Source organism: Sus scrofa, chromosome 7 (genome assembly GCF_054392235.1).
Source record: "Sus scrofa isolate SSC_HxYL_T2T_F1_AM1 chromosome 7, Sscrofa_HxYL_maternal_Yorkshire_Landrace_v2.0, whole genome shotgun sequence".
In the NCBI taxonomy this organism is placed as follows: domain Eukaryota; kingdom Metazoa; phylum Chordata; class Mammalia; order Artiodactyla; family Suidae; genus Sus; species Sus scrofa.
In genome coordinates this window covers 10,132,608-10,204,545 of record NC_139389.1, presented here as the reverse complement: position 1 = coordinate 10,204,545, position 71,938 = coordinate 10,132,608, and the positions used below count along the sequence as shown (strand labels likewise).

General features: G+C 43.4%; 1 protein-coding gene across 3 annotated transcripts; it reads left to right on the top strand.

The window, feature by feature from the left end:
- The first annotated feature begins 35,452 nt into the window (after positions 1–35,452).
- MCUR1 (mitochondrial calcium uniporter regulator 1) lies at positions 35,453–62,431 on the top strand. 3 transcript variants are annotated; one of them, XM_003128183.5, is made up of 9 exons: positions 35,453–36,013; positions 41,768–41,887; positions 45,833–45,936; positions 46,907–47,008; positions 47,485–47,526; positions 48,588–48,659; positions 55,689–55,742; positions 57,578–57,692; positions 58,808–62,431. In XM_003128183.5, the coding sequence occupies exons 1-9, from the start codon at positions 35,584–35,586 to the stop codon at positions 58,861–58,863; spliced, it is 1,095 nt and encodes a 364-aa protein (XP_003128231.1). In that variant the 5' UTR covers positions 35,453–35,583; the 3' UTR covers positions 58,864–62,431. The 3 variants fall into 3 exon arrangements, with proteins under 3 accessions (XP_003128231.1, XP_005665634.1, XP_084823508.1); XM_084967382.1 differs by having other exon boundaries at positions 35,984–36,232; XM_005665577.4 differs by lacking the exon at positions 55,689–55,742.
- The last annotated feature ends 9,507 nt before the right edge of the window (positions 62,432–71,938 follow it).

Here is a 71,938-nt window from a genome sequence, read left to right as displayed (position 1 = left end):
GAGATGTCTGCAAGCTCATTTTCCCCTGAGACCTCATTGTCCCCCACCCATGTTGGCTGAAAATGTGTATCTGGGGGAAGGGCCAAGGTCCAAGTCCTTGGAAGTGTCATTCTTGTTAGATTTAAGGCAGGAAAATATGCAGCCCAAGACATAGAAGAAAATCACCCGTTATAACTTAAGGTTGACCACATGTTTCCGCCCTGTGGTAAGCTTTTAAGTCTCTGTCCCAGGCGTTGCTCTTCAAGATGAATTTTCCCCAATGTAATCATCTACTGCTCAGGGAGAGAAGGGGAGGGAAGAGGAGAAGGAATGCTTCATAGTGACCCAGTCAGCTGGCTCCTGCCTCCCTGATATCCCACTGAGCCATAATGGGAACTCCCACTATATATATTTTGTTTGTTTGTTTGTTTTGTCTTTTTAGGGCCACACCCATGGCGTACGGAGGTCCCCAGGCTAGGGGTTGAATCAGAGCTGTAGCTGCCGGCCTACACCACAGCCATGGCAACTCGGGATCCTCAACCCACTGAGTGAGGCCAGGGATTGAACCCCGAGTCCTCATGGATGTTAGTCGGGTTCTTTAACCGCTGAGCCACGATGGGAACTCCATCCCCCCATATATTTTAATAGCTCCTCTAGTAAAACATGTGAAAAGAGAATAACCAGGAGTCCGTGTAGGGCAGTAACTGAGAGGTAGCAGGATACTGAGGTCTTTTCCTGTTGACTCTACACTGATGATCAAGACCCAAAAGTGGGACACGGAGGTGCTAAGAAGTCCACTTTCTAAAGAGAGCTGCCAATAGCTGGGATGTCTCTAGTCTCTAACAAATGAAGAGCTACCCCTGCTACTGTCTGCAGCCCCCAGTCTCTCCCAAGAGGACAGGAGAGAGGCTGTTGGGAATAGTGGGGAAAGGAGATCCATGGGGTGGAAACGTCCCTCTCCACCATCCCCCTAAAGCGGAGTGAGAGGATCCCCAATAAAACCACTAAGATGGCAGCTGTCTACAAGAAAGGGCATCAAAGAGCACCTCATTTCTGGGTCTAACACCTGCTTGGGGGAATTTGTCAACAACGACGGAAAGAACTTAAGATGATGGTTAGCTGTTTAATGTTCAATCCAAGCATAACTGCTGAAAACAAATGGTTTTTTAAAAATGAAATGAAGATAAAAGTGTATACGGACTTTCAATAATGGATTGCATTGATGTGTCTGAATCACTTCCAACTAAAATAAAGATTAAATGGTAAACATAAAAAACATAATTAGACTCCATTGTGACAGCAGAAAGTAGTTTTTTCATATCAAACCTTTTCAGAGAGCACAAAACATCCTATGAGAATATCTGGAACCCCTCTGTGGAATGAGAACTGCATTCCCTTGACTAGGCAGTTATTTTAAGCGTGATCATAATACTGCAATTACACATAACAGAACAGCATCTGATCTTTTTTTCTTTTTTAAATTATAATTGATTTACAATGTTTTGTCAATTTCTTGGGTAAAGCAAAGTGTCCTGGTCATACACACATACAAACATGTATATACATATTTGTGTGTATATATGTGTATATGTATATATATGTACATTCTTTTTCTCACATTATCCTCCACTATGTTCCATCAAGAACAGCATCTGGAGTTCCCGTCGTGGCTCAGTGGTTAATGAATCCGAGTAGGAACCATGAGGTCGTGTCTTGGATTCCTGGCCTTGCTCAGTGGTTTAAGGATCTGGCATTGCCATGAGCTGTGCTGTAGATCGAAGACGCGGCTCGGATCCCACGATCCCACGTTGCATTGCTGTGGCTCTTGTGTAGGACAGCGGTTACAGCTCTGATTGGACCCCTAGCCTGGGAACCTCCATATGCCGCAGGTGTGGCCCTGAGAAGACAAAAGACAAAAAAAAAAAGAGCAGCATCTGATCTTAACTATACACCCCTCCCTTTAGCAACTGGTGAAATGTGTAGCTGGGCACTTCTTTGCTTATCCTCCTTTTGTTATTTTCACAGTGGTCCTTACACTATCTCCAGCAGAAAAGCCTTTTAGATCATGGACCTTACTACAAGTGGCAGGAAATGATCAGACTCACGATAAAATTACTGACAATTCCAACAGAATTCAGAATTCAAATCAATTCTCCCTTGCTTATAAAAGCAGTCTATATTGATTACAGAAAACTGAAGGAGAGGAAAAAAACTACAATAAAGAATATTAAGCATGTTCCAAATTGCTTTATGTATAACCACTAAATACTATCCAGCTACAGGATGGATAAATGGTATTATATTCAAATAATGGAATACCACCCAGAAATTAAAAAAAAAAAAAAGCAAAGCAGTCCTGCTGCAGGCAATGACATGAAAAAATCCCAAAGCAAAAGGCTAAGTGAAAGAAGCCACAGACAAAATAGTACATATTTTATTATTCCATTTATGCAGTGTCAAAAACAAGCCAAATTAAGGTACAGTGCTGGAAGTAGGCATAGTGGTTTGCCTCTGGGCAGGTGAGTGAAAGGGGAGAGAGGCACTGTTGGAAAAGGGACACTAGGGAGCCTCCTTGGGTAGAGAAAATGCTTTGCATCTTGATCTGGACAATGTTTACACAACTGTATTTATACATAAAAATTCATCTAGCTACATACTTAAGATTTGTGTAGTTAACTGTATGTTATACCTCCATAAAAATGTGTTTAAAAGATTAAAAAATGAATATTAAAGAAACCTATTATCCTGCCACCCAGATGAGACATTACTAACATTGTCTTGTGTTTTCTCTGGGATTTTCATGTGTGTGTGTGTGTGTGTGTGTGTGTGCGCGCGTGAATATGCATGTGTGTGGATTAAGTGAAATTGGGATTTACTGTAAACTGTTAACCATTTTTGCCTGTTACTGTTACACTGTGAACATTTTTCCATGCGATTAACTCTTCCTTAAAAGACATGAGTTTTTAATGACTGCAAAGCTTTTCACTGTAAAATTGAATCACGTTCCATTTAACTTTCCCCCAGTCATTGAGAGTTGATTCATTTCCAGTTCTTGGCTATTCTAAATAAAGCTCCAATTGACTATCCTTAAATTAAAATAATTACAATAATGACTAGAGTGAGAAGGCAAAGCAGAGAGGGCAGCAGTGGGCCAGGCTGCCTTCCATCGTTTGGCACAGCAAGGAGGCAGGAGTGCCCTTCCCTGGAAGGGAGTCAGCCCTGAGCCATTTTCTGTTTGTTTTTTTTCGCCACACCCAAAGCATGGGGAAATTCCCTGGCCAGGGATCAAACCCAGCCACTGCAGCAACAATGCCAAATCCTTAACCCTCTGTGCCACAAGGGAATGCCTGTGAGCCATTTTCTTATTGTGATCCACGAGGCCAAGGAACACCAACAGCAAGAAGCTTGGGTGTGCAGGTGGTGGCAGGAGCTATGGAGGGGTGCAAATCATCAAACTGGGGCCCACGCTCCAATATCTGAGAATCATTCAATAGAGAAGCAAGCCCTCAGCTCTCAAGAACAAACAGAACAAAACAAAAAAAGCCATGCAGGCAGCCCAAGAAAGCCAACCTCAAAAGCCAGTCCATGGGAACCAGAAAAGCAGAAACATGTAACAAAGAGGGAACTGCACCCATGAGTCATTGAATAAGAGTTGAGTGTCCTATTCCCTCTCTCTCCTTCCCATCCCCTAAAAACACTAGGACCCAAGAGAGAGGGAGAGAAGCTAATCCAAAGGAAGCCTATGCCCTTCAGCGCCATGGGAAGAGAGAATTCGTAGAGCAGCCAGTTCCTGCTCCAGATCACCTGTGAGATAACGAAGCTCTACTGCATAAGTAACTCTTAACAGTCTATTAATTGCATCCAACATTCTTCCCCCCTCCACCTTTAGTGAGCTATAAAGGGAGAACAGTACCTCCTTACTGCTTCATACATGTTACTAGAGGCAACAGACTCTAAAGTCAAGTCAACTTTGTTCAAATTCCGAAGTCACAAACCAATACCTATGTGAACTTCTTGGGGTTTTTTTTGTTTTTGTTTTGTTTTGTTTTGTTTGACTGTGCCCATGGTATGCGCAAGTTCCCAGGCCAGGGATTGAACTTGCACCGTGTCAACAACCCGAACCATAGCAGTGACAACACCAGATCCTTAACCTGCTGAGCTACCAAGGAAATCCCTACTACATGAGTTTAGAGCAAGTGGTTTTATTTCTCTAAGCCTCGGTTTCCTCATCTGTGAAATGGGGAGACTAACACCTACCTTCTTGAGTGCCATGGGGACTATCGAGAGCATGTATATCATAAACCTAGCGTATGGGTTCATTCATTCACTCAACTTTTAAGCACCTCTTGTGTACTGGGTACTGTTCTAGGCTGGAGGACTCAGGAGGTGCTTCCAGGAAGGGGAGCTAGACAATAAACAGTAAACCTATGAACAAGATCCTTTCAGACAGTGTTTGATACTATGAACAGAGCAAAACAGGGGGAGATAGTAGAAAGCCTGAGTCAGGAGAGGGAATGCTTCTTTAGATACATACACCATGGAAGCTTCTCTGACATAGTCACAGTGCACTTCAGCTGACACCAAAAGAGGAGCAGGAGAGAGCATTTCAGATAATGGAGACAGCAAGTGCAAAGGCCCTGAGCTTGGCATGCACTAGTCATTTGTCCCCTTCTTACTTTTCTTTTCCTTATTGAAATGAAAATAATTCAGTTTGCTACAAATTCCATTTCAAGATTTCCACTCCATCGCCATAGGCCCTTTGTCTTCAGCTATGTACATTTTCTTTGTCTTTTTTTTTTTTTTTTTTTTTAAGGGCCTTAGCCATGGCACATGGAGGGTCCCAGGCTAGGGGTCCACTCAGAGCTGTAAACACCGTCCTACGCCACAGCCTCGGCAACAGCAAAGTGCGATCCAAGCCACGTCTGTGACCTACACCACAGCTCATGGCAATGCTGGATCCTTAAACCCCTGAGCGAGGCCAGGGATGGAAACCAAGACCTCATGGATGCTAGTCAGTTTCATTAACCACTGAGCCACGATGGGAACTCCTGTTTTCAACTATGTACATTTTGTGACAGTAGTTCTCAGACTTACTTGAACCCTGTTCTCTGAAGATTCTAATTTAGCACGAGATGAACCTAGACTTGTACCTTGTAAAGCAGCTCTCCATCTGATTCCAAAGTTTGAGATGCACCGCGTTACAGATTGGGCTGTATGCCTCACATTTAAAATGCACTGTATGCCTGATGAGATGTCCTTTTCGGAATCTGAAATTTGATTCTTTATCTCCTTCATAGTTCAATCAGCCAAATTCAGAGTTAGATGAGGACTCGCTCGATTACAAAGTGAGTTAGCTTAGCTCCAAGCTAGGGGAAGAAATGGGGCCATGTTTTTGGCACCTTTTAATTGGAGATAAAAGTTAACATTTTGGAGACAATCCAGAGAGCAATTAAGAAGAGAAAAAAACTAGCAAAATTATAAAACTATTACGTATTGTTACCAAGAGCTGAACAGCCTCTGTTCCATAATGAGAGGGAGAAAAGTGGAGGGTTCAAGGGGGGTTTAAAAATGCCCAAAACAGAGTTCCCCGTCATGGTGCAGTGGAAACGAATCCGACTAGGAACCATGAGGTTGCGGGTTTGATCCCTGGCCTCTCTCAGTGGGTTGGGGATCAGGTGTTGCTGTGAGCTGTGGTGTAGGTCACAGACTCAGCTTGAATGTGGCGTTGCTGAGGCTGTGGTGTAGGCTGGCGGCTAAAGCTCCGATTCGACCCCTAGCCTGGGAACCTCCACATGCTTCGGGTGTGGCCCTAAAAAGACAAAAAAAAAAAAAAGGAAGAAAGAAAGAAATGCCAGAAGAATGCTCTGGAGGAGAAATGTGTTTCTTTTACTGAGTCTAAGCTTCTTGTTTTAAGCAGCTAAAATGTGAAATTACAAATGAGAGAAATATTTATATCAGAGTTGAAAATGTAACTTATCAAATAGAAACATAACTATTGTGTTAAGGAGACTACTTGTACATTGTTTTGTGGAATAGACATGTTTTTTAAAAGATATTCTATTAAACTCCAAAACAGAGACTGGTGGTGAGGAATTGGAGCAACTCTTCAAAGAGGCCAAAACAGAGGGAAGGAGAGAGGGAGGAGGAGGAGGAAGAGGCAGCCCTAAATTAGGGAAATGCAACACCACCTTGGGGTGGATTAGCAGGCAAGCAGCTAGGTTGGACTAGTGGGACTATTACTTGCAGGTCCCTGAAAAATGAGGTCAATGGCAGCAGAGAGAGTGGTAATGTTAAAAGGAAGGGGCAGCGGTGGCAGCGGCAGCACAGGGTACTGAGAGATGAAGAGACAGTTTCCATGGTGACCTGAGCATCAGGGGCAGGTGATACCTGGAAGGAGAGGCAGTCAGGAGGCATCCGAAAGATTAATGCAACACGCACCACACACACACACACACACACACACACACACACACACACTCACATACACACTTAGCTAGGAGGAATTTCAAGGAGTCGCTAGCTGGAAGATGTAGCTAGACTTCTCAGAGGCTCGAAAATCACTGTTTGTCACTGTTTTCTGTAACTACTCTGAATATTCAAGTGAGAAGCCAAGGAAACACCTGCTACTGTGTTAACTACACTTCGAGGGGAAAAAAATGAGTGACCCAATCAGGACATCATATCAATTTTAATTAATCTCCAACTAGCAAGGATCCTGAACCCCTGTCTTTAAAAGTCACTTCCAGGAGTTCCCACTGTGGTGCACTGAGCTAAGGATCCGACTGCAGACGGTGGGGGTGCAGGTTTGATCCCCTGCCCAGTGCAGTGGGTTAAAGGATCTGGAGTTGCTGCAGCTGTGGTGTAGGTTGCAGCTGTGGCTTGAATTCCATCCCTGGTTGGGGGACTTCCATATGCTTTGAGTAAAGCCAAAAAAATAAATAAATAAAAATAAAAGTCTCTCCCACAACAAGCCAAACCACAACCTCTCCCTAGCAGGGACTAAATTGTATTGCTATTTGTGGGTAGGTGGCCAGGGGACTCTTCTGGCTGTGATTGAAAGAGCAGTGTAGCCAGAACTGGAATTGCCCTGTGAATCAGACACTGTCTGCTGGTTAAGGAGCTAATCCTGTAATAACTTTGGGTAATGGGAACATATTTTTAATTTTATCACTGTATATCTTTCTGCAACATAAAGATCCTTTTATTTTTTTTAATTTTTTTTTCTTTGTCTTTTTGTTGTTGTTGTTGTTGCTATTTCTTGGGCCGCTCCCGCGGCATATGGAGGTTCCCAGGCTAGGGGTCTCATCAGAGCTGTAGCCACCGGCCTACGCCAGAGCCACAGCAACGCGGGATCCGAGCCGCGTCTGCAACCTACACCACAGCTCACGGCAACGCCGGATCGTTAACCCACTGGCAAGGGCAGGGACCGAACCCGCAACCTCATGGTTCCTAGTCGGATTCGTTAACCACTGCGCCACGACGGGAACTCCCCATAAAGATCCTTTTAATGATGTAAATAGTACTGTCACTCCCAGAAATATTTACTGAGAAACTCTATGTATTATTCCCTGGGAATCTCTGCTTCTGGGGCTTATATTCTACTGGAGGAGGGGAGAGAAGGGAGACAAAAATCAAATTGAGAAGAAGACATACAATATTTCAGAAGGTGGTAAGTTCTATGATAAAACATAGGTTAGAAGAAAGGATTCAGATAAGCACTGGGGCCCTTCTGTCTGAGGCGGTCTTCCATCTGCTTGAGGTGGAGCTTTTAGGAATTCCTTTAGTCAGGGGATGTTGTGATAAACTCTCTGTATACTTCTTGAAATTGTCTATCAGTTTTGTTATTGAAGAACAGTTTTGCTGAGTATATATTTTCCCTTTTTTTTTTTTTGTCTTTTTAGGGCCACACTCTCGGCATATGGGGGTTCCAGGCCGGGGGTTGAATTGGAGCTATGGCTGCCGACCTACGCCAAAGCCACAGCACCACCAGATCTGAGCTGCGTCTGTGACCTATACCACAGCGCAAGGCCAGATCTTTAACCCACTGAGTGAGGCCAGGGAGAGAACCTACAACCTCATGGTTCCTAGTCGGATTCATTTCCACTTTGCCACGTCGGAACTCTTCCTTCAGCACTTTAGATATATTGCTGCCTTCTCCTCTGACTTCTGTTTTGAACTTGGTACCTCTATCACCAGTCTAGTTCTGTGAAATTTGTTGCCTCATCAGCGTTTCCTCTCTAGCTACTTTAAGAATTTTGCATTGTCTTTGATGTTTTGCAGTTTTATTACCATGTGTCTGATATCAGTTTTCCTTATCGTTATCATCCCCAGAAATTTGCCTTTTCCATAAACCAGTTGTTAACTTTGTTAATATTCTTTATTATTTCTTTATTTCTTGTTGTAACCTTTTCCTCTCTTGAATTTTTTCTTCCTAAATTTTCAGCTTAAAAAAAAAATTGGGGGAATTACCTTCATGGTGTAGCGGAAACAAATCCGACTAGGAACCATGAGGTTGCTGGTTCGATCCCTGCCCTCGCTCAGTGGGTTAAGGATCTGGCATTGCCGTGAGCTGTGGTGTAGGTCCCAGATGCGTCTCGGATCTGGTGTTGCTGTGGCTCTGGTGTAGGCCAGCAGCAACAGCTCTGATTGGACCCCTAGCCTAGGAACCTCCACGTGCCTCGGGTGCTGCCCTAAAAAGACAAAAATAAAATAAATTTTAAAAAATTCTCATAAGCTACCTCTTTAGCGTTCTCTTATACTTTTTAATATGTTGTATTCTTATTATTCCATTTTTAACAGTTTAAATTTCCATTATGCTTTTGTTGAGATGGAAGAACATATATGGGTCACTTTGCTGTACAACAGAAATTCATAGAACATTGTAAATCAACTGTAGTTTTAAAAAATTTTTAAAAGAAATTTGTCGAGATGGGCTTTATTGCCCATTCCTGGTCAATTTTTCTATATGTTCCACATGTTCTTGTAAAAAATATATATTCTCCAATTTTTAGATGCAGGAGTTCATAATATGTCATGGGATAACACTGTTAGTAGTTTTGAAATCTTCTATGCCCTTATTAATTTACTCTTTTGATCTTTCTCTGATCTTAAGTAATTGAAAAGAGTGGTGTTGACATATCTCAGCATAAGAATGGATTTGTCTATTTCTCCTAAAGGTTTTTTTCCTTTGTGTATTAAAGGCTCTGTTATTACATACACACCAGTACTGTTTTTTATTTCTGGTGAATTTAATGTTTTATCATGATGAAGAAACCCTCTTTTTGCCTTGTAATACTTTCTGCCCTAAGCTCTAGTTTTTCTGATATTAATGTAGTTACAGTAGCTCTCCTCGCTCTCACCTTGGATAACCTCGTCACGTTGGATTTTTTTTTTTTTTCTTTCTCTGTCTTAAGGCTTCCAGGTAAGTACTAATATGAGTGAGAGCTGGGTTTGTTCCAGGAAGCATTTCACCAAAGTAAAACTCAAAGCAACTTTAACTGGTTGCACAGCCTTTCCTTCTGAGTGGCTCTTCATGACTTTTCCTTCTTGCTGAACATCTGGAGCAAAACCAACGTGCGAGCTTCTCTTCACACCAATCACAGCTTCGAAACTGAATAGGGCTTGACTTCCTTTATCCTGACTGACTCTATTAAAGCACAATAAATGGCTGTAGCGAGCCCGTTTTCTGTGAACCCAATTAACTTCTGCATGGTGATGCATTTTCTAGCTCGATATATCTTGTGCTCTGTTCCTTTAACCACTGCCAAGAGCTACTGGCTTTCTTTCCCCAGAAGCTCTCCTAGGCAACGGATCCTAAGTAATTGGAATCCTTACATTCTTTTACCAATTGTAAGGGAAGGACTGTCTCACATCCATTAAGATGGCTATTATCAAAAACACAGAACATAAGTGTTGGCGAGGATATGGAGAAATGGGAACCCTTTTACATTGTTGGTGGAAATGCAAAATGCTGCAGCCACTGTAGAAAACAATATGACTGTTCCTCAAAAAATTAAAACTAGCATTACCATATATATATATACAAAATAATGGAAATATATCCAATATATCCATGGATATATACCCAAAAGAATTGAAATCAGAATCTCAAAGAGACACTTGTACACCCATATGTCCAGAGTAGCATTATTCACAATAGCCTAAAGGTGAAAGCAACCCAAGGGCTCAACAAAGATGAATTTGATAAGCAAAATGATATATATATATATACACACACACACACATATATACGTTGAATGCTATGTATTTATATATATATATAATGAAATATTATCCACCTCCAAAATGGAAGGAGATTCTGACACATGCCTCTATACAGATGAACCTTGCAGGTGTTATGCTGAGTGAAGTAAGCCAGTCACAAAAGGACGAGTACTGTGATTCCACTTGCATGAGGCACCTAGAGTTGTCAAGTGCACAGAGACAAAGTAGCGTGGGGGTTGCCAAGGGCTGGAGGGAGGGAAGAATGAAGAGTTAGTATTTCAGTTTTGCAAGATGGAGAAGAGGTCTGGAGATGGATGGTGGCGATGGTTGCACAGCAATGTGAATGTACATAATGGTGCCAAATCATACTTAAAAATGGTTAAGATGGTGCATTCTATGCCCTGGGTATTGCCATCAGAATTTTTTACATTAGGAAAATTCCATAAATGAAGATATATGGTTTTTTTTTTGCTATTTCTTTGGGCCGCTTCCGCGGCATATGGAGATTCCCACGATGGGAACTCCTGAAGATATATGTTTTTAAAAGGATTATTTTTTTTAAAAGAGAAGCCATGAAGGAGTTCCTGTTGTGCCTCAGTGGTTAACGAATCCGACTGGGAACCATGAGGTTGCGGGTTTGACCCCTGGCCTTGCCAGTGGGTTAAGGATCCGGCGTTGCCGTGAGCTGTGGTGTAGGCCGCAGATGCAACTCGATCCCTCGTTGCTGTGTCTCTGGCGTAGGCCGGTGGCTACAGCTCCGATTGGACCCCTAGCCTGGGAACCTCCATATGCCGCAGGAGAGGCCCAAGAAATGGCAAAAAGACAAAAAAAAAAAGAGAGAGAGAGAGAGAGAGAAGCCATGAAGAATGAGTCAAGGATGCGTTGGGGGCCAGGAGAGGTATTGGGACCTGCTAAGCATGTTATTTGGTCATTTTTAAAAGTTGAAAATGGAATGACTTTTTAAGTATGTCAAAATGGTTATGTCAAAATATTGGTCACCCCTTTCATAGTTACAAGGCAAGAGATCACCCAAATATCCCTTTTCTAGTAGTATCTTTGTCTTTTTAGTACCGATATTGGCATAAACATAACATCCAAAACCCACTTACATTTCAAATACTTTACATCCATCTACGTGGGCTATGCTTATACTGCTGGTCAGAACAAGCCATTTTAAACATGGAAGGTGAGGGAAAGGCATTTTAACCCACTTTCCAATTGCATCAAAACATTGCATCAAAATAAACACTATTCTTTTTTTCTCTCTTTTCATGGCTGCATGCAGACATATGGAAGTTCCCAGGCTAGGGCTGTAGCTGGGGGCGAACACTATGTCGGGTTCTTAACCAGCTGAGCCACAGCGGGAACTCCATAAACACTATTTTTAAATTTTTAAATTTTATTTATTTACTGCTTTTCAGGGCTGCACTTTCAGCACACGGAAGTTCCCAGGCCAGGGGTCAAATCCACACCATAGCTCACAGCAATACTAGATCCTTAACCCACAGAGCAAGGCCAGGGATTGAACCCACATCCTCAGGGATACTAGTCAGGTTCATGACCTGCCAAGCCCCAGTGGGAACTCCATAAACACTGTTCTTTTGGCTTAGCAGTCCGTCAAACGAGCATCCCTGACATTTACACACACCCCACCCTAAGCCCCACCCCGTTTTGTAGCCTTTGCTATTCTCTTACCCCCTCATCAAAATAACTGCACCCAAATGGTAAAAACTGTTTCCATTTCATTATCAGTTTTCCCCGCAGACATGCAAAGATCCCTGACCTTCACCCAGTGCCCATCCTGTCCCATTCCTTGTACTCACTTTCCCGGACAAACTCGAGGAAGAGTGTGTGTCCAGACAGGGTGAGACATTAGATGCTCAGATGAACAGGAACGTGCAGGACCTCTTTCGGTGCGCTGTGTTCCATCCCCTCGATGCAGCTCTGATTTTGATCACACCTGGAGGTTTAGACCCACACCCATGGAGCCCACTCCAAGCCTTCACCTCCTGTCTCCATGACCTGCCTCAAAGCCTTCTCTAAACTCGAAGGAGTCCACTTGGACTTCATGAAAACACAGCCTGGACACACAGGGCAATGACCACACCCAGGGTGACCCCCAGCCAAGGGAAGATGACAGAACCAGTGTGGGTGGTGCCACTGTCTTATTCTGCAGAGAGAAAATTCCGGGAGGCTGCCTGTACCCTGCTCAGGTCCAAGTGAAACTTAACCCCATCACCTGGATCAGTCACCTGTCTCTCAGCTTTTACTCTTGCCTGGTCTGCCTCGCTCCGCTTCTTCTTTTCTGTTCCCTTGGAATCACCCTTCCTTCAAATCTTTGATTCCAGCTCAACCTGCAGAAGAACCCTAACAAGGACTGTGATTTGTTTTCAAAACCTGGATGTTTCGTCTTAAATTTTTCTTCTCCTCCTCCCCTCCCCCTCTCCCTTCCCCCTGCCTTCCTCCTCCTCCTCCTTCTTCCTAATGGTGTTCGCTTTGAAGTCTGTGTCCAAAATGATTCTATATCAACATGGCCAGGCTGGGTAACTTGTCAAAATATTCTGGACTCATATTGAAAAGTCTCATTTGGGGAGTTCCCATTGTGGCTCAGCGGTTAACAAACCCAACTAGTATCCATGACGACGCGGATTCAATTCCTGGCCTCGCTCAGTGGGTTAAGGATCTGGCGTTGCACAGACGGGGCTCAGATCCAGTGTTGCTGTGGCCGTGGTGCAGGCCAGTAGCTACAGCTCTGATTGGACCCCTAGCCAGGGAACCTCCACATGCTGTGGCTGCAGCCCCAAAAAGACAAATATAAAAAAAAGTCTCATTTGTAAATATTGCGTTTGTTTGGTTGTACCTATGTGTGTTTTCAGCCAAACAACTCTGGTTATTTTCTACAGTGTGCAATTACTGTGACTTTTTTTCTTTTGCTCAACGGTTCCTCATCAGCCTAGGAGTGTGCAAAATAAATCCCACAACAAGGTGTGTGAGTGCATGTGTAAATACTACCACTAGGTTCACTACTACGACAAGCTTTTTTAGGGTAGCTCTAAGTTTTAGCAGAAGTCGCAAAAAGGGGGATATAATATTTGCATTGAAAGAGTGCTTACATATCATCTTATCCCATTTTATCAGTGAGAAATCTCAGGCCTGAGAGGTTAGGCAACATGCCCAAAGCGTGTTATGGGAATAATGGAAAACTGGGATCAAAATCCATCGATTATGAATCCAGGTCCAAGGACCCTTCATTTATATCCCATAATAAAATGTCAAACATAATAAAGGAGCCCACTGTTTAAATGACAGTGATACTAACAGTATTTATTGGATGCTTACTGTGTGCTTTATTTATTTATTTATTGTCTTTTTTGCCATTTCTTGGGCCGCTCCTGCAGCATCTGGAGGTTCCCAGGCTAGGGGTCCAATCGGAGCCATAGCCGTCGGTCTACACCACAGCTCACGGCAACGCCGGATCCTTAACCCACTGAGCAAGGCCAGGGATCGAACCCGCAACCTCATGGTTCCTAGTCGGATTCGTTAACCACTGAGCCACAACGGGAACTCCATGGATGCTTTAAATGCTTTGCCTACATAATTCACTTTGTCTGCACAGCCTTGAGATAAACACTGTTATCATCCCCACTTTGTAGATGGGGAAATGGAGGCATAGAAGGATAACGTAAGCTACCCAGAGTCACAAGATTAGGAAGTGATAGAATCGGGCCTCAAACCCAGGGTGTTTGCCTTACAATTTAGCGTTTTAACCCATAGGCGCAAGTGAAAATCCATCACATAATACCTCAATTTTATAAATGTGTATCTTGGAGTTCCTGTTGTGGCTGAGCAGGTTAAAAACCCAACTAGTATTCATGAGGATGAGAGTTTGATCCCTGGCCTCGCTCAGTGAGTTAAGGATCCAGCCACAGCATAGGTCACAGACCCTCAGCTTGGATCCTGCATTGCTGTGACTGTGGTGTAGGCCAGCAGCTGCAGCTCTGATTTGACACCTAGCCTGGGAATCTTCATATGCCACAGGTGTAGCCCTAAAAAGGAAAAAAACAACAACAAAAAAAACCAAACCCACCAACTCAACACAATGTCTGTCTGTCTTTTCATATACATTTCATTTGGGAGAACAAGAAAAAGTTTTAAAGTATAATTGTCTTCTCTAGTTTCACAGGGAGCTGTGGCACTGCTGCGCCTTTCTTGGGAAATGGCCAGAGTTGAACTGCCATCACAGATGGCACTTCCTCCTACCACCAGTGCAGTGACAGCAATTCTGGCCACAGTCAAATCTCCCATCTGGAAAAAGGGCTGGTGCCCTTTCTTCCTTCTTCTTCCCACAGACTCCACAATTCCGGAAGTTCATTAGGAGAGAGGACTCATTTAATACAGACTCAATGCCAGATGCCCACAGTGGCTATTTCACAGAGATCTCCTGTGATGGGCATCTGCCAAAAATGGTATTTTGTCAGGACAAAACATAGTCAAATTTGAAAGAAAATGTGTTTTGCAGGTTCACCAGCATCAATAATTATAATTATGTGACTACTTAATGTCCACGTGGATTGTATCCTCAAAGCACCAGCATTATTTTGGGTTCCATACAGTTCTTTATACATCTGAAATAGGAAGGATGCCGCTACCTCTTGAGTCTATTAAAAATAGATGTAGATTAAGGAAAGAAAGGCACAAGCAAAGTATAATCTATTCTTTTTCTAACCACATTTCAATCCATTAAAAGAAATCATTTATGGGAGTTCCTACTGTGGCTCAGCTGTAACAAACCTGACTAGTATCCATGAGGACATGGATTCAATTCCTGGCCTCGCTCAGGGGGTTAAGGATCTGGAGTTGCCCTGAGCTCTGGTGTAGGTTGCAGACGTGGCCTGGATCCCATGTTACTGTTGCTGTGGCTGTGGTGTAGGTCAGCAGCTACAGCTCTGATTGGACCCCTAGCCTGAGAACTTCCATATGCTGCAGGTGGGGCCCTAAAAAATAAAAACAAAAAAGCAAAAAATAAAAGAACACATTGATGCTACTGATAATAGAAATGGTAATAATAATCATAAAAAACAAATTTTGAATATATATAAAAGGAAAAGTTTATATTCAAATGAATATTTCCCAACTGAATACAGAAAAAAAAAACCATAAATTATTCAAAGAGGATTCCTTAGTTTGAGAAGCATAGTGCTATAGCTGTTAAGAGCACAAAATGGCAAGTCAGGATTCATGATAATTTTTTTTTAATTAAAAATTTTTTTTTCTTTTTAGGGCCACACCTGCAGGATATGGAAGTTCCTGGGCTAGGAGTCAAATCAGTGTTGCAGTTGCCAGCCTATGCCACAGCCACAGCAATGCTAGATCTGAGCAGCATCTGCAACCTTTGCTGCAGCTCACAGCCACACCAGATCCTCAACTCACTAACTCATGGATATTAGGTTCTTAACCTGCTGAGCCACAATGGGAACTCCCATTATAGTCTTATTATTATTATTATTATTATTATTATTATCATTATTATTTTGTCTTTTTGCCTTTTCTAGGGCCGCTCCCTCAGCATATGGAGATTTCCAGGCCATGGGTCAAATCGGAGCTGTAGCCACCAGCCTACACCAGAGCCACAGCAATGCGGGATCCCAGCCACGTCTGCAACCTACACCACAGCTCATGGCAATGCCAGATCCTTAACCCACTGGCAAGGCCAGGGATCGAACCTGCAACCTCATGGTTCCTAGTGGGATTCATTTCTGCTGCACCATGAGAGGAACTCCCCATTATAGTTTTAAATGAGACTTTCTTGGTGAGTAAAATTTCTCACCTCCTCATACAATAAAAACAAAGAATGAACAACTTTGCTTAAAAAAAAACCTGTTGGGCGGACAATGCAGTTACTTTACTTAAAAGTATTTGTGTCTTATTTATCATAACGTTCAGTGATAAATGTGAAAAAAAAGTTGTCACTTTTGGGTTATAATACAACCAGTTCTTTCAGAAATACAATTATCGGAGTTCCCGTCGTGGCGCAGTGGTTAACGAATCCGACTAGGAACCATGAGGTTGCGGGTTCGGTCCCTGGCCTTGCTCAGTGGGTTAAGGATCCGGCGTTGCCGTGAGCTGTGGTGTAGGTTGCAGACACGGCTCGGATCCTGCGTTGCTGTGGCTCTGGCGTAGGCCGGTGGCTGCAGCTCCGATTCGACCCCTAGCCTGGGAACCTCCATATGCCGCGGGAGCGACCCAAGAAATAGCAACAACAACAACAAAAAAAAAAAGACAAAAAGACAAAAGACGAAAAAAAAAAAAAAAAAGAAATACAATTATCCGTAATCATACCACTGTTGATGACAACCGCAACCCTTTTATATCCTGGAAACCCACATAGTCCAGTTTCAGAAGAGTTACACATTCAAAGGAAAAACTCCAACAAATAAAAGTCATTCAAAATAATCCCAGGTGTTATGTGTATAGTTCCAAGAACAATAAAGAGGTTCCATTTTCTCTTCTTCCTAATCCTTTCAAAGCATACGTGTCTCCGTGCCTCTTGCCTTCCCATGCTCAATTCTCCCATGAAACTCTGCCAAACACCTTTCCTGTCAAGGTATTTCTCTTTTCTCCTTCTCCCCTTGCCTAGAAGCTCCTCCCTCTCCTCACCTAGTTCCCTGGTAAATAATATTCTTCTTTCATGAGAATTTTCTGTCATAATAAAATTCTTTGCCTTCTTATACAACATAGTAATAAAGAATTAGCAATTTCAGTTTTTTAAAAAATTATTGAATGAGCAGTACAATTATTTTAATTGAATGTATTTGTTTTCCTTATTTTTTTTCCTTATGGCTGCACCCATGGCGTATGGAATTTGGCTGATCTAAGACAGAACTGGTTAAGGAGGAGTCAGGTCACTATCTCTAATAACAGCCCAGGAAGCCAAACAATAACCTCTTTAACTATTGGCCCCCAAATGTCCATGACTTGATTAAAATCTGACAGCTTCCCTTATTTTTGCCTCAGCTCTCAGGTCAGGGCCAAGAGGAGAAAGGCAAATATGCACCTCTCACCAATGACATAGGATGCCCCACTTCTGAGGAGCCCACCTGCAGCTTCCCCAGGCCAACAGCCTCCATTCAGGGCGCACCTGATACCCTCCTTCTTTCCATTGTCAACCTCTGCCTGCCTTGGAGTCTCTGCCAAGACCCAAGTCATGGTGGCCAAACCCCTTGACAGAGCAAGCTCTACAGATTCTGCTTTTCCCATTTGGCTGGTCTTTATTTATTTGCACACCTCTGATCCCTAGGCATATTTAGGAATTCTATTTCCACACACTCTCCACTGACAGGCATGGCTGCAAGGACCAGGAGCCGACTGGAAGCCTGCTCAAAGATAGTTCATTTCCCTCCTGCACTGTTGGTGAGAATGTAAGCTGGTACAGCCACTATGGAGAACAGTATGGAGGTACCTTAGAAATCTACACGTAGAACTACCATATGACCCAGCAAACCCACTAGGGCATATATCCAGACAAAACTTTCCTTAAAAAAGACACATGCACCCACATGTTCATTGAGGCTCTGTTCACAATAGCCAAGAGCTGGAAACAACCCAAATGTCTATCGACAGATGATTGGATTAGGAAGATGTGGTATATATACACAACGGAATACTACTCAGCCATAAAAAAGAACAAAATAATGCCATTTGCAGCAACATGGATGGAATTAGAGGTTCTCATACTGAGTGAAATAAGTCAGAAAGACAAATACCATATGATATCACTTATAACTGGAATCTAATATCCAGCACAAATGAACATCTCCACAGAAAAGAAAATCACAGACTTGGAGAATAGACTTATGGCTGCCTGGGGTGGTGGGGGGGGGAGTGGGAGGGATCGGGAACTTGGGATTAATGGATGCAAACTATTGTTCTTGGAATGGATATACAATGAGATCCTGTTGTGTAGCATTGAGAACTATGTCTAGATACTTACATCGCAACACAACGGGAGGAAAAATCATGTATACATGTATGTCTAACTGGGTCCTCATGCTGTACAGCGGAAAAAAAATAAATTAAAAAAAAAGATAGTTCGTTGCCTTCCCATCCAACTTTGACCCTCCTCATCAGCTCCCAGATATTTTCAGTTCCTTCGAGGATGGAAAAAAAAATACTTCATTCATTCATGAGGCAGGAAGGAATACTTCAGCAAGTATTTTTCTGCATCTGCTGTTTATAGTGTAAATACTATACTCTGAATTAAAAGGCAGGAGCTTAAGACTCAAAAGATTCCAAAGCTAAAAAGAAAAGAAAAGAAAAGAAAAGATACCAAAGCTTAAGATGAAAAAACACTTTCAACTACTATCTCTGCTGTGATATGTAAAAGTTTATTGTCGGGAGTTCCCATCATGCCACAGCGGAAATGAATCCGACGAGGAACCTTGAAGTTGCAGGTTCGATCCCTGGTCTTTCCCAGTGGGTTAAGGATCTGGCATTGCTGTGGCTGTGGTGTAGGCCAGCAGCTGTAGCTCCGATTCAACCCCTAGCCTGGGAACCTTCATATGCTTCCGGTGCGGCCCTAAGAAAAAATAATAACAATAAAAAATGTGTTTGTAAAATGAATAAATAAGTTTCTTGTGAGACTCATGAGCTGAACCTTGACATTTCATCTTCTGCAACACGCCTTAAAGACGAAAATTTAGAATTGACAGGGACTCAAAGCGATATATCGATCAAATACAATGTATTGACCTTAATTGTATCCTAAATTGAAGCCAACACTCTTTAAAAAATATTGGAGTTCCTGACATGGCTCAGTTCCCAGGCTAGGGGTCGAATCAGAGCTGCAGCTGCCAGCCTACACTGCAGCCACAATAACACCAGATCTAAGCTGCAGCTGCGACCTACACCATAGCTCACAGCGGATGCAGATCCTTGACCCACTAAGCAAGGCCAAGGATCAAACCCATGTCTTCATCATCACTGATCGGGTTCCTTACTGCTGAGCCACGATGGAAACTCCAATAAAAATCTTCATTTTATTCTATTTATTTTTTGCTTTTTAGGGCCACACCCATGGCATATGGAAATTCCCAGGCTAGGGGTGTAATCGGAGCTGCAGCTGCTGGCCTATGCCACAGCCACAGCAATGCCAGCAACAGCAACACCAGATCCTTAACCCACTGAGCGAGGCCAGGGATCAAACATGCAACTTCATGGATACTAGTCGGATTTGTTTCTGCTGCGCCACAAAGGAAACTCCAAAACTTTCATTTTTAAAACAGAAGTCTATTTCAAAACTCGAAAGCTAAGACTGACTCTTATTTTTGCATCACTATTGTAACAACTCTTTCCTAAGGGGCTGAATTTGTAAGACCCTTTAGCCTGAGTTGGGTGAAGGGAGCTCAACTGAAAAACAGAAAACAAAAAACAAACCCCATATCAGCAGTTATCTTATGGTAATAATTATGATGATAATTATCTTGTCCTAAGCAGGGAGTAAGTACTCTATAAAGAGTGTGGATTAACCAATTTTGTTGATTAACCTAGTAGCTTGAGTAAAATTTTCTTATTAATGGTAAAAGTAAATAGACTTTTATTTCCCTTTGTACCCCCCACCAGTGATCAGGTGCTCCTAAGATTTTTAACAGGTTGAAATCTATTTTGATCTACTAGTGCTTTGGGATTTGTGTAATTCTCCTAGCCTCTATAAATGGCCTCACTGATTTCTCAGAAGAGAAAATATTTATACAGTACTTCAGTGAAGATGTGCTTTTTGGATTTGTATCATGATTTCTTCCAAAGGAAAAATTCAAACAAGGAATATCTAAGTTCAAAATATATGTATAGATATATTTATACAAGATTATTGGTTTTGGCACAGTAATTTTTTCTCAACTCCCAAGCTGGCTGAAGGAAACCACCTAGACGTGTTCATTGAGAGGTAAGAACTTATACGCAAGAATAAAGGCCTATGTTTACTGATGTAAAAATTATGTAAATTTATGCAGGCAAAATGTAAAAGTTGCACCACTCTAATTTAGAGATCTTGCCTGTTTCCTAGAAGTGAAAAAGAAAAAATTTAAATATCTTCTTTGGGAGTTCCCTCGTGGCTCATGGGGTTAAGGATCCAGCATTGTCACTGCTGTGGCTCTGGTTTCTGCTGTGGTGTGGGTCCAAGTTCTGGCCCAGGAATTTCTGCATGCTGTCAGTGTGGCCAAAATACATACATATCTATCTATCTATCTATCTATCTATCTATCTATCTATCTATCTATCTATCAATCTTCCTTACATATAGGTCACAGAATTTAAGGAGTGTGTTAGTTTTCTAAGGCTGTTGTAACAAATACCATAATCTGGATGGCTTAAAGCCATTGAAATCAATTATCTCCCACTTCTGGAAGGTCGAAGTTCAAAATCAAGGGGTCCACTGGATTGGCTCCTTCTGGAAGCTTGAGAAAGTATCTGTTGCATGCCTCTTTCCCAGCTTCTGGTGGTTGCCAGCAATCCTCAGTTTTCCTTGGCTTAGAGATGGGTCATTGCCATGTCTGACTTTGTATTTGCATGGCCCCCGACCCTGGCCGTGTGTCCTCACATTGTCTTCTCCTCTCTGTGTCTGTGTCCCTTGCAAAGACACCAGTCATTGGATTAGGGCTCATCCTAATCCAGTAAGATCTCAATTTAATTTCATCAGCAATGACCCTATTTCCAAACAAGTCACACTCTGAGACTCTGGGAGAGTATGAATTTAAGGGAGACACTATTCAATCCAGTGCCAGGAGGAAATATAGATGAATGAAAATACCTGGAATGACATTTCATGGCACATGCATAAGGGCTAGGTCTATGCCTAGGGTAGCTCCACAATGTATGACTGTATGATGCAGGATTTAGCTTAAAATATGTTTCAGAAATCTGTGTGGCTTATCTACATGGTCTAAAATGAAATCAGGAATTCCCACTGTGGCACAGTGGTTTAAGGATCCGGTGTTGCTGCAGCTGTAGTGTGGGTCACAGCTGTGGCATGAATTCGATCCCTGGCCTGGGAACTTCCATGTGCCACAGGTGCAACTGAAAAAGAAAAAAAAGAATAAAAAATAAAATGAAATCAAATTTGGGCTCAAATCCATAGCATCAAATTTCCCACAGTTCACCCTAAGAAGGTGCCCTCCACACCTTGTTTAGCCAGTCAATTTTTTCAGAAAAAAAAGCAATGAATTATCTTTTATGTGATGGGTACTATACCAGGTGCTAAAACTAGGGTAATGAGTAGGATGTGCCCCCCTGACCTCGTGGAACTCCCCAGGGGAAAGATGGATTTAAACTGTTACACGCATGGTGAATATTACAATCTTGTCATGAATTTTGTCAGACCATCCTCTCATTCAGTAAATTTGCTGGGAAGACTCACAGGACTCAGCATCAGCCGTACTCATGGCTGATTTAGTACATCAAAAAGATGCCAAGGCCAATCAGCAAAAGAAAAAAGCATGTTGGGCAAAGTCTGGGGAGAAACAGGCACTAAATTTCAAGGGTCCTCTCCTACTAGAATCACATAGGATATGCAACATAGTATAATCGGAAAAGACTTGGAGTCAGGAAAAAAGACTTGGAGTCAGGGAATTTGGGTAAGAACCGAGTTTCCATCACTTCCAAGTCCCCTGCCCTGCTTTAGTCATTTAAGCACCGAGCCTCAGTTCGCTCATCTGTATAACGGCGGGAGTGGTGGCAGGGAGGGAGTTGATATACAGAGTTAAGGAGGAGTGTAATAAAATCACCTGGTATAGCACCTGGCAATAAAATTAGAGTAAAAGCATGTGGTTGCTCTTTAAAATGTAGAACTGGAAAGGCAAGTCCCCCTTGTGCTTGGCAAAGAGATTTGTCTTCTCCCTCTTTCCTAAATTCAGGATAAATGTCTGGATCCAGACAGTATATTTCCAGAAAATCAGACAATGTGAAAAGTGACTGACGTGGACATTTTTTTGTGGTTTTTAGCTGGCCCGTATCGTTTGAGCATCCTCTCTACGTGTGAGGAATCAACTCAGAAAATTTGCTTCCCTAGGCATCTTTGCAGGCATGTTGCAGACTAAGCGCCACCAATTGGATTCCTGGGAACTTCCATAGGCTGCAGGTGCGGCCTTAAAAAAGAAGAAGAGGAGGAGGAAAAACAGATGCAGTCAGTTATGAAGGCCTGTTGACTTTACTTCCTCAGCATCTCCCAGCTCTCCTCTAGGTGCCCTCCAAAAAACCACGCTGGCTCAGAAACTCATTGTTCCTTCCTGATTCTTTCCATTACCTTCTAATCCTTCTGGCTGGGATCTCATCTCCTTCCCTTGTCATACTGAACACTGCCTGTTGAAGCCATTTCGAAGATGAGCTTGACCCTACTCTTCCCTGACTTGAAATCCACCAGTATATTTCTTCACTGCCAAGCAAGGCTTCCTCGAGCCTGCCTCTGCCTCTCCCTCGTCTCGTTTTCTTTAGACCCCAACATAGACCCTAAGCTCCTGTCCTAACAAACTCCCCAGGGTTCTTGAGTCATCTGTGCGGTCTTTCTACCTCTAGATCTTTGCACATGTGTTCTCTACCTGTAATTCTTTCCCTTCTCCTTATTTCTCTTCCCAAATCACTGTCACCTTTCAAAGTTCGGCTCCAACATCACCTCCTTTGGGAAGTCTTCCTTGATTCCTCCGTCTGAGCCAGACTCTCCCTCCTCTGTGCTTTCCCCATAGCACCCTGCGTGTACATCTCTGGATGGAATATCTCACAGTGTGAGAGGTATGTGTTCCTTGGATGTCGAAGACAGCAGCTGTGCCCATATTTTTCAGCAGCAGCATCACAGTGACAGAGCAGCCATTTGCCAAGTGTTGTAAAGAATAAAAGAAAAGACTCTTTTCCTCTCCCAGGGGCTTTGTTGGAAGTAAAATGCTTATACAGGTGCCCACACTCTGCAGCTCTGGTTTCCCCAGGCCCCCGAGGTGGGGAAAAGATGCCACCTCCATAGAAGTTGACTGTCTCTTTCCTCCAAGTTATACTAGCTCCTTGGCCAGATGATTAAAGGTTGAAACAATATCCATTCCCTAATTTTGCCTTGTTCTGCTTTTCCATGGAGACAGAGACGATAAGCACATGGCTTCCCTGTGGAAAGGCATCCCTTCCTGAGATAAAAGACAAATCCTTAGTATGAAAAAGCCTTTGGCTCCTCATCTTTTGCTTTTCTTCCAGCCTGGACTGTGGTCGTGAGGTCTGGAGGCACAACAGCCACTTTGTGACCATGAATCCAACAAACTTGAGAGGGAAACCACATGCTGAGCAAGGCAGAGGAGGAAAACGGAATCTAGGTCCTTCATAACATTGCTGAACACTGAATCGGTCCCAAGTTGGCAATCTTCAATCGTATTCTGTAAGTTAAAGAAACTCCTACTTGTTTGAGCTACTGTAGGTCAAGTTCCTTCTTTGTAAGCAGGTGCACTACACTATGGAGGTCTAAATTTCTTATTATTTCAGATTCCTTGGATTCTTACACAATATGAATCAACAAAATAGATTCTTTTATTGATCACATACTGAGACCATGCACAGCAGTAAGTTTTGACCATACATTATCCCATTTTAATTCTCACCTAAGAGGTAGATGGTATTATGATGACAGAATTCTCTTTAAGAATGGGATAATTCAAGAGCTCCCACTGGGGCACAATGGAATCAGCAGCATCTTGGGAATGCTGGGATTTGTGTTCTATCCCTGGCCTGGCATATTGAGTTAAGGATCAGGCGTTGCCTGAGGCTTGGTTTGTGGCTGTGGCTTGGATCTGATTCCTGGCCTGGGAGCATATGCTGGGGGGGCAAGAAAAGGGGGGGATAATTCAGAGTGAGAGAAAGAAATTCACCTAAGATCACATAGTAAATGCTAGAATGAGTACCCATGCTCTTAACCACTGCTCTATTTTGCAAATAGGTCTTAGTTTTTGGAATAATAGCTACTAGATCCTAATTTTTGGAAGGTAGACAACATTCCAGAACAAAAGCCTATCTGTTACCTGAGAATTGTTCATACAACAGAGCTTGGCTTCTAATGAGACTTATCTCTCCTGTCTGTCCACAAACAAAACTAGCAGAACCAAATGAAATGGGAGTACTGGAAAGAGCGGGTGGAAATTTGAGTAGTTTAAACTTTTGGAAAACTGCCAAAGGGACTCATCTTACTTTGAAATGCAATGTGCCTAGGCTGAGTCCATATGGAAAATATTTGGACCCAATACTCTACATGAAAAATTCTCAAGAAATTCTTTGAATTGCCAGCTGGTGCTATGAGGAGGGAAATGGACTCTGGAAGAAAGAAAGAAGGCTGGAGGTAGGGAGTGGAGGGCTTGGGGGCAGAGCCTTTTGATGGAGAGAGAAATGCCCTCTTGTGAGAATGATGGGAAAACTTGAGGGAGAGTCATATCATTTGCGGTCGCTTTCTGCTTTTGCTGTAGTTACCCTCTGATAACTTCATACACATCTGTGAGTCAAAAGAGCCTCAAATAAGGACTGTTTTAGAGAAGGAAGGAAAAGGGGGGTGGTTAGTGTCCGACAGCAAAATGAATACAGTTCCCGGAATGATACGACAAGTTCCAGCAGTGAACCCACTTGCACTGTGGATTAATCCTGTATTTGTCCCAAATACACCGAATCCAGTAGACCCTTGGAAGGGGAAGAAAGAGGAACTAGAAGCTGTAAGTAAGTGGGGTGGAGGGTGTGATACAGTAAGAAGTACATTTGGTCTTTGTCCCCAATTCCTGGCACCTAAAACCCTTGGAATCACCAAAGTGATAAGACTGCCTTTTGTGCATGGAGCTGAGTGACGGTTGGGGACCCCTGGATAGCTTCAGGATAGGGGCTGGTCTTCAGAAAGACCAAGGCATGGAACTTTCATTCTTACCCTCTGACCTTCTGGGAGGGGAGAGGGGTGGAGGTTGAGATAATCACAAATGGCCAGTGAGTTCATCTTTCCTGCCTATGTAATGAAAGCTCCATTAAAAACCGATGACAGGATTCCGAGAGTGTCCTGGTGGGTGAACACATCAGGTGCTGAAAAGATGGTACACCTGAAAAAGTAAGGAACGTCACGCCCCTGCCCCACACCTTGCCCCAAGCATCTCTTCCTGTTGGCTGTTGCTGAATTGTGTCCTTGTAACAAATCAGTAATAGTAAGTAAAGTGCTTTTACTTTGTTTACTCTTCTGTGAGTCAATACAGCAAATTCCTGAACCTGAGGAAGGAGATCATGAAAACACCTGCCTCGTAGCCATTTATCAGTCAGAAGTACAGCTGTCCATCGGTACCCACAGGGGATGGGTACTGGGACTTCTGTAGATACCAGAATCTGTGGATGCCCAAGTCCCTTATATAAAATGGCATAGTACAAATAGGTGAGACCACCTGAGTCTTATAATTGACACCTGACGTGGGGGCAGTCTTGTAGAACTGAGCCCTTAAATGTGTGTTGTCTGACACTAACTCCCCAGAATTACTGATTTGAATTATAAGACAAGTGGTTAGCGCCTGGAGCAGTGGAGAAGGGGTTGTTGGTGTGGAAAAAAATCCCCACACATCTGGTGCCAGAAGTGTGAGTAAAAATAGCTTAGAGAGGATAACGTCTTTTATCGAATGGTACTGAAATAGGTGACGTTGGAAAGACAGAGCACTTGAAGTCACTTGGTTTTTACTCGTTTATTAAATATTAGATGAAATCCAGACCAGCACGGTCCCAGAGAAGCATAGTCACAAATGCAAACCACACACACCATTTAAAGGGTTTTTTAGAAGGCACATTTTTTTTAAATAAAAGGAAAAAGAGTTAATTTTAATAGTATATTTCATGCAACCTAATATATCCAAAATTATCATTTTGACACACAACCAATGTTTAAAAATGCGGAAGATATTTTGAAATTTTTTTTGCACTAAGTCTTTGAAGATCAGTTTGTATCTGACCCTTACACCTCTTCTCAATGTGCCCCAGTCACATCTGAAGCGCTCAATAGCATTGAAGCTTCCTGGGCAAGGTTTTGACTTTTTTTTTTAACTGTTTAATAGTTGTTTCATGACAATTTGCATAAAATGTATTACAATATACTTTAATGTCTCTCTTTTTTACAACTTTTTTCTCTATTATAAAAGTACACATGTTCATTTGTAGAAAAGCTAAAAAGTATAGGAAAGTACAAAGAAAAATAAATCCATCTATAAACTCCCTTTCAGAAATAACCACCATTAAATATTTTACTATGTTTGCTTCTAGAAAACATATACCACAATCTCTATATAATAAAATATAGTATATCTATTGCATAATAGTAAGATATACTATTATTACGTTAGTAGTACACTGATTAGATATAAAACTATGTTTATTATTCTTTTTTTTTTTGTCTTTTGTCTTTTTGTCTTTTGTTGTTGTTGTTGTTGCTATTTCTTGGGCCGCTCCCGCGGCATATGGAGGTTCCCAGGCTAGGGGTCGAATCGGAGCTGTAGCCACCGGCCTACGCCAGAGCCACAGCAACGTGTGATCCCAGCCGCGTCTGCAACCTACACCACAGCTCACGGCAACGCTGGATCGTTAACCCACTGAGCAAGGGCAGGGACTGAACCCGCAACCTCATGGTTCCTAGTCGGATTCGTTAACCACTGCGCCACGACGGGAACTCCTGTTTATTATTCTTGATTACATGTAATCAATAATGCATTGCTTTCTTTTTCACTTTTTTTTTTTTAAGTTTTTTTTAGGGCTGCGCCCTTCGCATAAGGAAGTTCCCAGGCTAGGGGTTGAATGGGAGCTGTAACTGCTGGCCTACACCACGGCTCACAGCAATGCGGGATCCATAACCCACTGATCAAGGCCAGGGATTGAACCATGTCCTCATGCATTATAGTTGGGTTCATTACCACTGAGCCGTGACCAGGAACTCCCTCTTTCTCACTTTTGAAATAGTTGTACACCCACACTGAGTCCATCTTCTGCACATTTAAAAACTCAGTATGGGAGTGGGAGGGGCTGGGAATTTGGGGTTAATAGATGCAAACTATTGCTTTTGGAATCGATAAGCAATACGATCCTGCTGTGTAGCAATGGGAACTCTATCTAGTCACTTAGGATGGAGCATGATAATGTGAGAAAAATAACGTATATATGTATGTATGTGTGACTGGGTCATCTTGCTGTGCAGCAGAAAATTGACAGAACATTGTGAAAAATAAAAATCATTTAAAAATAAAATAAAAAGTAATAACTCTGTACAGGAGTTCCCATGAGGCACAGTGGGTTAAGCATCCAGCATTGCCAGAGCTGTGGCACAGGCTACAATAGGTGCAGGTCCAGTCGCTGGCCTGGAAACTTCCACCTGCCATGAGTGCAGCCCAAACAAACAGACAAACAAACAAACACCAAACACCAAACAAACAACTCGGTATAGTTGCCAGCATGCGCATGCAGCAGAGAGCACTATCAGTCTTTCAGTCCCAAGGTTAAATAAAGTTCGCCTACATTCAATCCTTAGTTATCTTGTCCCTTCTGTCACCATAGATTTGTGGTGGCTTTTTCCCCCTCAGACGTTTTACGTTTTCCCCTTCAACCTAATTCATTTGTCACCTCCACTACCGTGAGGGTTGCCTCTTTGATCTCCCTGCGTCCAGTCTCCTCCATTTCAACCCATCCTGACTACTGATGCAAGACTAATCTTCCAAAAACGCTATTTTCCAGCTGGTAAAAAGGGGGCTCGAATAGACAGCTTTGACTCTCTCTAACAGAAACGTACAGGCCGGGAAATTTTTCTTTGTAATGGAAATCGAATTACTCTTCCTCATCACCCAGCCCATTATGGCGAAGCAGAGTCGATTGCAAGATACTTACTAAACCCTCAAAAAGATATTAGAGTCTAGTCTCTCAAAGAGAGGCTGTAGGCAATTCCAGCTGAGCTCTCCCCCATCAGTTACAGCTTTAGGTACAGAAATGTGGGTAGGGCGCAAGAATTCCACTCTTGAGCTGATGGTGAGACAGGTAGGTCTCACATAAAAATGAGAAAAGGAGTTCCCGCTGTGGTTCCGTGGAAATGCATCTGACTAGTATCTGTAAGGATGCAGGTTCAATCCCTGGCCTCGATCAGTGGGGTAAGCATCCGGCATTGCCGTGAGCTGTGGTGTAGGTCACAGACACGACACGGATCCCACGTTGCTGTGTCTGTGGCCTAGGGCAGCCACTATGGCTCTGATTTGACCCCTAGCCTGGGAATCTCCACATGCCATGGGTGCGGCCCTAAAAAGACAAAAAAAATAAAGAAAGAACTAAAGTAAAAAATAAAAATAAAAATGAGAAAAGATCACCCACATCCAAGGAAATCAAAGGCCTGCCTAGAGCTGCCTACATTAAGTATTAAGAAGATGAATACACACTATGTGTTATGAAAATGTCTATTTTTTAAAGGAGAGAGAAACAAGATTAGAAATAAAGACATAGAATCCAGTATCAAAGAAAATATAGCTCAAAGAGAATTCTCTAAAATGCCTTCTCTATAAAACAACAATAAAAATACGAATTCTATAAAACATGAACTCAGAAACAAGATGAAATACAATGATATGAAAAGAGAGGCCTGTAATTCTATGTAAACAAAATAAAGACAGAAAGAATACTTAAACTAATAAATTCTCTTTCTTATATGCAATCTTACACACAAGAGTAAGAGACCCCTGCCTGGACCCTGATTTTCAGAGGACTGATGGTCTCACAAATTTCCCAAACATTCAAGAAAATAAACTTTAAAGAATGCACAGGCACCTCCAGGGCTGTTTGCTGGCACCATAAAATCCATAGCCCTAAACTCTGCTCTAGGTAGTGACAGCTCTCCACCCAGCAGAAATGTTTCTTCAAATGCATTGAAGAATGCCAAATGCATGAAGGTTTTTGTGACTCTGCCAACTTCCGAGATGGACACTGCTTGAGAATAAGAGCAGGGTTTGAGCTGAAATGTTTAGGAAAAATAAAGGACAAGTTAGTTTGTCAAGTATTTAGTCTCAGAAAGCTTGAATCCATTAGGTGCTTGTCTAACAAAGTAGACAAGCTTCCATTTGGTCCTTTCTCTTTGTGTCGAATTCACTGGTTTTGGAGATATTAAAAAATTAGGGTATTACTGTGAAAGGAAAATCAAAGTGGGGTCCGTATTGGGGCCAGGAGGCCACCGAGGAAAGAAAATCAAAAAGTGGGGTCCGAATTGGGGCCAATAGGCCACCGAGGAAGTGTGACGTAGGTTTCGGTATGGATGCAATCCGTCCTTTTGACCATTGTCCAAACGAACATCTGCCAGAAACTCAAGATACCCGTGGATTCATACCCTAAAATAACTTCTAACATCTACACATCAAGGACAAATATTTCCTCCCTTGTGTTAGACTATAGCCTCCTGGCTTTCGCCTTCCTAAGCCCTTCACTTTTTCTCTTCCCAGAAATGCTCCTTAGGTTTTACTCAAATCTGTGTCTCCCATATTGCAATTTTTAAAACCACACATTAACTTTTATTTTTTGCAGGCTTTTGCAGCTTTTTTTTTTTTTGGTTGACATTAAATAGTGTCAGATGTGGGCCTTCTGTGATTCTTTTTTCTTTTTTGGTTGACATTATTCACAGCTGTTGCTCATGGCAAAATGAGGCACATTTTAGGGTATTAAACAACTCATACATTGTTCTTAAGTGTGGACACACATGTATTAAAGATATGACAAAAGTGAAGCATGATCTAATTCTTTACGTTGGTAACTATGTGGACATTCAAACTGCAAATAGTTTTTCAATACAGAAAAAATTACTATGATTGTATTACATTTTTAAAATATTAAGGAGTCCTCGTTGTGGTGCAGAGGGTTAGGGATCTGGCGTTGCTGCAGCTGTGGAGCAGGTCACAGCTGTGGCTTAAATTCAGTCCCTGGCCCAGGAACTTCCATATGCCATGGGTGTGGCCAAGAAAAAAATTACATTAAAATGTCAACTTTAGGAGTTCCCTTCATGGCGCAGTGGAAACGAATCCGACTAGTGACCATAAGGTTGTGGGTTCCATCCCTGGCCTCGCTCAGTGGGTTAAGGATCCGGCGTTGCCGTGAGCTGTGGTGCAGGTTGCAGATGCGGCTCGGACCTGGTGTTGCTGTGGCTGTGGCATAGGCCAGCAGCTACAGCTCTGATTCCACCCCTTGCCTAGGAACCTCCATATACCGCGGGTTCCGCCCTAAAAAGACAAAAAAACAAACAAAAAAGTCAACTTTAATTTTGATTTAAAATTTTGATTTTCAAGTTATTGTAATTATTTTGTCTTTTAAAAGAGAAATTTCAATATTTTGGAAGAAAATAGAAATCTCTGAAACAACTTAAGTTTTTGGTTTTTTTTTTTTTTTTTTGTCTTTTGTCTTTTTTGTTGTTGTTGTTGTTGCTATTTCTTGGGCCGCTCCCGCGGCATATGGAGGTTCCCAGGCTAGGGGTCGAATCGGAGCTGTAGCCACCGGCCTACACCAGAGCCACAGCAACTCGGGATCCGAGCCACGTCTGCAACCTACACCACAGCTCACAGCAACGCCGGATCATTAACCCACTGAGCAAGGGCAGGGACCGAACCCGCAACCTCATGGTTCCTAGTCGGATTCGTTAACCACTGCGCCACGACGGGAACTCCTGAAACAACTTAAGTTTTTAAATTTTACATTTATTTTATGTTTGGATGCAAAATTATTTAACTTTTATTCAATCTGAGTACATTTTACTTTTTAATCCTTTAGATCTTTCCTATTCTAAGAAAACAAACTTGGGAAAATCTTCATTATACCAAGATAATTAATGATTTTGCTGAAATGAAGGAAAGAAAAATTAATTTTATAGAGTAGATAAAAATGTATGGGGAGTTTCTGTTGTGGTTCAGCAGGTTAAGAACCAGACTAGTATCCATAAGGACGTGGGTTCAATCCCTAGCCTCCCTCAGTGGGTTAAGGATCCCGCATCACTGCAAGCTACAGTGTAGGTCTCAGACAAAGCTAGGATCTGGCATGGCTGTGGCTGTGGTGTAGGCCAGCAGCTGCAGCTCCAATTCGACCCCTAGCCCAGGAACTTCCATATGCCACAGGCGCAGCCATAAAAAGAAAAAGGGAAAAAAATGTATGAACTAGGAAGGTCTTTATTTCAGTACTCATCTGAATATTGATTCCCCAGAAATAGAACATGCAAATGGGCCCAATAATAATTACCTTCATCATCTTTGATGTTTTGCCAAGCCTCTGTCATGTAAAAAGCACATAAAACCATACAACCATGAAACCATGAAATGTGTGGCTTTTACACACATTTTCGATTTTTCCAGTTTGAAAGTATATTTGCCAAGTGTAAAGGAAGAAAAACTTTCTTCCCTCTTCCCGTCTTAGATTCCCTGGCTGGGGCCCCATAAATTAGACTGATGAAAAAGACAGATTTACAAGGGAAAAACAGAGGCTTCTTAACATGTACAAAGTACACACACATGGGAGCAGTCAGAGATGAGCAGCACCGAGGAGTGGTTAGAACTTGGGCTTATGCAGCATCTTAGCAAAGAGGCACGATCTTGTAGAGAAATGGCAAGATGAAGGAAAGGGACTGAGCTTCCAGGGGCAGCAAATGGTGGGAAGGTAAATACCCGAGGAGCTGATGGGAGATAAGGGCTAGACTGAGTGAGTTTATTATATAGATTCCTCTGATGCCGTCTCTGGGCTGATAAAAGGGTTCTGGCCCTCCTGGTAGAGAGAGATCTCACAGCTGGTGGGTCTTCGAGGGTCTGCTCTGTGAACCCAGCTCTGCTCATGGAAGGTCCCTGGGTCCAGAAGCAGGGAGGGTGTAGAAGGGCTTCACTTTGGCCCCGCGTCCAAGCATATTCTCCAGTCCGACTTTGTCAGAGAGTCCTGAACCTTGGGGGGCTTGGGCCCCTGCCTGAAGCCCCCATTTGTTTGTTTTTTCTAGCCGCATCTATGCGTGTGGATGTGTCCAGAACCAGGGATCACATCTGAGCTATAGCTGTGACCTCTGCTGAGGCTGCAGCAACACCAAATCCTTAACCCATTGTGCCAGGCCAGGGATCAAAACGTCACCGACATGAAACAACATCAGATCATTAACCCACTTTGTCACAGTGAAGCCTTAATTTATGAGGCTTCTTTTCATTTGGCCTTTAGATCCCTGTATTTAGTCTCTCCATTCGTTAGGCTCTTGTAAGAATAAGAGACAGAAACCTCACTCGGTTTAAACAAAAGCAGTTGGTTGGTTTATATAAATAAGAGTGTCCATTTCTGAGCTAGAACCAGAGCATCTCTCTTCATCTTTTAGGTCTACTTTCTCCATAACAGCTTTGGCCTCAGGCCATGAAGTAGCCCCCAGACCTCGAGGTTCAAAAATCTATGGATGGATATCCCAATAAAATAAGAACTTTTTCCAATAACTCCTAGGAAAATCCCAGAATTGAAGCTCACTGACTCTGATTGTGTGACGTGCTCGTGCCTGGGGCCTGGAAGGAGACGGACCCACCCAAACCGCATGGACTAGGAATAGGAAAGAGGGGCTCCCAGTGGAAAACCAGAATGCTGGGACCAAAGGGAAGGTGTATCTGATCACCCTCCATCTTTGATCCAGTTCTTTATCCTCTGGGTGATGTCTGATCACCCTGGCCTGCCTTTGGCAAGAGTCTTGTTGGTTGGTTTAGCCGGAATCCTCCTTACTGCTGATGTTTTCTCTTGGTAATTCCCCATCCACTGCCCCCCACCCAGCTCCTTGGCTCTAAGTTCCCACCTGCCCCTGCTATATTCGGAAATGAGCCCAATCTCTCTCCCCACTGCGGTGTTTCAGCACAGTGTTCCCCATACCTAACAAACTAGTGCATCCCTTGAATCAAGCCCTCCTTACTGTGCTTTAACAAGTGGCTGAATAATTTTTTCTTTAACCAGGGGTATATTGCATATGTCCACGCAACGACATGCAAGAATGTTCACAATGGCCTTATTCATAACAGCCAAAAACTGGCGACAAATGAAATGCCATCAACAGGAGGATGGGCAACCAAATTGTGGCACAGTGATACAATGCAATGCTATTCAACACTAAAGAGGAACTAATTACAGATAAACAACAGGGGTGAATCTCACGGCTATTGCATTGAAGGCAGACACGAGGCAGAAGGAAGTCAGACAAAAGGCAATGTTTATTGTATGACTGCATTTATAGGAAGTTCAAGAACAAACCAAACTAATCTGTGGTGACTGAAATCAGAAAATGGTTGGAGTTCCCATCGTGGCTCAGCGGGTTAACGAATCCGACTAAGAACCATGAGGTTGCGGGTTCGATCCCTGGCCTTGCTCAGTGGGTTAAGGATCCAGCGTTGCTGTGAGCTGTGGTGTAGGTCGCAGACGCGGCTCCGATCCTGCGTTGCTGTGGCTCTGGTGCAGGCCGGCGGCTACAGCTCCCATTCGACTCCTAACCTCCATATGCCAAGGAAGCGGCCCAAGAAATGGCAAAAAAAGACAAAAAAAAAAAAAAAAAGACAAAAAAGAAAATGGTTGTCTTTTGAGAAGCAGGCAGATTATCTAAAAAACTGGAAAGGGGCACACTAGAGCTTTTCTGGAGTGATGGATGTATTCTATATTTTGTTTGGGTAGTGGTTATATGAGGTATACAATCAAAAATCATCAAACTGAACTAAGATCTGTGCATTTTTATTACATGTAAGTTATACCTCAACCTCAAAAAGCTACAAACGGCTTTCATTAAATAAAGTCTGTGCCATAGTTTATTTAACCATTCCTCTAATGTTGGAATTTGTGTCTTCCATCTTTTCACAATCATAAATTACAATACAGTGAATATCTTTGTGCATGTATTAGGTTGATCCCTATGAAATTAAAAATCTTCAACATTTTGATCTATCAAAATGACAAGTTCATATAGTCCAATCTAGTAGAGTTTTAAAAAAATATTTTGTATTATTCCCTTAGGTTAAATTTTCAGAGTTGGGTGACTTAAGCAAATTTTATGAACATAAAACACTGTTGAAGCATATTGCTAAATTGTTTCCTATCAGTTCTAAGGATGTATAACTCCTACTAACCCCTTCTGAAAGTGTCTACTTGGGCCTTTAATGTTTTTAATTCTTAATATTTTGATAGCCACTTACATCACTTCCATAACCATATGCCCTCTCTTCTTACCAGCACTTTATAGCTCTGTCTCTTCTTCTTGTCATGTATTTTACATATACAGGTGTGTAAGAAAACAGCGCTCTTGGAGTTCCCGTCGTGGCACAGTGGTTAACGAATCCGACTAGGAACCATGAGGTTGCGGGTTCGGTCCCTGCCCTTGCTCAGTGGGTTGACGATCCGGCGTTGCTGTGAGCTGTGGTGTAGGTTGCAGACGCGGCTCCGTTCCCGAGTTGCTGTGTCTCTGGCATAGGCTGGTGGCTACAGCTCCGATTGAACCCCTTGCCTGGGAACCTCCATATGCCGCGGGAGCGGCCCAAGAAATAGCAAAAAAAAAAAAAAAAAAAAAAAAAAAAAGGGCTCCTTTTATTTTTTATTTTTGTATCTTCTAGGTCGGTGCCTTGAGCACTGCATTCATTCATTCAAGAAACACTGCTGAATTCACACAATGGACCAATATTGGAGATAGGTGCGATAGGCATTCAAAAAGTTCACTGACCTGAACGCCCCTGGAATCAGATATCCTTTTATACCAGCAGGTCTCACTGACCACTCAAGCTCCTACGTTTGAAATTCTCAGATGGAAACTTTCTCACTTCTATGACGCACTCATCAAGCTGAAAGTTTAGCTTTAAATGTGTTGAATATGTAACGGCTATACCTTCTAACAATTCTTTAAAATACACCCGGCTAACAATTCTTTAAAACGCACCCCAGCGCCACACTTTGGGGAACTTTGGACTAGGAAAACCTAGGGCAGCCTGGTGGTGCTCGGACTTGGGATTCTGAAAAGCACCAGGGTAATTAATGGCTTTATAAGGACATCGGTGTACTGAATATGCAAATCGTGGCAATACCGAGGTCATCCAGTTCCGGGAGAGCCCACCGCCACCTCCTGGTCCTCCGGGTTGCCGGACTGGAACTCGCTGGGACTGGGACGCGCCTTTTTCCGGAGCCCCGCCCCTTCGAGCCCCGGAGCTCCGCCCCTTCGAGCCCTGGAGCCCCGCCCCTCCGCCAGCGCGCGCCCAGAGCCCCGCCCGCCCGACAGGAAAGACCCGGTTCGGCGCTGCCGCCGACGCTCGCTCCTGCTGTCGGTGTCGCGCCGCGGCCGCGCGCGACCGGCATGAGCGCGCGGCCGGGCCAGTGACCGCGTCGGAGATGGACTGCGGCTCCGTTGCGGGGGAGAAGCCGAAGCGCCTGCCCGGCCGCCGGCGCCTTCTGCTCTTCCTGGCCGCGGGCCGCGGCGGAAGCCCGGGCGGCCGTGGCGTTCCCGCGCGCCGCCTCGTGCCCACGCTCCCCGGCGGTCTGGGGGCGCTGCGGCCCCGCGGCCCGGCGGCCCGTGCCAGCGCGTCACGTGCCTCCCCGCTGTTCCTCGTCCTGCTTGTGCCCTTCCCGCGCCTGGCCGCCGCCGGCCCTCGCCGGCCGCTGGCGAACTGGGAGCGGTGGCGCGCCGGGCCCTCGTCTCCCCCGGCCGGGCGCGGCGGCGCGTGGAGGTGGCAGCCGGGCCTGGCCCCCCGCGTCGCCTGCGCGGCGGGCGCGCTCCACCTATGCCTCCGGCGGGTGGCCGCCCTCGCTTCCTCGAGGAGAGGTGAGGGCCGGGCCGGGGCGGCGGGAGCTGGGCTCTGAGCTCCTGAGGGCGGGTCAGCCGAGGTCGCCGGGCTCCTCCCGGCCGTGGGGACGAAGGTCTGTCGGGCCCCGCCCTTCTGGTCCGCGCTCTCCTGGGCTCCCTCAGCGGAGAGGATCCGAGTGAGTCGGGCTGCGGGCGCCGGGTGCAGGGCGCAGCTTTTAATGGAATGCGGGGCAGGAGGTACGAGCGGGGAGGAGGCAGCGCGCGCGTTTGTAGAGCCGCCGCGTGGCGCCCGCTCGCAGGTTTCTGTTTTGCAGGTGCGCGGTGTGTGTAGCGACTCCGGTAAAGGAGCAGGTGTGCCGGAGGCTTGCGAGTTTGAGGATGGAAGCTAAGGGACATGAAGGGATTGTTTTATACTTTAATTTCAAACTCTCGTGGGTTCATTAATTCGTTAAGCACCGGCTTCCACTCTCCCTGGCACTCTGCTGGGTCCGCGGGATGTATCAGCTAACAAAATCTTTTCCTACTTGGAGCTTAATTCTAGCAGAGGAGAATATATATATGTGTGTGTATTATTTATGCATGCATAAATAATGTATATAATCTGATGAATGCTATATATAAATATAAAGGGGGTAAGATCACCACGAAGTGGAGTGATGCCTCCAGTTACTAATTTAAATAGTCATTGGAGTAGGTTTCATGGAGAAGGTGCCGTTTGATGAAATACTTAAAGGAGGTGAGGCAGGGGGCCTTGCGTGAGGTTAAGAAAGCCTAAGCAGGAGTTCCCTGTCGTGCCTCAGTGGAAACGAATCTGCCTAGTATCCATGAGGACGCAGGTTCCATCCCTGACCTCGCTCATGGGCTAAGGATCTAACTTTGAGCTTCTCGTGTAGGGTTTTAATATCCTTTCTATATGCTCAAGTTTCCCCTCCCCAAAGGAGAATTACATGTTATACTTTAGCATAGGTCAGGTTACTTGTTTCCTGATTGTTAGTGAGAATTCATAGTTCTTGGGCCTCGTTTTGTGTCACAATAAAGGAGGAAAAGTGAGTCAGAGGTGTTCCCAGTGCCAGAATACTGCTGTGTCCTCAGGGACTGCCCTTGGATGGAGGCAAGACAGAATTCACCTTCCATCAGCAGGGCTTGGAGGGCTAAGTGGCAAGTGGCTAGTCGTTTTCTCAACTTTTCAGACAGCAGTAATATTTCTTTGAAATGAGCTTGCAATTGAAATTCCAAATTTTTTTTGAAAAGAAAAAAAATCTGCCGTATCTAAATTGGAATTCACTTGCTTCAAAAGTAGCAGTGATAGTTTGTTTTGTGGGTGCAAGGAGGTGTTTTGTTTTAAATTACACAAATGATTATTTTGTTACTGGAAAAAAAGGAATCGAGGCCTAGAATAATTCCGTCACTTTTCGTAAGCTAATTCTAGACTCAAAGGTTTTTGAGCTCCCTAACCCATGGGACAGCCCAGCATGGTTCTGAGATGGGTGGCTTGGAGAGATCCCTTTGAGAGATGCATTCATTCATTCCCTCACCACTGTTTCTCCTGCTAGGGCTCATCTGTGTCAGGATGTCTTCTCATGGAGGCCAGTTTTTGCCCAGGGCTGGAGATAAAGGATGAAAAAAGAGGTGCCCAATTTAAGTGAGCTCATTTAAGTGAAAAGGGAAGGCCATACGTGAAGAGGAGAAAGGAGTTCATCTCAAACTTTCCTTCTGGACAGTCTCTAGATCCAGATCTTAGAATCCATACTGTTAAATTTTTTTAAAAAGTTGTTTTTGGTCTGCAGTGTACCAGGCCCTCTGCTAGATGCTAATGATGCAAAAAATAACTGTCTGTTCTTGGGGAGCTTGAAGGAACACACAGACAGGGAAATAACTTAGTAGCTGCTGTGATAGAGCTCTCTGTACTGGGCTGGGTACACACAGTAAAGGCTGCTCCCTGACCTGGGGAGGCAGGTCGCAGAGGTAGCGTAATGGGTGCTTATGGCGTAATGGGTGCTTATGGAACGCTAATGGAACATAATGGGTGCTAATGGAACATAATGGGTGCTTAGCACATCGTCAGAGTAGATGCAAAGGGGTAAAAAGGGTGCTTAAAATTTACAGCTTAGAAGGAGGAGCAAGCCGAGCTCAAGGATGGTGTACCAAGGTCTGAAAGTGCAGGTAACAGGATAGCTTAGGTGGCTGGAATGAACGCTGAAAGGATGAGTGGGCTAGATTAGGACAGGCTTTGTGTGCCTTGCCAAGGGCCTCATACTATAGGCAGGTGCTTCTTTGAAGCTAAGGCCCCCTCCCCCACTTATTTATTTATTTATTTATTTATTTTTACCATTAAACACACACACACATAGAATAGTTGTTGCATCTTTTATTTTGTCAGTCTGCAAACAGTGCTTGGTACCAGGTGGTTATTGACCCTCCTGTACGTACCTAGGTGCTGTGAACACAGCCACCCTAACTCCAAGTTGCCAGTAATTTGAGAACCACTGCTTTCAGCTTACAGAAAAGCATCAGATCTGTAGGGTCCTGTCCATGTCACCTTTTCTGCTTACTTGCAGTTTCCTTTGAGTATTTAGGGGTGAAGGATTGAGAATAAGAGTTGATGAGCTGAAGTATCTTTCTGGTCATTTAGGAGAGCTACTGAGTAAAACCTTTTGAGTTAGATGACTCTTCTGTCTCCTATAACACCTGGTGTCATAGATCAGTAAGAACAAGTATGTAGCAAGATTTTTATATAGCTATGTTCATTACATTTAAATGGAAAGTTTTTAAGTTTTATATTGTCCATCTCTTTTCCTTTTGCTGTCAAAATGTCTCTTTTTGTATGATTGTAAGAGTAAGGAGCTATTATGTTTAAAGGTCCTTTCTTGACAGAGTTACAAATTCGTACTGCAGTTAGTCCATATTTTTTAAATCTATTTTTTGTGGTTGATGGAACACAAAAGCCAGAAAATCATTACTCTGCTACCTCCTTCAAATGAGGACCTTGAAACGAGCTTACAAAAATGGGTTGGACCTGTGGTTAAATTCACAGAAATTCATAGAAAAGGTAATACATAAATTGTTAGAACACGTCTCTCTAAACATAGTCTTCTGCAAAGATAAGGAAGAAAAACCGCAGATCAACATCTCTTATAAAAATACTAGGAAACCAAATTGAGCAGTCTATAAAAAGGAGTGTATGCTGTGACTAAACAGGATTCTGTCTCAGAACAGCAGGTTCACTTTGTCTGAAAATCAATTCCATGCAGTGTACCATATTCACACCTTAGAGGAGAGAAACCACACGATCATCACAAAAGACAAAGAAAAGTAATGTGACAAAATTCCACACCCCTTCACATTAAAAAAACACTTGGCCAATTTTTTTGGAACAGAAGGGAGCCACCTCACCTGATAAAGGGCATCTGAAACACCCACAGCTTAACCTCATGCTTAAATGGTGAAAGATGGGATATGTTCCCTCCAAGGTCAGGAATGAGGGGGGCTGCTCTCACCATTCCATTCGGCGCTGTGCTAGCAGTTCTAGCCAGGGCGGTTCGGCAAGAAAAGGAAAAGCCATCCAGATTGTAAAAGAAGTAAATTATCACTCTTCACAGACGACATGACCCTATACATAGAAAACTCTAAGAAATTCACTAAAAACCAATGAAAGCTAGTGAATTTAGCAAGATGGTGGGATATAAGATCAATATACAAATTGTACGGAAACAAAAGTCAGTTGTATTTCTATACACTAGCAATGAACAATCTGAAAATTCTAAAAAGCAGTACCTTTTGCCGTAGCATCGAAAGGAATTAGAGACTTAAATTTAACCCCCCCCCCCAAAGTACAAAACCTACATAGAACACGAATAAAGACATTAAACACCTAAATAAATGGAGAGTGAGGGCCGTGGAGATGTTGGTAATTGGAAGACAATATTTTTAGGATGGCGGTACTCCCCACAGTGACCTACAGATTTAGCATAATCTCTATCAGAGTTCCAAGTGGCTTCTTTGTAGACATTGATAGAGTGATACTGAAGTTCATATAGGAATATGGGGAACTCAGAGTAGCCAGAAAATCTTGATAAAGAACAGAGTTGGGGGATTCATTTCCTGATGTCAAAACTTGACTTACAAACTACATACCAAGAAAATGTGGCACTAGCATAAGACAGACTTGTGGAATAGAATGGAGTACTCAAAGATAAACCTTTGCATTTATAATCGATTGATTTTTGCCATGAGTCACAAGACAGTTTAACGGAGAAAGTAGTTCAAGGACAGCTGGACATCCACATGCACAAGAATGAAGTTGAACCCCCATCTCACACCATGTGCAGAAATTAACTTGAATGGCTCAAAGACCCAATGTTAAGAGCTAACACCTAAAACTTAGGAAAAAAACAAGTGTAAATCTTTGTGTGCTCAAATCAGCCAATGGTTTCTCTTCACCAAAAGCAAAAGGAACAACAGAAAAAGATAAATTGCGCTTGATTAAAATAATGAACTTTTGTGCTTCAAAAGATGCTGTCACGAAAAAAGATGCTGTCACGAAAGTTAAAGCCAACCCACAGAAAAAGCATGTTTGCAAATGATATATGTGATAAGGACCGTGTATCTAAAATATGTAAAAAGGATTTCCTTCTGTGGTGCAAAGCGGTTGGCAGCATTTTTGCAGTGCCAGGGCGCAGGTTCAATTCCTGGCGCAGCACAGTGAATTAAAGGATCCAGTGTTGCCACAGCTGCGGCATAGGTCTCAGCTGCAGCTTGGATGTACCGCCTGGCCTGGGAACTCCATCTATACCACAGGGTGGCCAAAAATAAAGAAATAAAATATATAAAGAACTCTCTCAATTCAGTAATAAAAAGATAACCCAATTTTTTAAAATAGGCAAAGGATCTGAATGGGTATTTCTCCAAAGAAAATATGGCAGTGGCCAGCGAGCACATGAAAAGATGTCCGGCCTCACTAGCCATCGGGGAAGTGCAAATCAAAACTACAGGAAGATCGGGGCTTCCCTGGGGGCCTAGCAGTGAAGGATTCAGTGTCGACACTGCTGTGGCTCAGGTTCGATCCCTGGCCTGAAGCTTCGACATGCAAGGTCAAAAAGAAAGAAAGAAAATAAAACATAAAAAAGGAAAAAAAAAAAACCTACAATGAGATATACTACTCTATACCCACAAGGATTATTACAAAAAGACAGGTAATAACAATGTTGAGAATGTGGAGAAATGGGACTCTTCTTAGAGTCAATCCTTCACCTGATGACTAGGTTAAAAAATTGGTATATCTGTATGATGAAATGTTATTTGGCAATAAAAGGAAATAAGATACTGATGTACTACATGGTGGGTGAACCTTGGAAATATCACTCTAGGTGAAAGAAACCAGTCATCAAGTACCACATAGCTAAGAATTACATTCCTATGAAATGTCCACAGCAGGCAAACTCATAGAGACAGAAGAGAGGTACGTGACAGCCTGTGGGACTAGGGAGGTGGGGTGTGATCGCATAGCGACTGGGGTAGCCAGAGGGGATAGGGTTTCTTTGGGGGTGATGAAGATGTTCTCAGGTTGATCGTGGGATGGTTACACAACTCTGTAAATATACTGAACACAATTGAAGTGTACATTTGAAATGGGTGAGTTGTATGTATGTGAGTTCTATCTCAAAGTTGTTAAAAAAAGAAAAAAAAAAAAGGCTTTTGAGGTGCGCCTTATTTTTTCCCTGTGCTCAGTTGCATTGGGTCCTGTTCTGACGTGTGCTGTCCTTTCTCTTCTAGAGCTGAGCCTCTCTGCGGGCAGCCTGCAGCTGGAGGGCAAAAGGAGAGAGTTCACCTCTTCTGGGAGTAGGAAGCTCTACTTTGACACCCACGCCTTAGTGTGTTTACTCGAAGAAAATGGTAATCCTCTCTCACTGGTTACTTGGAGCCAGAGGAAAACACTATACATTATGCCTGCCCCCCCCCCCCTTTTTAGGGCCCCACCTGCAGCATATGGAGGTTCCCCGGCTAGGGGTCCATTTGGAACTGTGGCCGTCGGCCTGTGCCACAGACACAGCAACACAGGATCTGAGCCACATCTTTGACCTACACCACAGCTCATGGCAACACTGGATCCTTAACCCACTGAATGAGGCCAGGGATTGAACCTTCATCCTCATGGATGCTAGTGAGGTTCATAAACGGCTGAGCCACAATGGGAACTCCCCTGCCCTTATGATCTTATCTAACTGCTCATATTTCTCTCTGCCTTTGGTATATCTGCAGACAATCTTTTGGTCAGTCTCCATTTTTTAAGACCTCATCTTTCGTTGCAGGACGTTTTTGCTTCATCAGTTCATTTGAGACTTTTCTCCCACATCATCGCTTTGTCCAAGGGAAGTGCATGTTTATAGCATCACTCTGGAAGTACAGTGTTTCAGATAAAAAATGAGACACAAGTTAGCCAAACCCAGCAACGGTTCCTATGACAACTCTCTAAGCAGAAAAGTGATCGTTTTATTCCCATGCAACTTGTGTGCTTTAAAGTTTTTATGAAATTTAAATGTTACAGAGCAGCAGCTATTGGTACTTTCAACTTAATGGTTTTTTTTTTTTTTCCCCTTAAATATTCAAACTCACACCTCTTACGGCTGTTGAGCTAATTAATGTAAACGATTCTTCTGACAGGTATGACAGTGAAGAGATAGCATAGAGATAGCATCCTCATGTAATCTCTAGACACACATTACAAATTAAATATAAATTTTGAATTCTCTGTATTGTGACACGTGTATCCTTAAAATCAGAATCTCAGCAGAGATTATGCCTTTGAAATAGGTAGATCTGTGTTTTGACTTTACTGTATAATTATTTACCCAGTTGTATGGCTTCACATGCACAAAGCTGCCTTGTGTAGATGTGGTTACATACTTGATACCTGGGGATGGCACGGACCCTCCTGTGCTTACGTGGGGGAGTTTGCAGCTCTGAGCTCGGCTTCTGTCAGCTTCCAGCTGTTCACAGTCCTTTCTCCTTCTTTGTCCCCGTTTCCCCCCTGGTAACTATGTGGACATAATAACAATTCCAAAGAGCCTTTTGAGTTTGAAATGATGGACGTGAATGCACTTCCGGAAAACTGTCATGTGCTCTGTGAACATTTTTACCGCTTTTCTTCTCAAACTTAAAACGTGAGCCTTATTTACTATAATTTCTTTCTGCTCAGAATTTTAAAAAGGAAAGTGGAAGTGAGAAGAGAGGCATCTAAAATTATCTTGATACGCAGAGGTCTTTTTTTTTTTTTTTTTTTTTTTTTTTTTTTTTGGTGGGCCTTATCTTATTGTCTTCAAAGTAAGCAGTTGTAAAAAGACACATTAGAGGTGTTCCCGTTGTGGCTCAGCAGGTTAAGAACCCAGCTAGTATCCATGAGGATGTGGGTTCAATCCTTGGACTTGTTTGGTGGGTCACAGATCTGGCGTTGTCATGAGCTGTGGTGTAGGTCGCAGACACAGCTTAGATCTGGCGTTGCTGTGGCTGTGGTGAAGGCCAGCAGCTGTAGCTCCGATTCTATACCTAGCCTGGGAACCTCCATATGCCGAGGGTGCGGCCCTAAAAAGACCAAAAAAAAAAAAAAGACATATAGACATTTTAGAGATGATGGGGGCATTATGACATGCACCAGATGTTGGATGATATTAAAGGAACAGCACTCGTTTTGTTAAGCATGGCTCTGGCCACGCGGCTGCCGTGGACCCAGATCTTTTCCCCCAATGAGAGGTGGGGTTTGTGTCTCCTCCCCCCTTTAAAAATTCATTTATTCCTTTTGAACAAACAGAATTTGTGAGTGTTTATTTAAAAATGTGATGTTTCCATATATGTACTTCCAGCTTTTCTGGACTCCAAACCCTAACCCATTGAATATTTGCATATTTTAAGACCAGCAATTTGAGGACTCCAGCGAATAAAGGCAGGATGCGAAGATGCTTCCAGGAATGATAGGTATCTTAGATGGCTGGGTTAGGATAAAGCCAGGAAGGACCCCTCAAAGAATGTTCCATCCTTTATCCCTTTTTTTTTTTTTTGTCCAGAGTTACATCTCCTGATTCACGAAACTTCCAGTGTCTGTAATCTCACTAGCCTGGATTCTGTCCTGTTTTCTCATTCCTACCAAAAAATTTTCATTTGTATCTGGTAACCCGGGAGGTCAGGCTTAACTTCTGCTTAACTTGTGCTTTTTCTTATCCTTTCTCCTCCTATAGGTGGTTCTAAGTTTTTGGAGCTTATTTCTTTTATTATCAGCATACTTCCCCTTTTGGTCTCTCTTCTCTTTTCTTCATAATTCCCAAGCCTTATTATTGTTTAACTATGAACCCTTATTAATAAGTTTTAAAAATTACAAGAGACGTGTTCATTTTCAAAAAATCAGGAAGACAAAAAACGGGAAAAACTACTCTGAATCCCAGTACCAGAGCTAAACGTTGTTAACATTTGGGCGGGTAACTTTTTGGGTGATTTTTTTTTTCCTTGTTGTTCATGACCCACACATTGAAAATTAAAGGATTTTGAATAAAGTGAAGAGACTAGGTCTTTGGAGGTCTTTTTGTCTCATTTAAATTTGTCTTTGATTTTTTTTTTTTTTTTTAGTCCCATGCTTAATGCTTAATTTCATCCAAAGTGAATCTCTTATAACTTCCTCCAAACAAATGTGCCGTGAATTAATTACAAGACATTTTAAGTTCTTCTACAGTTCTTATAGATGGACGTGTTTAATAGAATTATATTCCAGGGATTTAAGCATTTTAAGCATTTAAAATATCATTTTAATTAGAATTTTCAATGTGAAAGATAAGTTACTACCTAAAGTTATTAAAAACATCACTGCTGAGTTGAATATGTAATTCAGTTCAGTGTTACTTATTGAATATAAAAGAATCTGTTATTTTCCAGTTTCTCTCCCCCATCTAGTGATTAAGGAGAATTGTGGAAGAAAAATGAAAGAATTGATTTTGTCTTTTAACATTAAGTGAATTAAATTAACAACTGAATTATTATTTATATAGACAACGATTTGACCGAATTGTGCTGGATAAAATAATTAAACTTTCTCTAATTAAGTAAATTATTTTTTCCTAACATACACATTTTATTTTTTTTTCATCTTTTTTTTTAGGGCCGCACCTGAGGCATATGGAGGTTCCCAGGCAGGGATAGATTCAGAGCCGTAGTTGCCAGTCTACACTACAGCCACAGCAGCACCAGATCCAAGCCTCATCTGTGACCTATACCACAGCCCATGGCAACGCCAGATCCTTAACCCACTGAGCAAGCCAGGGATCAAACCTGCATCCTCATGGATACTAGTCAGATTAGTTTCTGCTGAGCCTTGACAAGAACTCCATTATTTAATTTTAAAATTAAGACACATGCATTGTAGGAAATTAAGATCACGCATAAGAAAATAAAATTTTCTTAGAATCTTTGTTAAACTATACAAGCCATAAATTGTATCTATAATTTTGAGGCTGCTTTTTTTTCACTTGACCTTGCACTGCAGGCATTCCCTGTCATTAGACATTCTCTGAAAACGTGGTTTTGACAGCCAGGCAGCATGTTGGCGCTCAGTCAGCCCTAGCCCTCGTTTTATACCAGGAAGCAGACTCAGATGTGTCATATTTGTCCTGCATGGCAGACACATCACAGCCTGTGACTAGACCCCACCCTCCTGCCACATTTCGGCTTTCCAACTGCTTCTGAATTCCAACATCCACCTGCATGTATAAGTTTGCATTTCCTCTCTTTCTACGAAGGGTTTTTTTTTTTTTTCCCCCCTGACGACTACAGCATGCTTGTCCTTGTGTGCTTGCTTAGGGTTCACTACTCGACAAGCGGAAATCATTGTGTCTGCCTTGGTCAAGATCACAGAGACCAACATGGATGTCGTCTACAAAGATATGGTCACCAAGATGCAGCAGGTGAGCTGTGCTGGGGCGCTTGCCCAGAGGTGAAAGCTGACGATGGGATGTTATTTGTAATACGTGTTTTCGCATAACACTCTATGGAAAGGCCTATCGTCATGTTAACCCTAGATGAGAGACAGATGATTACAGTGGTATAAAAAAAATATGTATTCAGAGCTCTTTGGTCAACGATCACAGAGTCATTACCTTTGAAAACAGAGGAGTTTCCACCGTGGCTCAGCGTAAAGCACCCGACGCTCTGTGAGAAGGTGGGTTTGATCCCTGACCTCGCTCAGTGGGTTGAAGATCTGGCGTTGCTGTGGCTGTAACGTAGGCCGGCAGCTACAGCTTGGATTTGACCCCTAGCTTGGGAACATCCATATGCTAAAGGTACAGCCGTAAAAAGACCAAAAAACAAAAAAAAACCCCAAAAAACTGACTATTCTTGTCAGCTGTACTTTCTTTTTTGCTTTAAGGCTGCACTTGCAGCATATGGGAGTTCCCAGGCTAAGGGTCAAATTGGAGCTGCAGCTGCCAGCCACAGCCACAGCAACACAGGATCTAAGCCACTTCTGTGACCTACACTGCAGCTCATGGCAACGCTGGATCCCTAACCCACTGAGTGAGGCCAGGGATCGAACCTGTATCCTCATAGATACTGGCTGGGTTCTTAACCCCCTGAGCCACAATGGGAACTCCCTAGTCAGCTGCACTTTAATAAATGGAGATGTGGCCAGAATTACAACTCTGTTGTTGAGCAGCTGGTCCTCTGACTGCCACCCTTTATGTGATTCACTTGATGCTGATACTGACTTGAGGTCTCATCCTTTTCTCATTTTGAGACAGAGGAGTGCTTTGCTGAACCTCTTTTCTTGTGCCCACGCTTTTCTAGTTTCTCATTGAGATGGTATCAGGTAGACTGTAGAAGGTGGACTTTGGACTTTCTGGCCCAGAGTAGGTTATATGTTTTGTTTTTCTTTCCTAGGAGATCACGCTTCAGCAGTTGATGGCTCAGATTGCTAATGTGAAAAAAGATATGATTATTTTGGAGAAGAGTGAATTTTCAGCCCTTCGATCAGAAAATGAGGTAAAATGAAAGAGCCACTCACACATACTTTATATTAAGATTCTGAGATACACAGACACAAAAGTGCACAAAGTGTATGTCTGGATGAATTTCACAGTGTGCACTATCAGATCAAGAATTAGACTGTGCCCAAAACCCCAGAGGTCCTGCCAACGCCCCCTTTGGTCATTTCAGGACACACATGATTGTTCCATCAGATCAAGAATTAGACTGTGATGAAAACCCAGGAGGTCCTGCTGACGCCCCCTTCTGGTCATTCATGGCACACACATGATTATAGTCCCATCCTGGCAGGACAAGCAATTGTTTCTGCCACTGAGACTATTTCAGTTAATGTTGTATTCTGAATGTGGCCAGGTTTGTGTTGAAGGATTAAAGAACTTGTGCATAAATACATGTTCTAATATTTGTTTATTACCAAGTTTTTTATATTTTTCTTCTACCTTTCTAAACATTTCTTTTCTGTGTGTTTTTAGAAGATAAAACTTGAACTACATCGGTTAAAACAACAAGTAATGGTAAGATCCTCCTGTTTGCTTGTTTGTAATTATATACACTTAGTAATAAATATAATGTCAGAAAGACTTACATGTTCTTAAGTACTTATGTGTGCTTAAACACTATGTTAAATATTTGTGTGAGGTGTCTCTAAAGTCCGCCTTGGAAGGTTTAACTGAGAACACAGCTAATGAATAAATTACTGATGTCTCATTAAGAAAATTGTGATCTAGGAGAAATGAAGTCATTTTTAAAATAAAAAATCTTCTGGGAGTTCCTGTTGTGGCTCAGCAGTAACAAACTCGACTACTATCCATGAGGATGGGGGATCAATCCCTGGCCTCACTCAGTGGGTTAAGGATCTGGCATTGCGTGAACTGTGGTGTAGGTTGCAGATGCAGCTCAGATCTGGAGTTGCTGTGGCTGTGGCGTAGGCCGGCAGCTCCGATTCGACCTGTAGCCTGGGAGCTTCCATATGCCTTGGGTATGACCCTAAAAAGACAAAAAATAAAATAAAAACTCTTCTGGCACAGCCACATGGAGCCCTTAGATTCTCTTAGGAGAGACTGTCTTTAGAGAATTTAAAATGCTGACCGAACCAGCGGTTGTTGTTGTTGTTGTTTTTAAGTGGAAAGGACATTGATGTTAAGAAAAAGGTTTTGATGAGTGTCAGAAGGAAGGCTTCATTTAAACCAGAATTTAATATTTTACTTCTTTGAGTCCATCTCTGCTTTGCAAAGTCCTGCAGGGAACAGCTTGATTCATAAATTCCCACAAAGCAAATGTATTGGGTTAACGTTCATTCATGTTCTTGAGGTTCAAAGAAACGGTAGCCCATTCTGGACTGATTTAAACAAAAAGGCAATTATTTGTATGTATAACCGGGAAGTCCCAAGATAAGGCTGACTCCAGCCGTGACTTGACCAGGGTCTCCTGACCGCACTAGTCCACGCACCCCTGTCCCTGCCCCTCCCCTGGGCTGGGGGCGATGAAGCCAGCAGGCCCAGGCTAGGCTCACATCCTCACAGGTTTTGGATCTCTTACATTGGATTTCTTTCTTTGTTGTTTGCTCTCCTACTAGGATGAAGTGATCAAAGTCCGAACAGAAACCAAATTAGACTTCAATCTAGAAAAGAGCAGAGTCAAAGAATTGGTATGTTCCTTTTTCAAAAATAGAGTATGAATTAATTTCTTTTTTTAATTTATTTATTTTTTCCACTGTACAGCATGGGGACCAAGTTACACATACATGTATACATGCTTTTTCCTCCCACTGTTGTGATGCAATGTACGTATCTAGACATAGTCCTCAATGCTACACAGCAGGATCTCATTGTAAATCCATTCCAAGAGCAATAGTTTGCATCCGTTAATCCCAAGCTCCCGATCCTTCCCACTCCCTCCCCCTCCCCCCCAGGCAGCTACAGGTCTATTCTCCAAGTCTGATTTTCTTTTCTGTGGGAATGTTCATTTGTGCTGGATATTAGATTCCAGTTATATCATATGGTATTTGTCTTTCTCTTTCTGACTCATTTCACTCAGTATGAGAGTCTCTAGTTCCATCCATGTTGCTGCAAATGGCATTATTTTGTTCTTTTTTATGGCTGAGTAGTAATTCCGTTGTGTATATATACCACATCTTCCTAATCCAATCATCTGTCGATAGACATTTGGGTTGTTTCCAGCTCTTGGCTATTGTGGACAGAGCCTCAATGAACATGCGGCTGCATGTGTCTTTCTCAAGGAAAGTTTTGTCTGGATATATGCCCAAGAGTGGGATTGCTGGGTCATATGGTAGTTCTATGTATAGTTTTCTAAGGTACCTCCTTACTGTTCTGCATAGTGGCTGTACCAGCTTACATTCCCACCAACAGTGCAGGAGGGTTCCCTTTTCTCCATACCCCCTCCAGCATTTGTTATTTGTGGACTTACTAATGATGGCCATTCTTTCTGGTGTGAGGTGGTATCTCATGGTAGTTTTGATTTGTATTTCTCTAATAATCAGGGATGTTGAGCATTTTTTCGTGTGCTTGTTGGCCATCTGCATATCTTCCTTGGAACATGGTCTGTTCAGGTCTTTTGCCCATTTTTCCATTGGGTGGTTGGGTTTTTGCTGTTGAGTTGTATAAGTTGCTTGTATATCCTAGAGATTAAGTCCTTGTCCATTGCATCATTTGAAACTATTTTCTCCCATTCTGTAAGTTGTCTTTTTGTTTTCTTTTTGGTTTCCTTTGCTGTGCAAAAGCTTTTCAGTTTGATTAGATCCCATTGGTTTATTTTTGCTCTTACTTCTGTTGCCTTGGGAGAATGACCTAGGAAAATATTCATAAGGTTGATGTCAGAGAATGTTTTGCCTATGTTCTCTTCCAGGAGTTTGATGGTGTCTTGTCTTATATTTAAGTCTTTCAGCCATTTTGAGTTTATTTTTGTGCATGGTGTGAGGGTGTATTCTAGTTTCATTGATTTGCATGCACCTGTTCAGTTTTCCAAGCAATTCTTGCTGAATAGGCTTTCTTTTTCCCATTTTATGCTCTTGCCTCCTTTGTCAAAGATTAATTGACCATAGGTGTCAGGGTTTATTTCTGAGTTCTCTATTCCATTCCATTGGTCCGTATGTCTGTTTTGATACCAGTACCACACTGTCTTGATGACTGTGGCTTTGTAATATTGCTTGAAGTCTGGGAGAGTTGTTTCTCAGGATTGCTTTGGCAATTCTGGGTCTTTTGTGGTTCCATATAAATTTTTGGATTGTTTGTTCTAGTTCTGTGAAAAGTGTCATGGGTATTTTGATAAGGATTGCATTGAATCTGTAGATTGCTTTGGGTAGTGTGGCCATTTTTACAATATTAATTTTTCCAATCCAGGAACATGGAATATCTTTCTATTTCTTTACATCTTCTTTAATTTCCTTGATTAATGTTTTATAGTTCTCAGCATATAAGTCCTTTACCTCCTTGGTCAGGTGTATTTGATTTTTTGGGGTGCAATTTAAAAGGTATTGTATTTTTGTATTCCTTTTCTAATATTTCATTGTTAGTATACAGAAATGTGACTGATTTCCAAATGTTAATCGTATATCCTGCTACTTTGCTGAATTTGTTAATCAGTTCAAGTAGTTTTTGGGTTGAGTCCTTAGGGTTTTCTATGTATAGTATCATGTCTGCATACAGTGACAGTTTGATCTCTTCTCTTTCTATATGGATGCCCTTTATTTCTTTTGTTTGTCTAATTGCTGTGGCTAGGACTTCCAAAACTGTGTTGAAGAGCAGTGGTGAGAGTGGGCATCCCTGTCTTGTTCCAGATTTGAGTGAGAAGGCTTTCAGTTTTTCCCCATTGAGGATTATATTTGCTGTGGGTTTATCATAAATGGCTTTGATTATATTCAGGAATGTTCCCTCTATACCCTTTGGCGAGGGTACACTTTGGCGAGGGTCTTGATCATGAATGGATGTTGGACTTTGTCAAATGCTTTTTCTGCGTCTATTGAGATGATCATATGATTTTTGACTTTTCTTTTGTTAATGTGGTGTATGATGTTGATTGATTTGCGTATGTTAAACCATCCTTGTGAACCTGGGATGAACCCTACCTGGTCATGGTGTATAATTTTTTTGGTATGTTTTTGGATTCGGTTGGCTAAGATTTTGTTGCGAATTTTTGCATCTATATTCATCAATGATATTGGGCGATAGTTTTCTTTTTTGGTGGTATCTCTGGTTTTGGAATGAGGGTGATGGTGGCCTCATAGAATGTCTTTGGGAGTATTCCTTCTTCCTCAACCGTTTGAAAAAGTTTAAGGAGGATGGGTACCAGATGCTCTTTGTAGAGTATGAATTAATTTCTTTGCAGGATGAAACACTTGATCAAGTCTAAGTTTACATGCACATCACAAGTACTGTTAAATATTTACCTGCGTATTACTATAACATAATTTTTTCCTTTATTTTGACTATATTTTGGATTAGGGCTCAAATTCGATGCTTTCAAAAGTAGCATTATACAGCAGAAATTAACACAACATTGTAATCTGCTATACTTCAATAAAACTTATTTTTTAAGTAACATCAAAATTAAAATCTTGGGGAGTTCCTATTCTGGCTCAGCAGGTTAAGGATCCGACATTGTCTCTGTGAGGATATGGGTTCAATCCCTGGCCTTGCTCAGTGGGTTAAGGATCCTGTGTTGCTGCAAGCTGCAGTGTAGCTCTTGGATGCGGCTCGGATCCGGTGTTGCTGTGGTTTAGCATAGTCTGCAGCTGTAGCTCCTATTCAACCCCTAGCCTGGAACTTCCATCTGCTTCCAGGTGCGCCTGTAAAAAGAAGAAAAAAAAATTAAATTAAAATCTTGGTCAAATCAGGTTTGAGGTTTTTTTTTTTTTTTTTCTTTTTTTCTTTTTTTCTTTTTAATGGCCACACTCACGACATATGGAAGTTCCCGAACCAGGGATTAAATTTGAGCCACAGCTGCAACCCATGCTGCAGCTACAGCAACACTGGATCTTTAACTCATTGCACTCGGCTGGGGATTGAACCCACACCTTCATGGTGACCCAAGCCACTGCAGTCGGATTCTTAACCCACTGCACCACAGGGGGAACTCCAAGTTTGAGTCTTTTTTTTTTTTTTTTTGTCTTTTTTCTATTTCTTTGGGCCGCTCCCATGGCATACGGAGGTTCCCAGGCTAGGGGTCGAATCGGAGCTGTAGCCACTGGCCTACACCATAGCCACAGCAACGCAGGATCCGAGCCGCAGAGACCGATCCTGCAACTTCATGGTTCCTAGTCGGATTCCTTAACCACTGCGCCACGACGGGAACTGCTTGAGTCTTTTTTGTTTCGGAGATACTAAATTATGCATCACTTGGACATGAATAAAGAAATTAAATTCGACCTTGATCTATTTAACATAGACCTAAACCTGCACAGGCCCTGATTTTACAAAGGTGAAGTTGATTATTTGACTTAGAATAACATTAAATTATTAGTATTAAATTAAATTCTATGTTGAAAATTCAAGATTTAAGTAATATTTCCACAGTCTTTTTTTTTTTAATAGAGAAAGCTTAATGACTTTATTGTGTTGTTTTGAAATGCAGATTCTAAATGATTCTTTTAAGTTATGTTAAAATGGAATTTTCAGTCAGGAAAAGTAGTGCTGTACATTTGTTACCAAAAAGATGTCACAAAAAGTGAACTGTAGAGAGGCTGAAGATCGCCTGTGTCTGTCAGTCCAACAACTTGTGGGATCTGTGCCTAGGACCTAAGAAAACTGTGGAAACACAGCTCCCCTGTCCTTTGCAATGCCTGTTAATACGCATTTCAAAGGTAATGCATGTCGCCCCCGTTTTATCCTCAGAGCTGTGTGTATGTAGAGTGAAGTGGTCATCACTGTGAGAGTCTCCTTCGTGTCCATCACCACACAGTTGCAGAATGTTTTTCTTACGATGAGAACTTTTAAGATTCACTCAGCAACTTTCAACTCTGCAGTACAGTGGTTTTTTGTTTTTTTTTTTTTTATGTTGTTGTTGTTGTTGTCTTTTTTTTTTTTTTTTTTTTTTTTTTTTTGCCATTTCTTGGGCCGCTCCCGAGGCATATGGAGGGTCCCAGGCTAGGGGTCGAATCGGAGCTGTAGCCACTGGCCTACGCCAGAGCCACAGCAACGCGGGATCTGAGCCGCATCTGCAACCTACACCACAGCTCACAGCAACGCCAGATCGTTAACCCACTGAGCAAGGGCAGGGATCGAACCCGCAACCTCATGGTTCCTAGTCGGATTCGTTAACCACTGCGCCACGACGGGAACTCCTTTTTTTGTGTGTGTGTCTTTTTTGTTGTTGTTGTTGTTGTTGCTATTTCTTGGGCCGCTCCCACGGCATATGGAGGTTCCCAGGCTAGGGGTTGAATCAGAGCTGTAGCCACCAGCCTACACCAGAGCCACAGCAACGCGGGATCCGAGCCGCGTCTGCAACCTTCACCACAGCTCACGGCAACGCCGGATCGTTAACCCACTGAGCAAGGGCAGGGACCAAACCCACAACCTCATGGTTCCTAGTCGGATTCGTTAACCACTGCGCCACGACGGGAACTCCAGTACAGTGTTATTAATTCGAGTCACCATGCTGTACATTTCATCCCCAGAATGTAGGTATTTTGTAATTGGAAATTTGTACTTTTTGATCCATTTCACCCACCCACTACCCCTGCCCCCCCCCCCACCGGAGCGGGGGGCCACCAGTCTGTTCTCTGTGTCTGTGAGCTTGGTATTTTTGTTTGTTTTTTTAGGTTCCAAATATAGTGAGATCCTATGGTGCGTGCCTTTCTCCATCTGATTTCTTTCACTTGGCATAACGCCCTCAAGGTCCGTCCATGTTGTTGCAAATGGCAAGGTTTCTTTCTCGCTTTATGGCTGAGTAATACTCCATTGCATATACACCACGTCTTCCTATTCGTTTATCCATCAGTGGACACTTAGGTTCCTTCCATGTCTTGGCTGTTAGAAATAATGCTGTGAACACAGGATACAATAAATTGGATGTTTTGTATGTGTTGGGCAGCCTCTGGTGACTTTTAACCCACCTATCTTCTTGTTCAGGCTTTATTTGAATTTGATAACATTGGTGAGATATGTCTTTTGTTCTTAGCAGAATGAGAACTAGGGCATATATAGTATTTTTTTACTAATGAAGAACTGGACACGCGTTCAGAAACTGAGTGTTCACAATTGTTCGTTGTCTTCTCATTTTTCACACTTTTAACCAGTGTACTACAATGAGAAATGAAGCTTATGTTGAAATTGACACACATACTTAGCGTGTACTGATGAAGTATTTGACCCTCTCATTCCCTTGTTTAATCAAGTTATCACACAGCTTTGATGAAATTAACTGATGTTTACAGTCAGTTTCAAAAACTGTATAGCCTATAAACTGCGTTGGGAGTGCAGGGAGATGGAGCCACATAGATGTTATTTTAAAAGTCATGGCAATGTCAAGATGTAGGCTTTTCTCTTGTGGCTGAGTCCATTTTGACTTAGGGAAAGCTGGAGTTTTAAGGTGTGTAGAACAATCCCATTCCACCGTGCTGCCCCCTGGTGGTGATCTGGTGCATAGCTCTCTCAGACTCTGGAGATGAGCATTCTTTGGTCCTGCAGCTAATTCTTGGTTTGGGATTTGGAGGCTTTCTTCCTCCCTCCTTCCCTTCTTCCCTCCCCCACTTCCTTCCTTCCTTCCTTTTTAACTTCTAAGTAACGCTGTTTTTATATTCCCCTCTAGTAGTCACAGGGGAACACTTTTATAGCTAGGAAGTTTCTAGAAACTTGAAAAGCATTAATTTTCCCCCTATAACCATGTTAATATATGGAAGAATTTTTAATTCCTCACTTAAATTATAGAATTCCATTTGCTCAATTAAATCCTAATGCCCACTGCTAAGGAGATGTGTCTGATTTTGGCCTCAGTGTCAACAGAATTACACAATATCTTTACACAGACATTAGTAGCCAAAGGTACTACTAGGTAGAACTAGTAGTTAATACTGGTAGAACTAGTCAGTTCCCTTAGTAACATTGGATTGTGACAGCCCACGTGGGTTTGTTTTTTGTTTTTGTTTCTTTCAGTTAAAAACAACATGTGACGATGTAGTGTATTTCTTGTATCTGTATTTACATAGTATCTTATCATCACAGGTAACATCTAGGTCACGGAATAATACTCCTTGAAACTATTTTTCCCAAGTTTATCTATTTCCTCTCTTTTATCTAAGCCCCAAGTAGTGACCAATTTTGTTTGTCGTTATGATGGGATAGGTCCTAAACTGAATCGTTACCCCACTGCCTTCAACCCTCCCAAAGCCGAAAAGGATGTGACTTGGCATCCATCTAAAGTGGTTCCAGGGAAGGCTCTTAAAACAGTGGAAGGGATGTAGAGATGTCATAGTGAAGAGGTGAAAAGAGAAAACCAGCGAAGAGGGGGGTGGAGGATGACACAGGGAATCCAGCTGTTGGAAATAAGAAACCTCAAAACACAAACCTAAAGGAGAAGGCAAGTAGGCTCCTTTACCTCGGGGTGGCTTCTAGTGGAGCGTATTTTTGGAAGTACTGAGGCTGGACTATTTCAGGCACCAGAGAAGAAGGAGGGGAGAAAGGAATAAATTCACAATCTGACCCGTGTTACATGTTTGTTTCAGTATTCATTAAACGAAAGGAAGCTGCTGGAAGTAAAAACAGAAATGGTGTCATTGGTAAGAAATGAGACGGACTTTTCTTGTTCATTTTGTTCATCTTTGCTTCATCCCGTGCATGGCTACTGTTGTTTGTCGTGATGGTCGTGGGAAGATCTATGCAAGTGTCATAGGATTTTTTACATCGTGGTAAAATACCCGTAAAAATCGCCACCCTAACTGCTTTTAAGTGTTTGGTTCCGTGGCATTAAATACATTCACGTTATTATGCAACCGGTGCCCCCACCTATCCGCAGAACTCTTTTCATCTTGCAGAACTGAAACTCTCCCCACTCAGCGCTAACCCCTCGTTTCTTCCTCGCCTGGCTACTGCCACCATTCTGTTTTCTGTCTCTTTGAATTTGACTGTCCTTGGTCCCTCCTGTGAGTGGAATCCTACCTGCTTTGTCCTTTTGTGACTTATTTCACTTAGCACAGTATTCTCAAGGTTCATTCATGTTGTAGCCTATGTCAGAATTTCCTTCCTGTTTAAGGCTAAATAACATCCCATTGGGTGGACACGTTACATTTTTTAATTATTCCCACACCTTGTGGCCATTGTGAATAATCCCGTGAACAGGGACATACAGGTAGCTGTTGGAGTCCCTGTGTTCAATTCTTTTTGGGTATCTATACCCAGAAGTGGTATATTGTAGGCTTTTTGTTTATTCAACAAATTTAGATCCCAGTGTTTGAAGAATAAGAAGGAATGGAGTTTTTTTGTATTTTTTTTTAAACTATATTTTTAACCAATGGCACGCATTATTTCTCTTCCATCCTGTCTTACCTGGGACCTCAGAAACCTACCAAGACTGCCATGAGAGAGTACGGAACTATTCCTCTGAAATTTTTTACTCATCCAGGCATTTATTTCCTTATTCATAACCTGAGTTGTTTGCCACAGGGAACTGCTTACTTGCCCCAGGATTTTCAGTGAAGTATTTGCAGTGCTTTTATGCATTAATGAAATACTACAAACCCTTATAACATCAGCCAAACTCACCACCCTTTGAGAATTAATCATGTATCTGGTTTAACTGTAATGTCTTTAGGAAAGAACTATAAAAGAAGAAAACTTTTTTAAAATGTGAATAGAAATAGCATCAAGGCAAGCACTGTTGCTTTTGGATTATGTAAGATTCTGTTCATTTAAAAAAAATTTTTTTTTTTTTTTACTTCCTGCTAAGAGGGATGCAGAAGGATGAGGCATGTTCATTGCCATGGAGAACAAACCAGCTTCGTAATTGTAACCTTATTGGCACCTGTCACTTACAAGAGTTCTGTTCCTTGGTGATCACACTTGATTCTCTAAGCAGCCTGTATAAGGCAGGGCCCATGGTACCTTTTTCCGTATTTCAAACAGAGGGAAACTGGCCTAGAGATATTTAAGGTCCTGGTCACAACAAAGCATGAGGCTAGTGAGAGTGCAGGCAGAAGCCCTGGACTGAACCCAGCTGACCTGTGACCACACCCTGTTGGGAACGGACCCTAGGACCCCCTGCAGAAGGGACGTGTCCAGAGTGGTTTAATGCTGTGAATCTCAAATAAGTAAGTAAGTAAATAAATAAATAAAAATGAGTTCCTATCATGGCTCAGCGGAAACAAATCTGACTAGCATCCATGAGGATGCAGGTTCGATCTCTGGCCTCACTCAGTGGGTTAAGGATCCAGCGTTGCCGTGAGCTGTGCTGCAGGTCACAGCTCGGATCCTGCATTGCCGTGGCTGTGTTATAGGCCAGCAGCCGCAGCTCTGTTTGGACCCCTAGCCTGGGACCCTCCATATGCCGGGGGTGTGACCCTAAAAAGAAAAACAAGATTAATAAATAAAAATGCTGTGATCTCTTTGCTTTTAAAAGCACGCCCAGCAAGATCGGGCCATCACACAGACGGACAGGAAGATAGACACCGAGGTCGCTGGCCTCAAAACCATGCTCGAGTCGCACAAGCTCGACAATATAAAATATTTAGCAGGTAAGCCATTTTGTATCTTGTCGTTAAAACCAGCTGAAAATAAATAAAATTTATAAATTCGGTCAAAGACATACTGCATTTCATTGATTCTAACTTTTTTTTCATATTTTAACATCTCTGAAATTGGAAGGTGTCTTACAATTTCCAATAGATGGCATAGCATCCTATAATTGGCATTTTTTCATTGTTAGTCATAAATAAAATCATGTATTTTACAGTCTATGAAATCTTAAATTTGATAAGAGAGTAGCACCAAACTAGAGTTATTTGGAATTTTTTTTAGTGACATTCAAGAGGGAATATTTTACAGATAGCAGGGAAGACTTTTGAGTTGTGATCTTTCAACACTCCTTGTACGGAGTTACTTTGCTTTTGTAATTTTTGAGCCAAAAGAGAAAATGAAGACTGATGAACCCCCCCCCCCAAAATAGCATTATTTTAACTCAAATTTAACATTTTTTGTATTAATCACTATTTTGAAATATAATCACTATTTTGAAGTGTAATAGTATTTAGAAGTGGAATTTTGCTAGTGAAATTCAAGGGCATGTCCTTCTCTAGCACATATGCATATACTTTGTGACCACAGAATTTTTGTGATTCTATACTTTTATTGAAAAGCTTTCTTGGGAGTTTCCCTAGTGGCTCAGCAGAAACATCCGACTAGTAACCATGAGGTTGTGGGTTCGATCCCTGGCCTTGCTCAGAGGGTTAAGGATCCAGCATTGCCATGAGCTGTGGCAAAGGTCAGAGATATGGCTTAGATCTGGCTTTGTCCTGGCTGTGGTGCAGGCCTGCAGCTGTAGCTCTGATTCTATCCCTAGCTTGGGAACCTCCATATGCTGTGGGAGTGGCCCTAAAAAAAAAAGAAAGAAAAGAAAGTAAAGCTTTCTTGAATATTGGCTACATTTGTACTTTGAAGATGAGGATTTTAAGGTGTGGGATTTTTTTTAAGAGGCAGGTGTTTCATGGGATGTGGCACAGCAGTAGGTAAGCTGACTTTCTCAGCTTACCTACTGAGAAAGGTAAGTGTCTGTTTTCTTAGTAAAGTATGTTTCTGCAAGTAACTGTTAGTAAAACTAATACTCTGTACAATTGTGGTTTTTTTCTTACAGGATCCGTGTTTACGTGCCTAACGGTAGCTCTGGGATTTTACCGCCTGTGGATATAATAAAGTGTCTATTTAAAGAGCATTCTTTTGTTTTGCCTTAAGAAGACCAGATTGCTGTGCCTTTTTTTTTTTTTCTCGTTTCAAATTTTTTTTTTTTTTTTTTTTGTCTTGTTAGGGCTGCACCTGCGGCATATGGAAGCTCCCAGGCTAGGGGTTGAATCAGATCTGTAGCTGCCGGCCTATACCGCAGCCACAGGAATGCCAGATCCGAGCCGCATCTGAGACCTACACCACAGCTCATGGCAATACTGGGTCCTTAATCCACTGGTCAAGGCCAGGGATCGAACCCTCGTCCTCATGGATACTAGTCAGGTTTGTTACTGCTGCGCCACCCTGGGAATTCCTTGTTTCAAATTTTAATGCTGATTTTTAATACATATTATTTATTTTTATGTATATTATGGACATATAACCAGGGCAAAGAAGCGAGAAGTCTATACCTGCTCCTTTCATCTTTTCTGTTTAGTTGACTTTATAGCCCTGCCTGGTGGCGGACAAAGCAAGGAAGACTCCACTGAGCTGGAGCAGTGAACTTGGTCTAACCTGTGGGATATACCAGCAGTAAATATTTATGTAACTCTCCGCAATTCCAATACTGTCTCCGAGGATTCGGGGTCTCCATTAGCTTTACTAAGTACTGAAGAATCGTTGAAACTAAACCAAAAGCATCAAGTCTTCCTTTCCTGTTGACCCAGTCCCTGTGTTAGCAGTTGTGTTTCAGGTCCAACTGTTGTTACCCGCATGCTACTTTACACCCAAAGGAGGTTTTTTCCTTTCATTTTCTGCTTCGTTAAGTTACTATTCTGTTTATATTGTGTGTGCCTTCCAGCTAGAAAACCTTGTCGCCTAATGAGGTATTGTGATTATGGGGGGAGGGGCTAGACTTCTCTCCCTGTTCCCTCTGACTTGGTCCTTCTGCCTCCCTCTTGAGTTGAGAGCTGTCCTGACACCCGAGGTGTGGCATTGCCTCCCTAGAGAATGTGCTCATTCTGGGCGTGGAGGCTTTTCAGTCTGCCAGGCAGGATCTTCTTCCTTCTGGTCCTCATCAGCGTTTTATCAAGGGAAGCACGAGGCTTTCCCTCTTTAGTGATATCTAGTTATTTAGTGAGGGTGCACATTTTTCAAGAATGTCTTTAATGAATATGCCTTTGCCTGTTACAAGCTCAGGTCGTAGGTGCTGCAAACTAGAGAACGGTCATCATGCCAGGTATTCTGATCTAGGTTGATTTCTTTGGTTGTTAAAGATACTCTCATGCTGACTTCACCTCTGTCTTTAACGCAAATACATTCCTAGCTACAACTAGGGGTATTGGGCGAGGCACAGTCTCCTCTTACTTGAGTGAGCTGCACGTAGAGACATCAGCAGTGACATCAGATGGCCCCTTCTTGTTTCCCCACGTGAACACGTGTGCAGGTGATGTGGTCCAGTGGGGAGGCCGCAGAGAGATGTCTTGATCGGCTGGTAGAATATAGTCCCCGTCCTCAGGGTTCGGTCCACTTTGGCAAAAAAGTTACCTCCTGTCCTTTGGATGTCATCTCTGCACTCTGTAAAGTGTAGTCGTTGCCGTGTCTGAGGATGTTCTGTGCCCCAGCACGTTGGCATTAATAGTACCAGTTTTGAAGTGAGTAGTCTCCTTTCAGCCAGATCCAAAAGTATCTTAACTGCCTCATGTTTTATCCACATATGCATTCCCCTTTCAGAGAAGGATCCCCAGAAAACACCGTACATTTAACAATCGCCCTAAATAGTAAAGAGTTAAGTCAATGACAGCCCATTAAGACCACCTTTGCAACCCAACTTTGTCTTAGTAGGAGCTTGGAGGCGAGCCAGAGCGCAGACACTCCTCTAAGTTGGAGTCCCCGAGAGGAAAAAGTACTGTGTGCAGTTCTGTTTCAAACCAAACACTAACCATGAGAGGTTAAATGCAGCGAAGTGACCTTATGTCCTGAGAAAGTATGTTTGAAATAGCCTGCGGTTGGGTGACCGTCTGGCATCTGCCAGAAGTATTCCAAATGACATTCCTACTGGTGATGGTGGGCTATGTCAGGCTGTCCCTTAACTGGGGCCGCTGATTTTGCTGTGGGCCTCTCCGCCGTACAGAACAGCCCCTGCCTCCCCTGTCCTGGGCACAGATGGACCCTGCTTTCGGTGGTGGGGATTGCACGTACGAGGCTAGGAGAGCTCAGGACCCCGTTCTCTTTATTTGGGCAAATGTATTCTATTGGAAAAGCGTAGGAGCCATAAATACAAGGGTACCCTTCCCGGTGCTGGCCCAGACGTCTCTGAGCAGTGTGACGACTCCCTGAGCTTGTCTTGGCCTGGAGGGGTGCAGGTCACTTTGGGGAGCTGTGCTCGGGCACAGATGCTGTGTGTCTAGCACTTGGGGAAAATCAGCCGGAGCAAAGGCCTGAGGATCGCCCTCCCCTAAAGCGGAACCGTCAGCTGGACAGGACCTGTATTTCCTGTTCGTGCACGAATCCCTCAGCTCTTAGAGGCTTCTTCTGCCCTCCTGCCTTCTCGCCCCTCCCCTGCTCTTTATCTCTTTTAAAGAGCTTCAACTCCAGCTCCTTTCCTGCTTCCTCCGTAAGCAAAGCATGTTTGTGTGTTCGATTCTTTACAGGAAATGTGACTGGATGCCTGTGCTGCTCTCAGTCCTTAGCTGGTTTTCTAGTTCAGTGTCCAGCACAACTCAATCAGAATGTATTCACCGTTTCCCTTAAGTATGCCAGGTACCTCAGGTGAGAGGTCACAAGTTCAGGAAGAAAGGCTTGACTCAAACCAGCCATCTTGCTGGACGTCGAAGTCTTTCAAAACCAAACTCCTGAGCCACAGGGGCCTGGTTCCTCCCGCGTCGTGCCCAGCTCGGCTGTGCTTTTCCGTCTGTGCCACTTGGAACAGGGAGCTCTTGCCTCTGTTCCTGTCTCCTTTCTAGCCTCTCCTGCGAATCAGCTGTGTCAACGTTGGCAGGCGCCTCTCTTCCTCCACCCCGACATGCCGTGTTCTAAGAATTTTGGCATCACTTCTGAGCAAATGTCGTATGGATAGCACTGTGGAACTCATGTCTAGAAAACTGGCTTTTAACGACGTTTATCAAATTGTGTTGTGACTTTTCGACATTAAAGCAAAAACTTGTCAATCGGTAATAATGACTTTTTAAATAAAATGTTCGAGACTGTTTTAGCCTTTTATTGGCATTTCATTTGGAAAATATCAGTCTTTCTACAGATTTGTATCTTATTTTCCTCTGATAACCCAAATCATTTCTTAGCCCTTTCGTTTCATTGCACTGTTAATATTCAGTTATATTTTACTATATAGTAGAGTGGGCATATTTTATGATCTAAAATAAAATATTTAACTTTCTTTCTGTGACTGATATCCTTTTCTGCTTGTTCAGATTGAATTTGAAAAGCCAGAACAACTTCTGCCTACACTATATTTCAACTGTTATTCCCTCCAATTGTACATGATAACACTCTTGTATTATTTTAAAAATCAAATACCTAAACATTTGGATCTGAAAGTGATTATTTGATTTACAAAATAAATTTTTACTATTCAGAAGAATTCTTTTAGCATGTTTGTGTGAAATGTTGTAACTCCTTGTTTGAGAGGCAATGAGGCTTATACTCAAGGTTTCAGAAAACAGCTGAAGTTCAAATTGCAGGTGATAGAAATCCAAATCAGACTAGCTTAAGCAGAGAATTTGCCTTTCGTGGCTTACACGGTCCAAGTTCAGGAAGAGCAAGATGGAAATGCCGACAGGATGCACCTCCAGGCACCTCTCAGCTCCGCTTTTTCCCTGGGGGCCCACAATACTCTCAGGCCGGCTTAGCACAGGAGAGTGGGAGAGCTGTGCTTTGAAAAAGCCTGGAAGAAGAATCCAAAGCAGGCAGCTAGGGTAGCGGCCAGAGGAAGGGTCCCGAGAGGGTTCTATACGCCGCTTCCCCAGGACCTGATGAGCACACGTGCTGCCTTGCAGAATTTGGGCTCTTCTGGGTCACCTGCCCTGTCCGTGTGATGGATGTCTGCTCGAGAGGGAAGCAAAGGAACACTTGGGAACGTGGATAGATGAAAGCTCGGAAATTCATTACAGGTACCCTTCATTTTTCTCCAACCAGACATCTTTTACCAAAATTGGAGAGTCACGGACACTCACTAGATTTGAGGGGGAGCCATAAGGTGTCTCAGAGGCCCTAATGGTTTGCGAGCTCAGCCTGTGTGTGAGGATGCTGTGCCATGGATGTCCAGGTGCCACCTGGCATCTGCCTTCTCACCTCGGTTCCATGTTCATGTCTGTGGTGTGCAGACAAACTAAGACTCTTTGTTGTGGGTCTTTGATTTCTTTAAAAATGAAGTTGTTTTAGGAGTTGAATCCAAGTAGGAACGACGAGGCTGTGGGTTCGATCCCTGGCCTCGCTCAGTGGGTTAAGGATCCGGTGTTGCCGAGAGCTGTGGTGTAGGTCGCAGACACCACTGGGATTGAGAGTTGCTGTGGTGTAGGCCAGCAGCTGTAGCTCCCATTCAACCACTAGCTGCAGGTGTGGCCCCAAGAAGGAAATAAATAAATAAATACATAAAGTTTTAAGGAAAGACATTTTCTAGAAACAGCTTTGTCTCTGTTTTCTTCCGTTCTTCTCTTGCTCTCTCCTCTTGTGGTTTGATGACTATCTTTAGTGTTGTATTTGAGTTGATTTTTCTTACTTGTTTGTGTACCAATTGTAGATTTTTGGTTTGCAGTTACTTTGAGGTTTTGATGAGTCTATACATATATATGAGATTGTTTTAAGTTGTTGGTCTCTTAATTGCAAGTGCATCTCCAGTGGCCTGCAGTTGTACCCTCTTCTCACGATTTCTGATTTTGGTGGCATAATTGTTCATGGATGATTTCATATCTTTACTGTATATATACTTTTTTATTTTTTGTCTTTTTGCCATTTCTTGGGCCACTCCCGTGGCATAGGGAGGTTCCCAAGCTAGGGGTCCAATTGGAGCTGTAGCCACCGGCCTATGCCAGAACCACAGCAACACGGGATCCGAGCCAAGTCTGCAACCTACACCACAGCTAATGGCAACGCTGGATCCCCAACCCACTGAGCAAGGCCAGGGATCGAACCCGTAACCTCAGGGTTCCTAGTCGATTCGCTAACCACTGAGCCACGACAGGAACTCCTGTATGTATACCTTTACTGGTGAGCCTTGTCATTTGTGGTATTTTTATTTCTTGTTGCGGCCTTTTTTTTTTCTGCCTAGAGAAGTTCCTTTAGTATTTGTTGTAAAGCTGGCTTAGTGTTGCTGAATTCTCTCAACTTTTGTTTATCTGGGAAGCTTTTGATTTCTCCTTCAAATCTGAATGAGAGCCTTTCTGGTTAAAGTAATCTTGGTTGGAGGTTTTTTCCTTTCATCGAGTTAAGTATATCATGCCACGCCCTTCTGGCCTGCAGAGTTTCTGCTGAAAAATCTGCCGATAGCCTTATCGGGGTTCCCTTGTATGTTATTTTTTTCTTTTCCCTAGCTGCTTTCAATATTTTCTGTCTTTAATTTTGGTCAGTTTGATTAGTATGTGTCTCAGTGTATTCCTCCTTGGGTTTATTTTATGTGGTACTTGTTGAGTGAGTGGTTCCTTCCCCATGTCAAGGAAGTTTTCAGCTATTATCTCTTGGAATATTTTTTCTGTCCCCTTCTCTCTCTCTTCTCCTTCTGGCACCCCTATGATATGGATGTTGGTGTGTTTAACATTGTCCTAGAGTTCTCTGAGACTCTCCTCATTTGTTTTCAATCTTTTTTCTCTTTTCTGTTCTGCATCCATAATTTCCACTAATCTGTCCTCCACCTCGCTTATTCATTCTTCTGCCTCCTGTATTCTGATGTTGGCTGCTTCTAATGAATTTTTTATTTCAGTTATTATATTTTGCATCTCTGCTTGTTTAAGCTTTATATCTTGTATTTCTTTGCTCAGTGTTTCCTGTAAATTATCCGTCTTTACCTCCAGTTTATTTCCAATGTCTTGCATCATCTTCAGCATCAACAGTCTAAAGTCTTTTCCTGGAGGCTGACAATCTCCCAATCACTTAGCTGTTTTTCTGGGGTTTTTCTTTTCTCCTTTATCTGAGTTTTCTGTCTTTTCGTTTTTATAGGTTTTTGGTGTGGTGACCTTTTTACAGATGATAGAGTTGTAGCCTCTCTTACTTCTGGTGTCTGCCCCCCTTGTGGCTGAAGTCTGGGGGCTTGCTGTAGTCTTCCTGATGGGAGGGGCTGATGCCTGCCCACTGGTAGGTGGAGCTGATTCCTATCCCTCTGGTGGGTGGGGCTTTGTCTCTGGGTGAGATTAGAGGCGGCTTTGTGCCTGGGGGGTCTTTAGACAGCCTGTTTACTGATGGGCAGGGTTGTGATCCCACCTGGATTATTGTTTGGCCTGGGGCTTCTCAGCACTGGTGGGAGGGGCCAGATTTTCCCAAAATGGCCACCTCCAGAGAAAGGCATGCTGCTGGATATTCCCAAGAGCTTTGCTTCCGATGCCCTTCCCCCACAACAAGCCACATTCACCTGTTTTCCCGCAAGGTCCTCCAAGAACTGCAGTCAGGTCTGACCCAGATTCCTATGGAGACTTTGCTTTGCCCTGGGACTCAATGCACGTGAAAGTCTGTGTGTGCCTTTTAAGAATGGGGTCTCTGCTTCCCCCAGTCCTGTGGAGCTCCTGCACACAAGCCCCACTGGCCTTCAATGCCAGATGCTCCGGGGGCTCTTTCTCCCAGTGCCAGATCCCCAGGCAGGGGGACTTGACATGGGGCTCAGAACTCTCACTCCTGTAGGTGAGTCTCTGTGAACCAGTTACTTTCCAGTCTGTGGGACTTCCCACCCTGGAGGTATGGGGTTGCTTATATCACAGAATCACCCCTCCTACCTCTTGATGTGGCCTCCTCTCTGTCTTCTGGAGTAGGATATCTTTTTGAAAGTTCCCAGTCCATTTGGTTGAAGACTGCTCAGCATTTGGTTGTAATTTTGTTGTTTTTAGGAGAGAAGTTGAGCTCCTCCAGTCCTTCTATTCTGCCATCAACATCTCCGCGCTCCACAGCAGAGCCTCGCCAGTCCTTGTGCTGGCAGCTCTGTCTCTTCCTGAATTCTCCAGTTTCTGCTGGAGGATCAGACCATGGGACCCCAGTAGGAGGATTTTGGTAGCCACTGTCAACCACAGGGTCTGAGCCGAGGCACCCCTAACCTCAATAGAGGACAGTAAGCTTCGGATTTTATACATCTCACAGGCGTGTAGAGAACTATTTTCAGGCCAACATTCAGGAGTAAGAAGTTGATGCAGGCTCACATTTTACAAGGTCCTAACTTCCTTTCTGTTAAATCTAATCTTTTTTTTTTTTTTTTCTCATACAGTCTATGTGTCAGTAAACCCTGATCTGTTGTTCATGATTCTGAAGTTTCAGGTCAGCTCAGTATGAAGCCCAGGAGCTGCACTCATAGCTTCAGCTCAGTGTGTTGTTTCTGCACGTGTGCTGTCTTTCAGGAAAGGTTTTCTAAACAACTCCTCCCCAACAGCCTCAGCCTCCACAACACCCATTCCCCCAGGAGGAAAGAAACAGCTGTTTAGTGACTTCTTGTCCCTTAGAATGAAACTCAGTGTCTGCCGAGCGCAGAAATATTTTTCACTCATTGTTTTGTTTTCTGCTAGTTTATGGTTTGCGTGAACCTCACGGCATTCCATGAGATGCTGTAACAGGCAGTGTCTCCTCACACCTCAGAAACTGCTGTCTGTGGAAGCCTCGGTGGCAAGACTTTGTGGGGAAAAGATGGAAGTCTGGAGGATTCAAGATATTTAGTGAACCCATGAGGGCACTTGGAATTTTTTTTTTTTCAACATTTGTATCAGTTGGATACTTTCAACTGAAAGTAACATAAAGCTAACGGTGACTCATGCCTCAAGATTTTCATCACTCAGTCTAGAAATCGGTGGTCCTCCGAGTTGGATTGGCAGCTCAACCCTTCGTCTTTCCACTCCTACGTTCCTTTGTGGGTTAGCTTTCAACTTCGGCCTTGGACTTAACCTAGTCACAGGATGGCTGCCACAGCCCTGGCCCCACATCCTCACACAACAGCATCCAACACAAAAAGGGAGAGATGCTCAAAAGGGCTCTTCTCTTATGTCTCATAGGCCAGCATTAGGTCACAGGGCAAGACAGTTTGCAAAAGAAAATTTTTTTTTAAGATTCTTATATTTTATCTTGTGTATCTATTTATATTGGCCTTGCCTGCGCCATGTGGATATTCCGGGCCAGGAATCTCACCGGAGCCACAGCAGTGACCATGATGGCTCTTCAACCTAAAGAGTCAGAGGAACTTCCAAAAGGAAATGTTTGCCTTTTTCAGCCCCTCTGGTGGGAGGCGGGCAAGGAAGAAGGGGGCCAGGAATGGTCGTTGGGTTGGCAATCAAGTGTTAGTTACAATGTTGGTGAAGTTAAAACAGGTTGGTTTGAAATTAAAACCAAGGGGAGCCATGCAGTTAGCTTGATCTGAAATTCAGGTCGTTGCAGGAAATGTTAAAAGTAAATCCACATTTGGCAGAATTTGAAGTCCGGGGGGGATGACAGGGGCACAGGCAGTGGCCCTCAGGCTTGTTCCAGGGGAAGGTGGACCTAGAAGGCACTGTGTTCTCTAATGAACAGTATGTGCTTTGTGAAACGCTGCAAATTACTAATGCATCTAGTTCCTCCATATGCCCCGGGACAGGTGACCGTGCAGAAAGCTGCTTCTGATGCATGTATGTGATTAAATCACAAGGTCAGGGATTCAGGGAGAAAAAAAAAAAAAGGTGTCAAACCCAGCGTGGTCAGTTCGTTCTGGGTTTTCTGCATTCATATTTATGTGAATGCCTTCGCCTGGTCCTTAGCACCGGCAAGCAGTAGTCAGCAAAGCAGTAGCAAGTCCACAAAGTTTAACAACATTCTAAGGGAAAAAGTTCGAGGTAGAGAAAAGTCTATTAACTTCTTGCTGCCAATTAATAAAACCATGGTTATTTTGTTTGGACGGTACGGTGTCTTGGCCTGGCTTTTACAGGCAGATAATTTCACCACCACTAATACGATGAGTCAGGAGCCCCGGGCTCAGCCCCCAGCCTTGCCACTTGCTTCTCTCTTGGGAAACCACTTAACCTTGCCAAGCCTCAGTGCCCCACTTCGAAGGTCATAACGATGATGATAATAATGGGGATAATTTAGAGCCTTTGTTTACCGTCTTCCAGGCACAGTTCTAAAGCCTTTACACGCTCATTTAATCTTCATCGCACCCCCCGTGAAGCAAATAACCATCTCTCTTTTACAGACGAGGACATCCAGGCAAGAGAGAGTTGAAATAACTATAGCTCAGGAGCGCCCCGCTCCTAAGCTTTGACTCCAGATTCAAACCCACGCATTCTGACTCCAGGAAGTAGAGACCGTACCCACCTGAGAGCGCTTGGTAAGGATCCAGTGAGGTCAAACATGTGAATGTGTTTTGTAAATTATAAAACCACACATGCACGGAAAACATAACGTTGTCAGGTGCCGTAACTGCCGTCACTCGCTAGTAATGACTAGAAATATTACCACCACCCGAACAAGTCCCGTTCCCTTAGTATGCTTCCTAGCAACCACCCGGAGCACCAAGACAGACCAGGCCCCATCCCAGCAGAAGAAAGTGACCCCCTGCATGGCTGCGGCACAGCTTACAGTAGGTGTTCTGGGACTATAGATGACATATAGGAAATAAGTGTTATACCGCACCAGCCCTTTGCAGAAATCCCAGGGTGCCTGTGACGCTTCATATTTTTCTTTGGAGATCTTTTTATAAAAGGGTTGGTGGTGGCCTGAAAGCCCACTGTCTAAACCTTAGATTCATCTAAAGTTTACGCTTTCAGTAATACCTTACTGTTCTTGCAGTGGCGCATTGGGGTTGGCGGTGTCTTTGGAGCACAGGGATGCAGGCTCGCTCCCCAGCCCAGCACAGTGGGTTAAGGATCCAGCGTTGCCACAGCTGTGGCTTAGGTTGCGACTGTGGCTCAGATCTGATCCCTGGCCTGGGAACCCCCTGTGCCTCCGGGTGGCCCAATATGGAAAAAAAAAAAAAAAAGTCTTACTGTTCAGTTTGGCACCCTTCTTTCTGGGCCACAATCATTAACTAGGGTATTTCATTCTTAAGCAAGTCAACTCTCTGTAGCACTTCAGAACATCAGCCACTCTTCAAAAGTTTCCCAAAAGGCTTTGCCACCCAAATCCTGACCGGGCCCTGGGAACACACATCTCATCTCATCCAATCTCTATTTTATTTGTATGAAACCCTTCTTGCCTGCTCTCAGCTTTCCATGGAAACTGGGTATCTCCTATTCTTCTCAAGACTTCAGACTGCAAAGAGGTGGGAGGAAGAATGAACACACTTGCAGGGCACACCATGCTTTCACGCCAGCCTCGTGTGTGTGAAAAGAAGAGTATATGTATTACACACACACACACACACACACACAACTTCACCAGAACAGGCAAATCCATAGAGATTGATAGTTGCTGCGGGCTGCGGGCTGGGAGGAAATGAGGCGTGAGCGCTCACGGTACAGGGTTTCTTTTTGGAGTGATGAGCATGTTCTAACGACCACTGGTGGGGATGGTTGCACAACCTGCTGAGTGTACAGAGAACAGTGAGTGGCGCGTTTCAAGCGGGTAAATTGTGTGTTGAACTCTAGCTCGATAAAGCTGTTTTTTTAAAGCATGTCCATTCTACACCTTCACTTTAGAGGGGAAAAGCCAAGCCCTGGGAATTGTGTAGATAAATGACCGTGTGGATCGCCCCATAGGGACCAGACTTTGATCTCAGAGGCCAGCTCCTCCTGTGGCCACATGGCTCCTGACTAGGGTCCTGAGATGATGCTTTGGCAGCTGTTAAATCCTAAATTACTTCTCACTGGGGTTCAGCAATACCCAAATGACACAATCTAGTCATCCCTCTTACATTTACAATGTTTTATGAGAGGCAGCGTTGGCTCCTGGTCAGCACAGGGAGAGAAACCGAGCTGGTTCATTTATGAGTTTGTCTCCCCGGCGGCACCTTAGGGCCTACACCGGGGGCTGGGGGGCGGTGGGCAGAGTCAGGACTTGCTCTTCTCTCATCCCCAGCGGCCAGCGTGGTGCTTGCGGCAGCCAGAGTGGGAGGCAGGTGGGCAGAAGGCCCTCCTGAGCTCAGCGGCCTCTTCTGGGGAGTGAGTCAGCGTGGCGCCAGAAGGGGGCGCAATGGCAGGCAGGAAGGCCCCGCAGTCAGCCATGCGTGGGTCCCCGCCACTCCTCCCTGATGGGACCTCTGGGGTTCCGTACCCATGTCCCCAACGCTGGATTAACCCAGGGCCGAGCGGCCAAGATAGATGTGTGTCACCATTCCCCAGCTGGGAACCCGCTTCTTAGACTGCGTTGTCGTCCGAGAAAGGCCCATCCTCCTCCCCCCCCCTCCGCCCGCCCCAGGCCCACTTGTCCCCTGCGGCCCCATCCAGGGGGCCCGGTGAGGGAGGGGCTGTGGGGCGGTGGCAAGGCTGGGGCGAGCCAGCCTGGGCACCACAGAACCTCTCTGAGCTTTAGTTCTTGCGAAACAAGGAGGATGAGCTCAGTGGTTTCATTGTCCTTCCCAGACCCTCAACTCTGCTTCTAAAGCACTTCAGTCTTGGAACACAGGGCAAGCTGGACCCCCAGGACCCAGTGCTCATGGAATGATAAAATGTAAGTGTGTAAGCAAGAGACCTTCCATTAAGGAATGCCCTGGAGTTCCCATCATGGCGCAGCGCAAACAAATCCGACTTGGAACCATGAGGTTGCGGGTTCGATCCCTGGCCTCGCTCAGTGGGTTAACGATTCCACGTTTCAATGAGCTGTGGTTTAGGTTGCAGATTCGGATCTGGTTGCTGTGGCTGTGGTGTAGGCCGGAAACTAGCTCCGATTAGACCCCTAGCCTGGGAACCTCCATATGCTGCGGGTGTGGCCCTAAAAATAAATAAATAAAAACAAAAGGCAAATAAATAGATAAATAAATAATGCCCATTATGGTCTTTAAAAGTAACGTAAAATACCAAAAAAGGCGCCTGTTTAAAAAAAAAAAACAAAAAAAAACGGGAGTTCCCGTCATGGCACAGTGGTTGACAAATCCAACTAGGAACCATGAGTTTGCAGGGTTCCATCCCTGGCCTTGCTCAGTGGGTCAAGGATCCGGCGTTGTCATGAATTGTGATGTAGGTTGCAGATGCAGCTCCTAGCCTGGGAACCTCCATATGCCGCGGGAGCGGCCCAAGAAATGGCAAAAAGACAAAAAAAAAACAAACAATAACTCTAATCATTCTCATTTACCCACCATTGCCCCGAATCGCTATCATTTTTTGTCAAAACTTACCTCCTCCAGGAAGCTGCCTAGATCTACCCCACGCTCTCCACGGCCCCCCTATGGCTTGGTTAGGAGCCTCCAGAGCCAGGCTGCCTCAGTTTGAATCCTGTGTGTCGTGGGGCACATGACTTAAGCTCTCAGTGCCTCAGTTTCCTTCTCAGTAAAAGGGGTAGTAACAGCGCCTCCCTCCGTCACAGGCCATCGTGAAGACAGAATCAGTTTAGATTCGTCAGCTCCCAGCACCTTGGAGCGATGGTGTCAGGATTAGCGCATCGTACTATCTTGAATGTGTATTCTACATGTTGACAGGTTCTTTTATAACTGTTTCCAGTCATCTTTGGAAGAACTGCCCCCTAACAGGGCCGAAATAATGCTCAGCACACACAGAGTCCTGCGAAATGCTTGCTGCTTCACAGAGTGGTCTGTTTCAAATTAGGAGAAAGTCTTCCATCAGAATTCTTATCAAGGCTGATCTGCCTGGTTTGGAAACTCTGGATGCCAGCTGGGGAGAGGCTGTCCCCTCCTTGTTCGACTCATTTCCCTGAAGCCTAGTCTCATGTTTTCCCTGAAAGTGCCCTTTCACTGCACCACCCTGGTACTTGTGGACTGGCCTGTTCCGGGCTTCAGATTACAGGTTAAAATTAGCTTCCTCTCTGTCTGAGGTGGGTACCGGAGGCG

Excerpts from the sequence above, each read along its gene's own strand:
- MCUR1 (XM_003128183.5), top strand. The coding sequence starts at position 35,584 with ATGGACTGCGGCTCCGTTGCGGGGGAGAAGCCGAAGCGCCTGCCCGGC. Across the intron at positions 47,009-47,484 it reads CCCTTCGATCAGAAAATGAG|AAGATAAAACTTGAACTACA; the intron begins GTAAAATGAAAG and ends GTGTGTTTTTAG. Across the intron at positions 55,743-57,577 it reads AAACAGAAATGGTGTCATTG|CACGCCCAGCAAGATCGGGC; the intron begins GTAAGAAATGAG and ends TGCTTTTAAAAG.